The sequence below is a fragment of the Durio zibethinus genome, chromosome 21 (genome assembly GCF_047325235.1).
Source record: "Durio zibethinus cultivar Kanyao isolate XHJ-2024 chromosome 21, ASM4732523v1, whole genome shotgun sequence".
NCBI classification, from domain to species: domain Eukaryota; kingdom Viridiplantae; phylum Streptophyta; class Magnoliopsida; order Malvales; family Malvaceae; genus Durio; species Durio zibethinus.
The window spans coordinates 21,867,923-21,923,689 of NC_143182.1; the positions used below are offsets into that span (position 1 = coordinate 21,867,923).

At 27.4% G+C, this 55,767-nt stretch overlaps 3 protein-coding genes across 30 annotated transcripts; all 3 read left to right on the forward strand.

Moving 5' to 3' along the window:
- The first annotated feature begins 9,418 nt into the window (after positions 1–9,418).
- LOC111305785 (lysine-specific demethylase JMJ25-like) lies at positions 9,419–14,746 on the forward strand. Of its 28 annotated transcripts, XR_016331460.1 has the most exons (6): positions 9,468–9,745; positions 10,357–11,191; positions 12,217–12,538; positions 13,331–13,506; positions 13,788–13,874; positions 14,272–14,741. XR_016331460.1 is itself a non-coding variant. In XM_022903581.2 (3 exons), exons 2-3 carry the CDS (start codon positions 10,869–10,871, stop codon positions 12,236–12,238), a joined length of 345 nt encoding a protein of 114 aa, XP_022759316.2. In that variant the 5' UTR covers positions 9,468–9,745; positions 10,357–10,868; the 3' UTR covers positions 12,239–12,839. The 28 variants fall into 28 exon arrangements, 1 of the variants encoding a protein (XP_022759316.2); XR_016331465.1 differs by lacking the exon at positions 13,788–13,874 and having other exon boundaries at positions 13,403–13,506; positions 14,272–14,746; XR_016331461.1 differs by lacking the exon at positions 13,788–13,874 and having other exon boundaries at positions 14,272–14,739.
- An 856-nt stretch (positions 14,747–15,602) lies between these two features.
- LOC111306328 (HSP20-like chaperones superfamily protein) lies at positions 15,603–16,465 on the forward strand. Its single transcript, XM_022904226.2, has 2 exons — positions 15,603–15,830; positions 15,934–16,465. Exons 1-2 carry the CDS (start codon positions 15,692–15,694, stop codon positions 16,215–16,217), a joined length of 423 nt encoding a protein of 140 aa, XP_022759961.2. The 5' UTR covers positions 15,603–15,691; the 3' UTR covers positions 16,218–16,465.
- A 6,541-nt stretch (positions 16,466–23,006) lies between these two features.
- LOC111305786 (putative inactive receptor kinase At1g48480) lies at positions 23,007–26,708 on the forward strand. The gene is made up of 2 exons (XM_022903588.2): positions 23,007–24,658; positions 25,796–26,708. Exons 1-2 carry the CDS (start codon positions 23,419–23,421, stop codon positions 26,455–26,457), a joined length of 1,902 nt encoding a protein of 633 aa, XP_022759323.2. The 5' UTR covers positions 23,007–23,418; the 3' UTR covers positions 26,458–26,708.
- Positions 26,709–55,767: the final 29,059 nt, after the last annotated feature.

A 55,767-nucleotide genomic window follows, 5' to 3' on the forward strand; every position in this document is an offset into this window, starting at 1 on the left:
TGTGAAATTTATAATATTTCATTGAAAATTGTATACTAATATTTTATAAAAAAAAATAAATTTTGGTTTTTAAAGAAATATTTTAGGATAATATATTGTAAAATAAATGACAAATATACGAGAAAATATTTTATGATGATGTAAGTCTAATTGTATATTTCAAACAAATAATAAATAAATTTTAAAAAGGTCATTTTCATTTTCAAGATATAGACACTTCTTTATCCTAAATTGAACCCAAAAAAATATTTACTAACAAAATTAAAGGTAAAAAAATTAATCTTAGTTTTTATTAATTATCAAAATTACTAGTATTAAGTAAAAAAGTTTCATCATCTCCCTTTTTTGTAATTTTATCTTTGCATTAATGATGAGTTGATAGCTAGCATTTAATGGCTACAATAATGGTTTTGTTGACCGAAGGATTGTTTTGTTATACTATAGAAATATAGGGACTAATATGTTACTTTTTAAAGTTTAAAGACTAAAATGATAGTCACCTCAAAATTTAGGAACATTGAAAGTAATTTACCCAAATCGTTAAGGTTTGTTTGTTACTTTATTTTTTAAATATATGTTTATATAATCTTGTTAGTTATCATTATAAGCTTGTTATTTTTTATTAGTACATTACTTGCATAAATGTCTTATATTAATAAAATATAATGATATAACTCAAATAAAATATATATAGTTTTAAACTTTTAGTTAACCCCTTCAAAATCAATTGTTAAGATTCATCACTAACTATTCAGTATATAGCACAACTCAAAATTTTAAGTGAAGCACATAGCATCCCGAATAATATTTCAAATTTCTCATGACCTCTCTTATATCAATTACCATTGAAGGAAATACAATTTTGAAAAACTTAACATATCAAAATTATCAAGATCGCTCTTTAACAGAGCATGATTATCAAGACTACTTTCCTTATCACTCCACTATATTTTATTCTTAGTTGGGTTTTGTATATCTTTACCACATTATATATATTTATCTTTTATTTATCTCTTATCTTATATTTGTCTTCTTTGACCTACCATCTTAAACTTTGTACTATAAATACCATATAATACAATAGATGGCTTCAAGTCTTTTTGCTCTCAATTTTGTTCTTCTTTAAATTCTTTTATGGTATTAAAGCCAACAAGCTCAATTGAACATAATCTTCATTCTTCCCTCTCTTTTTTCTATTCTTTATCCATAACGACAAATCATAGTACTTCCATAATTGTCAATAACTCCTCTAATCCAATGTCCACTTATTCTAGTTTCAATTAAGTGAATGAATTTTTTAACTAACACTGGATCTAATATTCTATTTTTCAACCGCTCAACACTCTCCTTACCATCAATGTTGCTGCCCACCTCTTAGTCAAACTCACACATTCTAGTTTTCCCTCACGAAAGAATCAATTCAACTCTTTGTTGATTGGTTACAAACTTTTAGGTTATGTTGATAAGTGTAGAATTTTAGTTTTGTAAAAAAATAAATTTTTCATCAATGTTTTCGTTAATTCTAGAATAAAATGCCAACTAATAACATATGTTAGACATGTACTACAGACATGTCAGATGATGTGTAAATTATTTTTTTTCTTAATTTTTGTTACATTAAAAAGATCAAGGGTTTGAAGAAAAAGAAGAGAATAAGTTGATTTATAAGAAAAGAAAAAAAAATCATTCTTAACATATTCACATACATGAGGGATTTAAATTGTGATTGCAGACACATTTTTAGTTGTGTTACATTTATAGTGGTTATGGATGAAATTGATGATATCAAGCTCATTGTAATAATTACGATAGTGAATTTTTTTCAATTTTGCACAAATTATTGGAAAACATAGTAATTATAATTATAATCATAAAAACTTTTTTTAATGACTTGTAAAGTAACTTATAACACTTTATGATGTTTCATTATATGAAAGAAACATTATTCATAATTTTTTGATCTTATAGTAAAATATTGATATTGAAAAAAAAGCACTCATTCTTATATTTATGAATTTCTACTAATATTAATAATTAATGAAGTAAATATTTTTTGCTAACATCGTTATAACTGAATACATTACCGCATTTGTTCTAATACTTAATCTATTCCATGGTATAATTTTTTTTTCATTAGGACATTTCAACCATAAGTTGTTGCTTATATTTAAAAGTATTTAGTAATTAATGATGAAAAATTATCATGACACATTTTTGTCACTAATAACAATTATGATTATTTATTTTAACATAATTACTATAAACTTATTATTTAAAATTTATAAATAAACAAATCAAATTAAATGCATGCAAATAAATAAGTCTAATATTATTATCAGGAAAAATAATTTTCATGATAAAAGTTTTGAAATTTTCAAATTAAAACTTAAATTCTAAATCTCAAGGATGTTTAATTTTTAAAATTTATCATTACTACAAATAATAGGTGTGATGTAATTTTTGGTCACATTATTGGTCCATTAAAAAGTATCAATCTATATAAATATAAATTTGTATTGTTGTATATATTTTAATAATAAAAATATTTTGATTGTTACTATGCATTTAATGGTAAGTAACTCCTATATAATAAAGATTCTTTAACTCCTAATAATACTAGCCGGTAGGCAATATTTGTTATAAATTCAATTATGATCAATTACAAATTCTAAAACATATAAATGGGTTCTAAAAATCAAATAACAAAAAATCTATTCTATTCACTATTTTTATAAACCATACATAGTTATATATTTTTTAAATTTTTAGTGTAAACATTTAATTTTGTCTAGGATAAGTTAATTTCAATTGATTTTCAAGCTTGATTGCACGTTTTAATTTGAGCCAATTTTAACACTTTGATTAGATTTATTTTATATTGGGCTTTGTCTTAAGGTCAATTTTTCTTAGGATTTATTTTATGTAGGCTTGAAACCAATTTTGAATTATAATTAAGTGATTTGGGCTTAAGGATCCAAAGCCTAATAGATGTCTAAATTCAATTTTAAAGCCTAAGTCATTCTTATTAGGATTAATTAAGCTGTCTAAAAAGTTGAAAATAAGGCTCATCATGGTCATTAGCCTTTTCTTCCTTCCAAACTAGTTGACTCCAAATTGTTGCACCATTTTTAGCTTTTCAATTTTTACTTTGTGCATTACCCTTAACTTCGACACAAATCCACTGAGCTTTCTCACTATCTCAAAACCAGCATTACATAATTCTTGTTTCATGCTATCCGTGTTTCTTCTCATGTTTTACCCCATTTTATCTTAGCACAATTTGATTAAAACTCCCTATAGCATCACATTGCCATAATCCTACAAAAAACTAAATTCTATTATCTTATATGAATGGTGGTGCTACAAGAACAGAAGAAAAAATACACAAAAGGGAGGAGCCAATTTTCCTAAAGAAAGAACCACCAAAAAAAGAAAATAAAGAGCACCATTCAGCCAAGAAAAACCCATTTCCACCCCCTACCATTCAACCATTCAACCAAAGAAAAAAACATAAATACCATTCAACTAAAAGGGGAAAAGCATAAAAAATCCAACAGCCAAATCAACCCACTATCACTTTCACTTAAAAAATCCTAGTCCACCTCTGTCTAATTTCTATAACATTGCCTTCACAAACTATAACCACCACAACCACTATACATTCATCAAACAGCCTCTTCTTAGCCAAGACCCTTTTTACTAACCAAAAATCATTTGACCACCTCATTTTCATGCCTTAAAACATCCACTCTTATCATAGCCTTCATCACCACTAAAATAACCCACATCCTCATGAAACAACACTGAAGACTTAAACCAAATTTCACGAAGCATACCCAAGCTTTGTCATCACTCATTACCAAAGCCCCATTCACTAAATTGAGACCCATAGCCACACAACTTTTCTACCTAAATACCATTTTCACAACAACTAGAAAAAACCAAAAAAATAAAAAAAAATCCATAATCCTCACAATATGTGAGAAACCCAACAACAAAAAAAAAAAAAAATCAAAGATCACAATGCCATAGTTTTTACCAAATAAGGGAGAGCAAAAAGGGTTGTTCAATAGGGAAAGGAAAGAAAGAAGAAGAAAAGAAAAGAAAAGAATAAGAAAAAAAGAAAAAAAAAAGAGAAACGATACACTAGTGGCAGTGCTGATGATTGATGGTGATGATGAGACTTTTGGGCAATTTGAAAAAATGAGAAGGTAGAGGGGAAAATGAGGAACAACATATTAAAAATACAGAATAATTGGATGACAAAAAAATATGAAAAAAATGTGAAAGGTATGGGTTTTTAGTCCAAATCTAGGAAAATCTAGTGAGATTTGAAGGAAACTAAGCTCAAAACAGTTATTAAGGGGCTAAGAAGAGCTTGTGATGAAATTTTGGGAGGAAAAGGATGCCAGTCAGTGGTAGTCACTGACAACAGCCAGTGACAGTCGATTATGATTTTTTGGGTTAAAAAGGTGTTATTTGATATTTTTCTAAGAGTTGGGAGAATTTTTTTAAGGAAAAAAGAAAATGAATGATTAAGCTTTTATAAAGCTTTAAAAAAAGAAAAAAGAAGAAGAAGAAATGGGTTAGACTCGACCTAGTTGCTGTCAATCCAACCCATTCCAAAATTGACCTAAAAGCTTGTTTCATTTGGGCCATTTAACTTAATTGTTTGAGCTTAGGTTCAAAGCCTATTTTAGATAATGTGTGTTTTATATCTTAGGTTTATATTATTAATGTTTATATGCATTCATAGATTTTTAATATATAAATAGATATGGAAATCAATTTTTATTAAAAAAGAGATAATATTTTTAAATAAAAATAATTTTTAAGTCTCTGTCTAGATATTAGAAAGAACCTAAATAATTATTCTTTTTGTTTTAAATGATTATAAGGAAATTTTGAAAATGAAAAGTTAATTTTTCTAAATTTCACCTAGATATTGGAAAATTAAGAAAATTTTCTATCACTTAAGATTTTTATCAAAAAAATAGTGGTAAGAAATATAAAAATAAAAGATTTGAAAATAATAAAATAAATTAATTGTATTGTATGATTTTTATTTGTGTCATTTATATATGGCATTACATGCATCATAGTTGGTAATAAATGTGAAATGGAAAAAAATAAAATTTTGAAAAAAGGATTTATGGAGATAAAAGTTAATATTCATAAGTAAGAATAATTTTTGAGAACCTACCTAAATATTAGAGGGGTTCCAAATAATTATTCTTCATAAAGAAATATTGTGCCAAAATTTAAGGAATATCATGAGAATTCTAAATAGAAAAATATTTTTTGAAATTCTACCTAGATATTGAAGAATTAGAAAATATTTTGATACTAAAATTTTTTATCTTATTGCTAAATAAAAAGTTTTATTCCTAAATAAAATGAATAAAATTTAAATATGTGTTGATAAATTTAATTGGTTGTCTGTATTTTAATTTGTATTTGTATCATACACTTGCTTATATGATATATGCTTGCATTTCATTACTTTAAAAAAAATTAATAAAATGGTGATTTTTGGAAAACTATTTTAAATAATAAAAAACTAATATTTCTAAGTAAAAAATAATTTTTGAGATCCCGTCTTGACATTGGAGAGTTTCACAATAATTATTTGTTATAAAAGAATATTGTATAAAATTTTTGAATGAATTAGTATGAAAGTTCCAAATAAAGAAGTATTTTTTAAAGTTCTACTTAGATATTGAAGAATCAAAAAAATATTTCAACATGAAAGATTTTCATCTTATTCCTAAACAAAAGGTTTTTCTTTTTCAAAAAAAAAGAGATTTTTACAAAAAAAAAAATTGGAGGAATCATTTTTTAAATACTAGAATTAAGACCATTGTTATCAATAGTAAGAATAAAATGTGATTAGTAGATACCTTTTTTAAAATGGGGCATTGTGAGGTGCTAAATCTTTTTCATGCATAACTAACTTCTGGATTTAGCTTTGTTTTTCATAAACCAAAATACCTTTTTAATAAACTATAAACTCGTTTTATTTTTTTATTAAAAATAAATAAATTCTTAGATGACCAATCACACTTTCAAAAAAGATTAATAACGACTCCTCATTGTTTTGAAACTTTTAAATTTTTCATTTAATAGTCCCTAAAATTGATATAACACTTGGCTAGAGAAGTTTAATTTTTTAAGCTTTATTACTCTACCTTTAGTGTAGAATTATAGAGTATATTATGAAGATATAATTGGATTGTTGTATCTTGGAGGCAATATGCTTTAAAAACTTGTTGCACCAATTGATACAAACCCGCAAAGGCACGAATCTTCTTAAAGAAAGTGAGATATTCATGCATCCGTCCAATTCTTCATACTATAAATGAAATCAATCTATTTTCCTTTTATTCTAAGTAATTTATATAATTTATTTTTACCACATTTATACTATAAGGTGATTAATTTTTTATGATTTCCTTTATACATTGACAACATCCAAAATATAAGACAATGGGCCTCAAATTAAATGTCCATTTAATTCACTTGGCTTTAAGAAAATGCAAGACAATGGGCCTTCAAATTTTAATTAGATTTTTTCCCTAAAATTTCATGTCTAACCCAAGTCCCCGTCTTTCATTTTAATCAAATTTTTTGTTTTAGTTTTTTTTTTTTGTTACATTAGGAGGGTAAAGTCTTAGTATAAATAAGGGAAAATGAAAGAGACCTGGTTCAAAACCCGACCCTTGATATCTCTTCAAGCACCTTTAACCACTAGACTAAAGGTTTGGGGACAAATTTTTTGTTTTAGACTCTTTACTTTTTTTTCCCTTAACCTTTCCTCTATTTTTCTTTGCTTCTATTTTCCCTTTTTTTCCATCAGCCCCCAACCACCAAGCATCAACAACTGTCACTTTTCTTCTGTTCTTTGAGATTCTTGGTCTCAGATCTCCAACCACCGTGAGCTTTTTGAAGTTCACAGCTTTATCGCATTGCCCGACCGAAATTAGTTTAGGTTAGATTACTTGTTAGTGTTATTTACCTTTAGTTGTTTTTTTTTTTTTTTTTTTTTTTTTTGAGTTTGATTGAGACTAAATTTTGAGTGAACGTTATAGATTTAGGTTATTTGTCTATTTTTTTTTTACGATTTTTTTGCTATTGATTTAGGTTGAAATTATAATAGACAAAAAGTTTACTTTTTGTTTTTATAGCATTTCAGAAACGGAGTAACGGTTCCACTACTAGGTGGTAGAGGCCGTAAAATAACAGTTGCTGTAATGGTGGCGGAAGCTGCAAAATAACAACCACCGTAACACAATTGCACTGCTATTTAAATCTATGGTCTATTTTGCAAATAACATCGACTAAACTAATGTATATCCAACATTACTAATAATTTAACATAGATAGTATTCTAATAAAAAAATATATGTTCAGTTATAAAATATTATGCTATGTTGTAACATAATATACAAATAGTTATGATAAAACACACATATCAATCACTTATTTTATACAAATTACTCTAAATCACATTATTGATGTTCTATATTTGAAATGAAAGATTATACATTTATTTTAAATAACATGTATATAACCTACAAATTATTAATGTAAGATTCATATATGAATTATATATTTTATGTAAATTATTCTTAAATCACATTATAAAAAATTAAGTATTTGAAATTAAAAATAACACAATAATTCTAATTAATATATAATGATAAAAAATTGTATAATTTATTTCATATTATACTCATAAAAATTAAAAAATATAATTTATTTTAAATCATATTATAACTTATAATAGATTATTATAAGTAACATAATATATGATTTGTTTATTAATCTTTTTTTTTTTTTGCTAGTAATTTAATACATATAATAATAATTTGCATATTTTAATTTTTTATTCAAAACAAAATTGATTTATATATTATTTTATATCAAAATAATATTCATAAAATTTTAAGTAGGGATGTCATACATTAATACAATAATATATATTTAATGAAAATAACAATATTTGTTTACAACTTAAAAATTGTATTTGCTTACACAAAATTAAAATTATGTAGTTTTAACCATTTAGCATGTAATCCTATAATAAAAAGTAAAAGCCCTATCTACTCCCCTTTTCCTTTATTTTTTTCTCACCCTGACGGCTTTTTTTTTTTTTTTTTTTCCTTCTTTTTCTTCCTTTCTTTCTTCCCTCTCCCCCACCCCTATCCTCACCCTCACCCTTGCGCCCACAGTTCCTCTTTTCTCTATCACTCGTGTTGTTCTTTTTTCTAACCCTTTTTTCTAAATTTTTTTTGTTCACACTCACTTTCTGTGTTAATGTATTTTTCATAGTTTCAAATCCATGATATATTTTTTATGGAACAAGTTTTAATTTTTAATTTTTTTATTACGATTCAAGAGATTTAAATTATAATCATGATCGTATCATTTTTGTTATAATTACATATATAATTAAAATTATTACAATAATTACAATCGTGAAATTTTTTATTTTGCATAACTTGAAATAAAATATTATAATTATAATAATAAAAATTCTTATTTTATGATTTTTAAAATAATTTTATAACATCTTACATCTTTTATTTATTTAAGAAAAAATTATTCATAATTTTTGAAAATTATAATAAAGCATTCATATTTGATTTAATAATAAATCCTTACTTTTGTCTTTTAATTATAATGAGTATCTTCAATTGTTATTTAATTACACCAAAATAATAATAATTTAATAAGAATTAATCTAATAACAAAAAAATTAACAAAAATACATATACCAAAACAATAAAAAACTATTATTAAATTTCAAATAAAAAAATTATAAATTAATAAATAATAAAATCAATGTATAATTGTTTCATTTTAATTATTTTTTCATCTAAAATCTTTCTATTATATCATATTAATTCTTTTTTTTTTCAATTTTAGACTTCTCTCAATCAATCTTGTAAGATCTTCTATAATAAAAATTCTCAAAAAATATAAAATGTATTTGATACATAAGATTATGATATAATAAGATATAATAATATTATTAATAAAATTAGATTAATTAATGTTATCTTATTTTATGTTTGACATATACAAAGATTATAATGAAATAATTTATTTATTGATTAAAATTATCTTTTCTCAAATTTTATAATTTAAATTATTGATATAACTTTTAAAAATATAATAAGATATATAAATTTACTTTTATGAATTAAAAATAATATTTTTTATTTTAAAAAAATTAAATTAAAAATGATTAATCCCCTTTATAACTTTATTTTTTATATAAATTAAATATAATATAAAATAATTATTATCCTATCTTATTTAATATTTTATACAATAAATATGATCATAATTTCTCAAATTTCGCTTTCAGTAAAATTAAACTCTAAATTAAAAAAATTGTAAGATACACAAAACAGAGTTATTTACAACAATTTAAGAAAAAAATTTCCAACCCCCCCCCCCCCCCGACACTTCCTATCTTGCCTACTCCCTATTTCCCATAAGACCCAAAATCCTAATAACCCTAAATCGTTAAATCTCGACATACACACAAGCCTCCGACTCTTGCCTCCTTCATCGATTCCTTCATTCAAGGATTCTCGTCTCTCTCACTCAATTCCCAAACTCCTAATCTCAATCTTGAGTCTGCCATAGTCCCAATTTCCCCAAGACCCAAACCCAAACAGAGGATTTTTTTTCAACGCCATTCGACACAAATTACCAGCAATTTTAAATAAAAAATGTAATATTAACTTGCTTTTACCTTAAAATTACTTGTTTGGCTGTTTGCATTTGATTGTTATTTGTTTTGGTTATCTGTTTATGTGGTTTAGCCGATTGATTTTTTTAATATCAGAATTTTGGACAGATAATGGGGAATAACAGCCAAAACGGACCGTTGCTTTTGCTATTCTCCGTTTATGCTGCTTTTCGGTGGCCGCCACAGTTTTTTGAACGTATTTGAAATTCACCCTGCTTTTCCCTTACTATTCAACCACTATTTAAAACCCTTTGAATATGTGTGTGTGGATTTTTTTTCATATTTTCCTTTTTAGTATTTTTTTTGTAATTTCAATTTTTTTCATTGGTGTAATATTAGTTTTTTTTTATGCATTACTTGATTTAGATTTTTTTCTGTTTTGTTACTTTTTAATTCCAGAAATTTTAAAAAAATTGGCCATCTATATATATCTTTTGTGGATCTTGTATTTTTAAAAAAATTATTCTGATTTTTCCCTTTTTTAGATATTTTTGAGATTTTTGTTGTGTTTGGTCTGCTCGATTATTGATTTCTTTATTTTTGCCTTCTTGAGTTTTTTTTTAATTAATTAAAAAATTATCACATATTTATAGGGTTCAGGTATTGAGAAATTTAATCGGATTCAGGAACTGGTATCGCAAAAGTAGTGGATATAGGTAAGTAGTTTTAGTTATGTTTTCTATATTTAGATCTTTGGCTATTCTCTCTGCATTTTCCACCAACTTAACAATAACATTTTCTTCAAACATACACCTCAACTCCAAAAGTTGTCACCACAATCACCCAAATGCTACCATTTGCAATTGCTTTGCTTTCCACCCAGATGCTGCCCTTTTAAATTTTTTACAAGTTTTTTGATAGGCAAATCCATTGGTTTATCCTTTCTGGCTTTTTTGCTAACATAGACATGTCAAATTCAACATGTAAGTAGTCAAAATCTCTATTAACATATGGTATCATGGGGCAGTCAATTATACCTGTTTATCTTAGCAGAAAAGGCTTGTAAACAACTTGAAGGGGTGGCATCTGGATGTAAAGCAAATGAAAATGACAGCATTCTCTGTTCCCTAAGGATTTGGGTGATTGTAGTGAGGTAATTTTGGAGATGAGATGTATGTTTGAAGAAAGTGCTATTGTTAAGTTGGTCGAAAATATAGAGATAATAGCTAGAGATCTCAATTTGGAAAACATGCCTGAAATTACTTACCAACAGTGCCCCTGTTACAACTCAATAGCTGAAGTTGATTCAAATAAGTGTAAATTACGGAAAGCTGCTTCTAGAGAAGATTCCAGTGACAATTATTTGTATTGTCCATCAGCAAGAGATATTCAGAATGCAGACTTGAATCATTTCCAAAGGCATTGGGCCAAAGGTGAGCCTGTTATCATCAGTCAAGTGCTTGAGAATGCATCTGGAGTTGGTGTGAGGTCAGTTTCGCCACTGGCTGCTATTGTCTAGTGTCTGAAACATGTGATATTGAAATGACTTGTTATTGTCTAGTCATGGATTTTACATTTTAGCAAGAATGTTGGCAAAGAAAAGAATCTATGGTAGGTATTTTGTTAGGGAGATCGTATTAGTGCCATACTAGTATTGTTTTGATCCAGCAGCTGTGGCTATCATTCTTGAGTTTGTGAATTAAACTAGTGACTATGGAAATCCAGATTATGTGATTTGAATTTAAAGAGTTCCAAATATTATCCATTAGTTAGATATAACTTAGTGCTTCCCTATTTGACATACATCATGTTTTATGCTGGAATTTTAATAGTTTATGATTTATTGTCCTTCATACCATGCTTATTTCAAGGCCTTCATAGGGAAATTTACTTGCTGGGATCTTTCTTCTTTGCAAAGTGCAGTGTTTTGGAATTTATTTATTCCTATTGACCATCTTGGAAAAGTGCAACTTGACATTGAAGAATAGTCTTGGAACTTGGAGATGTTTCTCTTTTATCATTGTTGACATCAAATGCTCTCATAAATTAACCAATTTTGCCATGGTCTCGACGTACATGAATTGCTTGCTTAAGAAGCATATAAAATAAGGTAGGGCATGCATCTTTGGACTCCCCCCCTCACACCCATTCAATATTGCAGAAAATGATTTTGCCAATTTCTGTCTTGGATGGTGCCTTGTTTATCTTCTGAAGACTTCCATCCTTCTCTTTCTTGCCTTTTTTAGAGCTATGTATTCTGTGGTACTTAGTTGATATGGGGAAAGTTAAGTGTGGCTATAAGTTGAATCTAGTTAAGTCATCAACAAATTAAATTACTTGACAATAAAGGGAACTTTTGTGTGTCTGTGTCTACGCACATATAGTAATATCTGTTGTAATATGCTATTTCTTCCAACCGAACTGTGCCTTTTCATCTTTCCAATTGATTTTAATGTTTATGACACAGTGAGCTTGGTTTCTAAGTCAGCTGTTCTGATGGAATTCACTTACAGTCAATATTCACCAGTTCTTTAAGGGTATATAGAAGGCCGCTTTGACAGAGAAGAATGGCTTCTGATATTTAAGTTGAAAGGCTGGCCCCCATCCAACAAATCTGAGGAGCGTCTTCCTTGTCATCTTGCCGAATTTCTTTATTGTTTGCCATTTGAGGAATATACGCATTCTCAAAGTGGCCTTATAAATCTTGCTTCTAAATTGCCTTTGGATTCCCTTAAGCCAGACGTGGAGCCAAAGACATATATTGCTTATGGAGTTGCTCTGGAGCTTGGACGTGGAGACTCTGTAACAAAGCTTCATTGTGATATGTCTGATGCGGTATATGCTTAGTTCTCCCTTTCCCCCCTTCCTTGTTTTTAAGTTTAATTTTTATTTTTCAATGCTGCTTATCTGCTAAACTTGTTCATTTACAGTTCATAAAGTCAGGAACCTACAGTGTAGACTTTTCATGTCCTCCAGTGTGAATTGTGAATTATTTGCATGATAAAAACTGCATTTTGATTAATTCAATTCTCATGAATATGGAACCTAGAGCTATATTTGTTCCTTAGAAAGTGTTAATGGATCACCTGTATTTTGAAATGTGGTGTTCTGGAAAAGGTGCTAACACCTTCAATTATGTTGTGTATGTTGTGCTGGCATAGATTTTATAACCTGTTTGCAGTTTAATTAGGTTCTGCCTTAATTTTACATCTCAGAGTAATCTCACGTCATGTACATGTTTAAGGAATTTTTGCTGCACTGATGGTTTTAACTTGTCAATAATGATATAAAAGTATTAAATCATGAATCCAGCTGCCTAGCACATTTGGAAGTGTGGGTTCAAGAGGCCTGAGGCTATACTGTCACTTTATTGAGACACTACACAGATGCTTTAGGAATCTCATTTTCTTTTGTGGTTTTTTTATTCTGAATTTTCTGTGCGTATTTAAAATGTAACCAAAATGGTTATATCCAGTACAAATGATGTTTTTTCCATATTGGATAAGGGACAAGTATTGAAGCCCATTTAGCTGGTAGAGCTGTAGCTATGACTACTATAGATGGTATTTGTGATGTGGTATTTGTGATGTGTCTGATTTCTGATGCTCTTGTATTTCTGTCTTCTAGTCTGCATATAGGTTGCTCTTGACTTTGTTTCACCTGATAATACTGTTGAATCTGTTCGATTACTTCTACAAGGCCATGGAGCTAAAGAGGACAAACTGGAGGTACATGGATAATAACTACCGGACTGGATGCTGTAATTTCTAGGTTTTTCTTTTGGCCTTTGGAGAGAGGGACGGGTGAGTTTTCTGATTTGATGTCCGACCCAAAAAAAGGATGTTGGAGATAATACCTGTTTGAGTGCATGCTTCGCTTAACTTCGATTGTTATGGAATATTTTTTCCAAGATGTGCTCAAACATTAGTAGTCCTCTCCGTTCATCAATAATATCAGCTAAACCGATTTTGGCACATCTGCATAAGGTTGCATAAAGTTCTTGTGACGGTGTTTTATGTTTTAATATAAAAGTTGGGAGTTCTGGCACTTAGAATGCTGTTCTCTCATTTCTTTTCTGAATCAGGTCCGGAAAATTATATACTGCATGCGATGTCTCAGACTGTTAAGTATTTGGATCCTCATGCAAAGTCACTTTAAATATATATAGCTGGTATTTGTTTCTTGATGCTTGTATGTTATTTTCTTTTTTTTTTAGTTCTTTGCATAATATGTAGAGGTTGTGCATGTCTATGCAAAACAAGTAATTATGTCTCATGGTGTTGGCTTCACACTTTCTTTATACCTCCTGCAAAATTCCAATGTACATGTGAAACACTTGGCATGGCTAATGTTTAAGAGCCAGAACGCTATGAAGCTCATTCGTGAGCAAGAACTCGTTGTCACTTTTGCGTTGACTGCATCACCCGCCTACGCGGGGTACCGGTTTAATTGTTCCGGCATGGAAATTATCTTTTAAGAGGCCGTTGACTCTGATCTGCAGACCAATATTTACATTAATTCCTTTGACTTGTATGCTTATAGTTTTAGTATTGAATTGCTTGATTTAGGATTACACCACAACTCTGTGAGGTCGCTGACTTATCAACATCTTTTTGGAGCCATTCTTGAATGCAACTGGGTTAGCCTGTGGCATCCTTCAGGTTTCAGGCCTGGACCACTTTCTCTTGTTTACACTTATGTCATATGCCTGCATAAAACTCCTTGCTTCATTTGCCTCCAAAGAAGTGGCAATTTTATTTTTCAGAAAGTGCAATGTATTTATAGTATTTTAGCCAGATATTATATATAATTATCTATGAAAACCAAACCATATATATATATATATATATATGTTGAATTACATAAAATTCAAGTGTCTTGCATTTTCAACCTCTATCAGTTCAACTCAACCAAACATTGTCCTCTTTTATTTACTTCAAAAATATATAACTTATAAAATGATTTTTTTTTTTGGTAAAAAAAATTTAGGGCAGATAGATTATTCAGTTTCTCAGGTTAAGATAAGATGTTTCACATCTGATAGTTTAAGACAGATAGTTGCTGGTCTTGCATTCGAGATGATTTTAACAAATGATTACCGATAAAATTCAAACTTAAGATTTTTTTATCGAGGAGAACGATATTAACCGATTAAATTAAACACTTATTTGTATAAAATGTTTTATTACTATCAATATATAAAATTTTTGAATAATTAGAGATAAGAACCTCTAATCATATAAACATATAAATATTAAATTTAAGAATTGAAACATTTAAAAAATACAAAAGTATTAAGTACCTAATAAAATTGATTACAAAAATATAAAGTATATAATTAAAAAATTTTATATTTAATATATTATCAATGTATAAATTTTATATATTATTAGTGAATTAAATGATAATAATTTATTAATAAAATAAATTAGATGATAATATTTTATTAATGAGTAAATTATATTAATTTGTATATATTTATTTTAGGAGTTAATATTCGTTAATTAATGAGTAGTTATGTATTATATAAAATTTATATATTAATAATATATTAAATATAAATTTTAATAAAAATTGGGATGTTACATTTATGATAATAATTACAATTAATAAGTAAAAATTATAAAATTAAAACTTTATTTCAAATTCTCATTAATGTTGTTAACATATGAATTGGATTAAAACAATTAAAGCGCACAGAATTATTAATTGGTTACGATACTAATTTTTTTTATAAACATTAAAATTAAAATAATTTAAAAATATATTTAAAAAATATATAAACAATTTTTATTCGAAGTTGTGCTACTATTCTAGTTGTATAGTGGTAATAAAATAAATAAATTCAATAATAAAAGATAAAATCAAGAACATTCTGGACGTTCTCAACTCTTGTTCCCATCCCTTCAACGCCCCTTATATTTAACAACTTAACGCTTCTTCCTTCCCATCTATTCAATAAAATTTGAGAGTTGAGACAAACAAGGCATGGCTGATGGTATATTCGGTTACCCTTTGAGGCGCCTTTTACGGAGCCCTCCGGTCTACCGTGAATGGTCTGGATCAACGGCCCTCATGGATTGGCTCGAATCCCCAACCGCCCAGATCTTCAAGATCAACGTCCCTGGTAATTTCTTAATTCCTCTCATCTCTTTAATTTCATGGGTTTTTTTTTTTTTTTTTTGGTTTTTCTTTGATTGTTGGAATACGCAACTGCACATAAATAATAGGATACAACAAAGAGGGCATAAAAGTGCAGATAGAAGATGGAAATATTATGCATATAAAAGGAGAGGCCGTGAAGGAGGACACAGCAAAGGACACTGTTTGGCATGTAGCCGAAAGGGGGACAGGGAAAGGGGGATTTTCTCGGGAAATTGAATTGCCGGAAAATGTGAAGGTTGAGCAGATTAAGGCCCAAGTCGAAAATGGTGTGCTCACAATTGTGGTTCCAAAAGATGCTACCCCTAAGCCTTCTAAACTGCGAAATATTAACATCACTAGCAAACTTTAAAACCTTCATTAATTAAATATATAAATAAATGTGCTTGCTTTTCAATGTTGTAAAATTAATGTGTTGTACTATAATTATTATAAAAATCTAAAAAAAAGGGTTATAATAAAACTTATAAATATGCTATAAATATGTTTAAGACTAAACTAGTGTGCAATGTTGTGTGATAAGTTGAGGATTACTCTATTTAACTATTTTTATTGCGATTAAAAATGGATTTTGGCATTATAGCTTGGCTTGATATTCAATTCCTTCTTGTACTTTAATTTTATTTAGTTATGCAATTATACATTCAATTTTTCATTAGTTTTATAATAAATAGTAACAAAATTAGAATGTTTTACAAAATATTTTTGATAATTTAGGTAATAAATTTTCATCAATTTTATTATTTTTATCCAAAAAATAATAAAATAATGAGAAAAATCATTTTTTTTCTAGATTATAAAAGTCAACATTGATTTTAATAATGAGATATTTCTAAACCCAAATGAATCCAACTAAGCCCAAATTACTGGGCCAGAAAACGAAGCCCATGAATGTTATTTAAGATCCGGACTTCATGTATTTTTTTTCAGCCAGCAAGACTTTACATGAAGTCGCCTAGTTCTTTGCAAAATATATCATTTTACAATAATTGTATCATAATTAATTAATTAATTAATTAAAATTTAGAGGTATTTAAGTCCGTCAAAGTATTATGTGGAATTTACTCTTATAAAGTGGACGTTTATATAAATTTTTTATTGTGATTGGGTAATTGTAATATTATAAAAAAAAATTATAGATGAAACGCTTTCGATTTTTTACATTGATTTGGCCCCAAAAAACTACGTTGTTACATTTAACTCATTTTAATATGAGTTTAGGGTTATTTTCTTTTTTATTCTCTTTTAGCTTCTTGTTTTATTTTTCAATTCTTTAATAGATTAATTTATTAAATAAAATATAAATTATGGTTTGCACGAATATTGAGTTCAATTATTTCAAATTCGAGCGTTGTTAATAATTTTATATTCAAACTATTTGAAGTTTGAATTTTTAAGTTTCGGTTAATAAATTAAGTTATTATTAGATTTTTATATAAGTATAGTATATTTTTAGTTTAAATTAAGTTGAGTTTAAATAATTTAGAATTCAAATTATTTAAATTTTAAGTTTTCTTGAGTTTGAGCTTTAAATATTTTTTATTAAATTAAGTTCTGATTTTGAGTTTTTCAATTTCAAATTTTTTTTAATTAATTTACATTTTTTGTATATATAAATTGTAAATTTGTAATGGTATGGATAAATAAAAATTTTAACCAACAACATTCCTAGCTTCTATTTGGATTATGTTTGTAATGGTATGATATATGATCAAGTTATATCCATTTAAAAATAAATTATTTTCATTTTTTATAATTATTTGTACAATTAATTTTTTTCACAAATAAATACTTATACTCAATAATTTACTCGTACTTTTATGCATGTAAAATTTAAAATCAATGTGATGGCGCTATCATTTTCATTGTGAATAATATAATTTCTAAGACATATTAACGGATAAAATTTTTTTATTATAAAATGAATAACTGAATATTTTTAATTAATTTGGAATTTGACATTCTGACTTATGCAATTAAAATATTAAATTTAACTATTAAATTAAAAATTATAAAATTATATTAATTCTGTGTTGATGTAAAGTGGAATTTTTTTTTTCTTATTTTACCATTTAAGAGGGGACCCCACCAAACGCCACACGGTAGCACTGACGGTTGCCCAATGATATTTTAAGGTCAGTGTGGGACCTACAAGACGTAAAGCCGTTGGACGGTGATTGATGACCCAATCAAAATAGACCGTTTATTGGTCTAACTAGCTGTTGCCACGTCATATCGCCCATTTCTTGTCACGAAATCATTTCAAAATGTTTATAATCTGATGCTTCTGACCACATCAGATAGTACCCAGCCGTTGTTGGTTATTTTCATCGGTCACTGACCAGTCATTGGAGCGTCCTCACTTTACTCGATATATATCAACTAAACATTATGGAAATTTTGTTATTTATGCAGTTTATTCCATTAAATAACTAAATTAAAGAATTGTTCATAATAATTTATTAAATTTAATAAATAAATATAAATAAGCAAAAATTAAATTTATTCACTAACGATTTATCAAATATTGGATTTGAATTTTTTTGAGAATTATTTATTTATAATATATATAAATTATTTACAAATTTATTAAATTTATTGATGAAAAAATATTTAAATTTTTTTTTTATTTTTTAACTTTTGAAAGTGCTTATGAACACTATACTTCATGCTTTAAATCTCTATTTATTTATATTCTTATATGTGATAATCTTCCATCCATATTATTACTTTTTTTTAATCTAAAAAAAAACTTTTAATTAAATAGATGCTAAAAGGGAGTTAGTGTATTAAAATGTGTTCGCGATCATGTTTTTGTTTTTTATTACGTTATTTTATTATAATTATAGATATAACAGATAAGCTAATAGTAATTGCACTCATAATAATTATGATTTTTTTTTAAATTTTTACAAGAAAGTAAAAAAAAATTTTATATAATAATATTTATTTATTATATTTAAAATAATTTATGATATTTTAATTTACATTTATAAATTAAAATAAAATTTTCACATATTTTAGTTATAATTTAAAATTAATATGTTATAAAATTTATAAATATATTTAAAAAAAACAAATAACAGTTTTAACGTCTTGTTATAACCATAATTTTTTATTATATTATTATTTATGTGAGTAATGATTTACATTTTTATTACAATAAATAACAATAACGAAAAATAACGTTACCATTAAATAAAAACCATTATATTGTATTACGAACGTTATTTAAATTCATCAAGGGAGGTAAACTATTTTCCACTAATACTCTCCGTTCCCTCAATATTATCAGCCAATTAGGAGTTGGCAATTTTCTTGGTATGAACAAATTGCCACCTTTTGCAAAGCAAAAATCATCCGATTTCAAAGATTTCTGCAATAGCAAGTCAAAACCATAGTGTCGTGCGAATCCCAGCTTTCATAAATATCAAATGTATTTAACCTTCCAACCCAGACGCATTTTTTCAAAATCGGATAATATCTTGTAACACATTCAATCTAATAATCATTGTATTAAGAACCCTAAAAAAAAATAAAATTATGCTCTTTTTTTTCTTGAATGTCCAAAATTTTTATTTTTTATTTTAAATATTAAAATTTATAAAACTTAAATTTTATAAAAAAGTTTAATGTTAGTATTGAATACTGAAGTTACAACTTTATTTTTAAACATTTTAAAATTAAAAAAAGGATAAATAATTTAAAACATAATGAATACTATTAATTATGAAAATTCCTTTATTATTCTCTTGATAAAGAAACTTGAAAATGATTTTTTCTTAAAGAGAAATCTTTTACTCTCCATTTGAGTTGATCAATTCAATTTTGATCATTATTATTAAAAATTTCAATTTTTTAACTCAAAATAATAATTTAAAAAATAATGATCAAAATTAAATTCATTAAAAAAAAGTAGACAATAAAAAAAAATGGGTGGGAGTACATTACGAATATATTCGTTTATGGGTGCAACATTGGTCAAAGATTTTTTTTAATTATTAAAATGTAAAAATATTCGAACCAGTTCAAACCATATGGCTATCATGAGGTACGCTTGTTGGGCCTCCCATTGCATTTAATTTAGCAACTTTATAAAATTAAAATGTTTAGGTATGGTAAGTTTTTTTTTTTTTTTTTTTTTTTTTTTTTTTATTGCTAAGGTTATTTCTTTATTTTTTATTTTGAAAATAATAGTAAAATATGTAAGCTTAATAGAAAATTTTAAAATTTATATCTAGCATTAGAGATATCATAGATGAGACAAACCAAATTCAATCTGAACTTTCATATAATTTAATTTGAATTGAATTAAATTTTATAGATTTGATTTGATTTATTAATTTTTAATTTTTTGTATATTATTTTAATATATTTAAATTAATTTTAATATAAATTATTATTCTTAAGGATAAAATTTAATATATAAACTAATAAAAATATATAATTCGATTGTATTCTTTTTTTTATTTTTTACTTTTTAATTTTAAATTTAATTCGAACCAAAATATATGTTTAATATACAAATTTAATTCAAATCAAATAAAAAACAATTCAAATCAAACAAGACATTACAATTTCAAATCAAAATTTAAAATTTTCAATTTTTTTTGCACCCAGGTTGAAGTTTTTACCTACCAACTTAAATGCCATGAAAATGAAACTACTTTGATTGGGAACATCAAAATTCAGAACCGTCGGAGAGTTATGTTGGTTTGGTTTCTGACCCAAAGAGCTATTACCCTATCTCCCCATAGTCCTCTTCTACCCAAAAAAAAAAAAATCAAATTATAACCCTCCATGATTTTGGTTTAATTTTACATTAATTTGTTAATTTATTTATTAGTTTCTTCTACTAGAAGTAATAGTAATGTCATAAATTAAATTTTTTTGAAATAATTACAAAGTTAATTTTAAATATGAATAAAAATAACACTTATTTTATAACATAATATGAATATTAATTTTTTTTAAGAGAGGAAAAGAATATGACAATTATATTAGTATTTGTTTTGATTATTTTATAATTGCCTTTTCCTATGTGAGTTTTTTCTACTATTACATATTTGATATGTGAAATGGGATTTTGTTGGTGCTTGTAGGATACCTTTTTTTTTTTTTATTTGGCTTTTAACCTTGTATGAATTTAAATTTCTTGTTTATTAAGGAAAAAAGAAGTAATTTTCAGTCATTACCTCAAAAGATTATGATAGAAATGCTTTCCCATTGATTTGTATTGGAGATTTCATATACATACTTAATAAGGATGATTTCCATTTTTTTCTTTCACCTCTTTACCAAGTTAAAATGAAAATTACTTATAGGAGTTAATGCAATTGGTGGTAAGTAAAGAAATTTATTTCTTGTCAACCAAAAATAGGAACGTCAATAGATAAGATATGGGGAGAGTAGAATATTTTTTATTTTTAAATTTTTATATTATATTTATCTTGATATTAATATCCAATGAATATTTTATATTTATTTTTATCATTATTCTGCGAGGATTTAATAGGTATTGGTAATCTCTATTGTCATAGCTTTAAAAAAATTAAAATTTTTTAATTTTTTTAATTTTTATTTTGTATATTTAAATAGTTTTTTATAAATATATATTAATATTTTTTTAATAAAAATATATTAATTTTAATTAATCTAAAATAATAATTTATATTATTTAATAAAAATTTATTTATTAAATATATATAAATACATATGTAGAGTAAAAATACGAAAAAAATATTATATTACTCATATCCATCCTTATATTTAATAAAAATTTAAAATCATATATATTTTAATCGTATTTTTATTCTCACAATATAATATCTATTTTCATTCGTATTAGTATAAAAAATCGAATTTCTTGTAAATATGAATAAAATTGATATTTTTAATTAAAAATTAATCTTTGCGAATATATTTGATAATAAAATCTTAAATGCGTCGTGCTGATAAAAAAAATGTTTTTTCGACTGTTTGAAGATAGGATTTGGTCCAGAAAAAAAATTAAGAATACCCTTAATCAAATTAAAGAAAATTGGTTGAAAAAGGCGAGACTGATGGCTGTGTCTTAATTTTTTATCCTTTTTGAGTTAGATGTAAGAGATTTTTGAGCTGTGTCTTAATTTAAATATTTAGAAAGTATCCAACAAAAGTAGATCTCCAATAAAACACCTTCATTATACCTGTCCAAAGATACAGATCCAGCTAGCATTTCCTTTCTTTTCTTTTTTTTATTTTTTATTTTTAGAATACTGGTAATAATTAATGAGTAATAAAACAGTTGAAAGCTCACTCTACCTAAGCCTTAGACAATGTTCCTTCCTAATCCCAATAGACAAAACCCCAAAATCTACTGAATTTTGTTTTTTTTAATCAATTTTCCCATTTCAACCTTCCTTAATCTCCTCATCTTTCTATATTTTTTTCCTTTTTTCTTTTTATGATTCTATATTTTTAATCTTTACCACTAACAATTTACTAACATGATTTTAAAATTTAAACTTTTTTCATAAAAAAAAAAATCTATTTATGATAAATTTAAAAATGTTATGATTATGATGCTTAAATCAAGATTAAGTGGTAATTTTCTTGAAAATAAGTAAGATTGAAACTTACCTATGTAAAGACAAAACTCCAAGATCCACTGATCTTTTTAATCAATTTCTCAGTGATATCTTCCTTAATCTCATTGTCTTTTAATTTTTTTAATTTTAAATTTAATAATTTATATATTTATGTTATATATATTTTTATTAAATATGTATAAAATATAAAAATTATCGTCTTATATTTTATATTAATATGTTTAACCGGCAAGATATATTTTTTCAAAATCTTTCAAATTTATATTTTTTTTCAAAATTAATCTATGTTGTTTTCGTACAAATAATCGTATAATATATAAATAATCAGATCGATTTCTCTTTCAATCTAAAAAGTTTTTAAAAATTACGCTCCTAAATATTTAATCTTTTAAATCTTGAATAATATATTAACATTAAAAATCCTTCCAATTTTAAAATTTACCGGTCCTTCTGTAAAAACAAACAAAGAAATTAATCCATACGGATTGCCGATTCAAACCTAACCAGGGAGTGCAATTCCTTAATTTAGACGTCAAATCACTGAATTATTTCCCCACAAAAAGTCCAAATAATTAAAATAAAAAAAGGAAAAACAGGCTGCAAGTGGCCAACTCAAATCCGGTGGTTCATTTCCTTCTTTTCTTCTACAGGTTTTTAGAAGTTAATGCTCATCAACAACCTTAAGGTTAAGCCTTTTTTTTTCTTTGCTCAAATCCAACCAAATACCTGAAATTCATCAATTTCCATCAGTTTCCATTGTCAGAAAACAAAAGGTTTTCAACTTTCAAGTTTCAACAATTCACATTCACAAAACTCCAAAGCATGTTCTACTACAAAAGTTCTCAAACAACTACCTCATGAAACCCATCTTCATTTCAATCTGAAAACCACTTTCCAGCACTGTGAATCAAACGCAGTTTCATTGTTGGTTTTGCCCCTTTTGTTTTTAGAGCAACAAAAACGATGAAACTAATCGGTTTCTCGTTGTTTTTATGGACAACATTGTTGGTGGGTGTACACTCAGATCTAGCTTCCGACAGGGCATCCCTGGTGGCTCTTCGAGCAGCTGTTGGTGGACGCTCACTTTTATGGAATCTGTCGAGCAGCCCGTGTAATTGGACTGGTGTAACTTGTGTCCAAAACAGAATCATCGAGTTAAGACTCCCTGGAATGGGACTGTCAGGTCAGCTTCCCATTACCATTGGCAACTTAACTGAGCTCCGAACTCTTTCACTTCGTTTCAACGCTCTGTCTGGGCCAATCCCATCTGACTTTGCCAAGCTTACCAACCTTCGATATCTCTACTTACAGGGGAATAGGTTTTCTGGTCAGATTCCTGGGTTTTTGTTCTCTTTACAAAAGCTGATCAGGCTTAATCTTGCAAACAATAATTTCAACGGTACCATCCCTGAGAGTGTTAACAATTTGACTAGGTTGGGTACTTTGTATTTGGAGAACAATCAATTATCTGGGTCAATACCAGATATTAATTTGCCTTCACTTGAGCAAATCAATGTTTCTTTTAATCATTTAAATGGGTCAATCCCAACAGGGTTATCAGGGAAGCCATTGAGTGCTTTTTTAGGAAATTCTTTATGTGGGAAGCCTTTGGTTTCTTGTAATGGGACTGAGAGTAGTGGCAATAAATTGTCAGGTGGAGCAATTGCTGGCATTGTTATTGGGTGTGTGCTTGGTGTTTTATTGATTTTGGTTCTCTTGATATGTTTATGTAGAAGGAAGGGTGGTAAGAAAACGGAGACAAGGGATATTGCCCCTGCTAAACAGGCTGAGGTTGAAATTCCGAGAGATAAGGCAGCAGGGGAAAGTGATACTAGAAGTAGTGGTTTGTCTGGGGTAGTCAAGAGGGATGCTAAGAGTAGTGGGAGTAAGAATTTGGTGTTTTTCGGAAAGGCGTCCAGGGTATTCGATCTGGAGGATTTATTGAGGGCATCTGCTGAGGTATTGGGGAAGGGAACATTTGGGACGGCCTATAAGGCCACTTTGGAGATGGGGATGGTTGTTGCAGTGAAGAGGTTGAAGGATGTGACGGTGTCAGAGAAGGAATTCAAGGAGAAGATGGAGGTAGTCGGAGCCATGGATCACCAGAACTTGGTCCCATTAAGGGCCTACTACTTTAGTGGGGATGAGAAACTTCTTGTTTATGATTACATGCCCATGGGAAGCTTGTCTGCACTTTTGCATGGTGAGTATTTCTTTCTTACTAGGCTTTCTTTTGCGTGCATTATGTTCTTGCTTTTGTGGTGGTGTATTATTGCTGTTCTTCCTTTGTTGATCATTTTGATTGCTGGAATCTTAGTATGCCTGTATTTAGCCATCACGTTCATTAGTAAATTTCAACTGGTGCGGACCAACATTCTCCTTTTTTTCCCGACTTCAACATTTTGGATTTCCATGAGCTACATCTTTTAGATCAATTTTGACTATCATTAAAACATAATCATGACATAGAATTGATATGATAAACTTCTCTGGGATTCATCAAATGCTTTTATGTCAGGCACTAAGTTCTTTACGATTTGGATAGTCATAGGTTTCGTAAAGAAAGGAGTTTGAATAGGTATCTTTTATAGAATTTTGTCTTTGAAAATAAAGTTTATAGTTGCTCAATTTCCTTGTTATACGTTATATAACTGACTTGGCATTAAGCATTTATGAAGCTGATATGAGTTATTGTATGTACTGTTCTATTTATCATCATTTGCTATGCATTTAGCAGCTAGGAAAGAAACCCTAAAATCTCTACCTCTGAAGTTTTTAGTTTGTAATTTATTTGAAACTCTTATCTTGCATATCAAAACTATATGGAGATACAGATAATAAATCTGATGTCTGATCATGTAAAACTGAGAGTCATCTGCTCATACTTTTCTTTAGTCTGATTTCACTCTCTTGGGTTAACCAGTACCATGTTTACAAGTCCCATCTAATTATGTTTGAATTCCTGAAGCTTGCAAATGTTAGATGATGCTGTCTGTGATATCCTGCCTGTGGGGTTCTTGATTGAGAATTTGTAATTCATTTGCATCTAGGAAATTAATGATCCTATTAAAATAAGTAGTTAGTTGTGATAGAAGTGTAATTGAATCTGTTCCTCTGTTATGTCAGTAAAAAATGTATGAAAGCACTGTCCACTACTATATCTCTGTTTGTTTGTTGCAAAGCTTTGCGTTAGTCAATTCCAGGGGGGAGAATTGGCTCTGGTACTATGTGGAGTAGAACGTGCATTTGTGTTTTGCTCATCATTGTTGGGAAACGAGATGGAAAGAAATAGAGAACAATTATTATTATTATTATTATTGTTATTATTATTACTACTCAGGTAACAGAGGAGCTGGTAGGACTCCATTGAATTGGGACACAAGATCTGGCGTTGCTCTTGGAGCTGCCAGAGGCATTGCATACCTCCATTCTAAGGGCCCAGGAATCTCCCATGGAAACATCAAATCGTCAAATATCCTACTTACTACATCCTATGAAGCTCGGGTATCTGATTTTGGTCTTGCTCAACTTGCGGGCCCCACATCAACTCCCAACCGTGTTGATGGCTACCGGGCTCCAGAGCTAACAGATTCTCGGAAGGTTTCACAAAAAGCGGACGTCTACAGCTTTGGTATATTGCTTCTGGAACTGCTTACTGGGAAGGCACCCACACATGCCTTACTGAATGAGGAAGGAGTCGACCTTCCAAGATGGGTCCAATCTATAGTTCGAGAGGAGTGGACTGCCGAGGTGTTTGACCTCGAACTTCTGAGATACCAGAACGTTGAGGAGGATATGGTCCAGCTCTTACAGCTTGCCATTAATTGCACTGCTCAATATCCCGACAAACGTCCAGCAATGGCTGACGTGACAAGCCAAATCGAAGAGCTCTGTCGCTCTAGCTCAGAAAAAGAGACTCAAATCCATGATGCAGATGTTGGGTCTTCCCAGCAGACATACTCAGTTGATTCAGGTGCTCCACCATCTTCAGTAAAGGACTAAAAAGTTGAGCAATCCTTTCATTTCATTTTTCCCTTATCATTTCTTCAATATTTTCCCCCACATTGCCCATATTCATAGCAACATTTTTCTTATTTCCCTGTAATTTTACTTTTTTATTATTGTATTTGATAGGGGGACTTCATATATGCTATTAAGCTTTACTTTGTTGTGTGAAGTGTGAATAACTCTCTATTCCTTTATGTTTGGATGAATGATCCTGTAATTATTTTTTATCCACTCCTGCTTTTGTAGCCTTTGCTGTAACTTCAAAATCTGGTATGGTTTGGACCATTACAACTGCGAATCCTTTGTTTCTTGTCATTTTCAACCTCGATAATGAACAACGATGTACCATATAATGATCTAGGGTAGACAGAAGATTAAGTTTTTCGTCCAAGATGGGGATTAATTTCAACTAAAGGTGTAATCGATTAAATTTAAATTAATATAACATTAAACTCGATCAAATTTTATTTTTTAATTTGAACTCGATTCGAAGTATAAATCAAATTATTTGAGTTTATTTAATTAAACTTGATTAAAGTATAAAAAATAAGTTTAATTCACATATTCTACAAAATTTTGATTATTTGTGTATAAACTCAAGTTTGAGATATTTTATTAATTAAAATATATTAAAATATAAAAATTAGATTAAACTTGCAAGTTACTTGAGTCAAATATTAAAATATATTAAAATATAAAAATTAAATTAAACTCGCGAATTATTCGAGTCAAATATAAAAATATTTAAATTCGGTTCGATCGATATATTGAGTTATTTGAGCTCGTGTTCGACTCGATAATAACTAAATTAAATTTAAATTTTATTTGAATCGAACTTATAATTTATGAATATTAATGTATCATTTATATTTTTAATTTCAAGTAAAATCTGAAGATGCCTTGGGCATACTACAAAAAAAAAAAATTTCAAGTTGTTGAACATGAAAATGACTAATCGATTTTGATAGAGAAAGATGGTTCGCATTTGCTTGAATGCATAACTTTCTTCATATCTCATCTTTCAAAGGAATTTTCCTTCGAGTCCATGCTTTGTAGCTCACCCCAAGAAAACGAGGATAAAGGAAAAAAAAAAGTTCCAGAAACCAATCTCAATGGCATTCCTTTTCCTTTTGGTTTCTTTGCATGCATCTTACCTTATTATTGGTTGGGACTTAGGTCGGCTCCTAAGACAGACGTAAAGAGGAGAAAAAGGTGAAAGCATAGATACTTCCTTAATTATAGATAAATCTAACAATTTTAAATATAACATAATTTTTTTAATTATGATTCGCAATTTTTATATAAAATATAATATAAATATATAAATTTTAATATTTTATATTATATAAATACATAAATTGATGAATTTAATTATTATATTATTAGATTTTTTATTATTTATTATCTGAATTTATTAATAAATATTTAATAAGGAATGTGATAACTCTCTAATCTCGAAAACCAAGAAAGACAAACTAAAGCAAAACTGAATTTTTTTTTTTTTTCAGTGTTGGCATTTGCTTTTTGTTTTATTTTTCTTTTTGAGCCAATTCTTTGACTGATTATGCTGTCCCTTTCAGTCTTTCTCAGTTAGATGAACTCAATAACTGTTAAATGTAAACTTAAATTTTAGTTAATCTGCTTTTGCTTGTGATGCAACTTTGATTTGTTGAAACTGAGTTGTAATTAATTTGCTTTGCAAAGAATCTTCTTCTTCTAGCTCTATCTCTACTTCTTTACCTGAAAACAACATTGTACAATCCTGCCTTTTGCTTTTGCCACAAACTGGATTTGCTTAAACTGAATTGTTGAGTTGGTTTTAGTGGTAGGACCAATGTTGGTCCACTTTAGGTTCATTTTTAATCTCTTTCTTGGGTTATAAACAGAGATTAATCCTCCTTTTATGAACAAGCACAACAGAAAATGCCAACTTTAAAGATTGTATATTAACTATGTTCCATTATTATAATTAAAACATGTTATTGTATGGTAGGATGTCATTATTTTGAACAACAGGAAAATGCTTTAACATTTGGAAGAGATATGCAATCATTTCATAGTTTAATTAGAAATCGTAATGTTAATGTAATTTCGAATATGATGATCGAGGAATTTGTTCGAAGTTGAGATAGAAAGGGTATCCAATTTGTAATTAAAAAAAATCAGGGGTACAAGACATGCTCCAACCCTCAAATTCATCAAATATTAAAAATTGGTAACCTAAAAATTTGTTGGAAGCTGAGATAAACAAGGTATCCGACTTGTCATAAAAACAAAAAATTAGGGGTGTGAGTCGTGTTCCTACCTTCAAGTTCATCAAATATATATATATATATATAAAGATAGCAAGAGAGAATAGAGAGAAAGTAGAGAAATAAAAAAACTCCATTAACAATTTGATAAAGTTATCAATAGATTTTAAATAAAAAATTTTAATTGAGTGATATATGGATAAAATGATAAATATTTTATTTTTAGTGATCAAAGATGATTACTAAATAATTATTGTTTCTCTAAATCATTAAAGAAAATGTTTAGAAATGAAATTTTCACTTTTTAAACATTTCCAAAAGTTTTCTTTCAATTTAATTGATTTTTATTTAAAAATAAAAGAAAAAAAAATTTTAAAAAAGCAAAATTTGAACTGTGAAAACAAAAACTGCAATAAGAAAAGCTTTAAAGGAGCTCTTAAATACTTAATAGTAACTTAACATATATATATATATTCCTTGTGAGTTGTTATGCAGCAGTTAATTTGTCAACAATCCAGGCACTTTTTTATTTTATTAATAATTTAATGTATTATTTTTTTTAGTATAATATAAGATTATAAAACAGTGAGATATAATCAGCCAGCTGGGCATTGAAGACGTTCGATTTCCAAGTGCTAAGCATGTCTTTTGCGAGTGCTTTCATTAATAAATCAATAAAAAAAATTTTAACTCGATTTGATTTTTTCTAATACTATTATTTAATTAAAAAGTTATATATATTCATCTAATACATTCATTTCATATATAAGTTTTTAAATTTTATTACTCCCTCTGTCCCCTTTTTTTATTCATTTTTTGAAATATTCTAAAATTATATCTTTTTTTAATATTTAAAACTCTTATTTTTATATTTTAAATTTATATTTTATGATTTTTTTTTTACTTTTTGACATTAAAAGTTATGAAATTTTAATTTTATAAAAAAATTAATATTTAATATTAATTACATTAAAGTCAAAATTTTTATTTTAAATTTTATGAAAATCAATAAATAATAAATATTTTAGGACGGAGAAAATATAATTTATAAAAATTTTAAAACTTCTTCTTTTAAATCCCTAAAACATGAATGTATGAAATTAATGTATTAAATGATTGCAAGTAGCACTGTCCAAGACTACAAGGTTTACAAAGCAGGATGGGTAGCTCGGTTGGAAATGGAAAAAAAAAAAAAAACTCATGGGTTCCATTAATTTCTTGCTTGAAAATCGAGGATCAATAAAATAAAGTCAAGTTTTTGTTTAAAAAAGTCAGGCATGACGGCAATGAGAGAATGATATTTGGCTTTCGAAGTCAAATAATATTATATTTTTATCTTTATTTGTTTATAAGACATTGTATCATTCATTCATATATATATATATATATATGTATGTATAAATATTTAGTGCTACATCGGTTTATATAATACAGAAATTTGGTTTTGGAATCAATTTACGTATGTGAAAACCTAATCAATTTTATTAAAGTAATATTATTTTATTTTTGTTAAATATTATTTTTTATAGTTTTATATTTAATTATTCAAGTTAAAATTTTTTACTTATTATTAATTAGTTTTAGATTAAAAGTTTAATATTTTATCAGACCCACATTTTGTTCCATTGTTTTTACGTTTTTTAGAAGTTTATCATGTGATAAATTTCCTTCTATTTTTATTTACATATAATGAAATATGTTAAAATGATATTATTTCACATTTATTAAATATTTGATTTTTTATTATCTTATATTTAAGTTGAATTTTTCTATCTATTGTCAATTAGCTTTAGGTTGAATGTTTATCATGAATCAGATCTTAGGTTCTATTTCTTTGTGCTCACTTACCTTTCAAGTTTTTTTTGCATGATAAACTTTCTTCTGTTTCTAGCTACATGTGATGTGGCTTTTTAAAGTGATCTTATATGTTAAGTATTGTGTTTCATGTGATTTTATATTCAAGTTGAGTCTCTTCATCTATTGTTAATTGATTTTAGATTAAATGTTTAACATGTATCAAAGCCAATATTTTATTCCGTTATTCTTGAATCCTTTTTAAGTTTGTCATATCATAGGCTTTTTTTTAAGTTTGTCACGTGATAGGTTTTCTTTTATCTTCATGAACACCACTAAATGTGATAAAGGTCTGTTAAAGTGATATTATTTCATATTTGTTAAATATATGATTTTTTGTGATCTTATATTCAAGTTAGATATCTCTACTTATTTCTAATTAATTTTAAATTAAATATTTAACAAGTTTTATATCTTTTTATAAACATTATATACAATTAATATTTTAGCAAATCGACTGTTGAATTTAACAACATAATTGTATTTATCGTGCAAGTAAAATTTCAAATCAATATGATATTTTTGTTATATCAAACAAGAATATCATCTTTTTCGATATATATTTAATTGTCAAAATTTCCTATATCAAACAAATAGGTGAACATTTTTAATTAACTCAAAATTTGACATGATGATCTACATGAATAAAGCATGAAATACACCAGTTGGATTAAACAAATATAAATCATTTAAAAAACTTATGAAAGAGTGTATTTCTTATATGATTTATATTTGTTTAATCCAATTGATGTATTCTATACCTTATTCATGTAATCTTACTATTCGAGTAATATAATAAAATTTTATGTAACATTTTTTATATATAAAAAATTAAATATTAAAATAAAGAATAAATAAAATATTAAATATTAAAATAAAAGATAAATACAAAACATTATACTTTAAAAAGGACACGTGTTAATCAAAGAATAGTTTATGGGTAGAAGTAGATTTATGTTAGAGGTGATAATGATTTAAATTAGATTAGATTTAGTTCAATTTTTTTAGATAATATATAGTATTATGAATTTTTAAAATTTGATTTGAATTTGAATTGATTTTTCTTTGAAATCAATTTGATCTAAATTAAATTCTACCTGTTTTATTTATCAGTTTTGAAATTTATTTTTTATATATTATTTTAATATAATTTTTCATATATCTAGATAGATTTAAATATAAAATAATTATTTTTATTTTATTAAAATTTAACTATATATAAATTAATAAAAATATATAATTTTGTTCAGTTTGATTTAATTTTTTTATATTTTTATATTTTGATTTGAAACTTAATATAAATTTAATATCTAAATTTAATTCTAATCAAATAAAAAAACTTATTTGAACTAAACTGAATATTATAATTTTAAATAAATTTTTTATTTTTTACCTCGAATGTATGTTAGATATAATGAAATATTAATTTAATAAAATAATAAAAGATAATAATTATTTGTTTGGAAAAATCTCTCAAAAAGAGAATTTTTTAAAAATATAACGTGAGATATAATTGTCAAGTTATTATTATTATTATTATTATTTAATAGTTAAAAGTTATTTAATTTATTGGATGAATGGTTTAATTGTTTATATAACCTTTTGGAGCATTTGTAAAGCGACGTTGCCCCACTTCCAATGCATAATTGGGGATTGCTTGATTTCTATTTATGAAAGGCTGCATCCAATTGGACCCATATATGGAAAGAAATATTACAATGCATGTGAAAAGACTGCTACTTTTGTTGTCTGAATCACCCACTTGATTTTTTTTGGTGACCGATCGACTACTGATACTGGTTTGCTTCAGCATCTTCCACGGCGCGTGCGACTCACTGCTTTTCTGCTAATGTCCAATTGTTATATTCCTATTTGATAATGGTTAATTGCTTAGGTGGATATTCTAGGCCTAGTTAAGGATCTTTGAGCCAATTAACGGCTGACATGTGGCAGATTCAATCTAAGTCAGGCAAGATAAATTTGTTTGGAGGATTTATGAGAGAATTAATCTTGGTTCTCAAATTAGTTCAATGTTATATTATGCTCCAATCTTAATTATGCTTATTTCTAATTTTTCAAAAGCTCTTTCAATTTTTATTTAGATCATATTTGATATATAAAATTATTGATAAAATATGATAATAATAATTTAATATTATATTTAAAAAAAGATATAAAAATTGTAATAAAAATTTATATCATTTTAGTATAAGATTATTTAATCTTTGATAAGTGAAAAAGATTATTTTTAGTCAATATTATTAAATTTACATATTTAATTATATTAATAATTTAAATTATATAAATTTTGATAAAAAATAATTTTAATAAATAAATAAATTATCTTATTATAATCTTTGTATATATAAATACAAAATAAGATGATATTATTTAATTTAATCTAATTTATAATATTTATCTTATCTCATTTTATTATAATTTTATATATAAAAAATGATCTTAAGTTGTGAAATCATTGTTCAAGCTTTTAGATATCAAGTTTAGTGATTAAACATTTAAATTGCTCAAGCAATTGATAATTTATTTTTTTGATTAGATTAAGTTTGCACAAATTTATTATTGTCGAAAGCTTCAAATCAATAAATTTTTTTTGTTTAATAAAATATAATTGTATCAATATTAATATTCATATTAAAACATATAAAAATTAAAATCAATAATTATTTTTTTAATATTAAAAATTATAAATATCAAATTTATAAAAATAAAAAAATAATATTATATATTATCAAAATCAAAGGTTTTTTCTTTTTTTTTCTAATTTTTGTGAAAAACAATGAAAAAATGTCAGAGACTGCGTTTCATCGCATAAATGCGCGAGTGGGCTGCATTGCTAGGTTGGGAACGCAACTAGGAGCGCAGCTTCTAGTAGCTGTCAACTATTATGGCGTCATATTCAGGTGTCCATTTAATTTTTGAGAATAAAACAGAGAAAAATAAAAGATCCCATATCTACTCCAAACTCAAACTCCATATTCAGAGCCACAACTGGTAGAGTAAAGCCTTCCTCTTTTGGCAATTTTTTTTTTCATATGTTTTATTATTATATATATTTTTACAATCTACTTTTTAAATCTATATTATATAATAATACTATTATTTTTATTCTTGTGTTCTTATGTTTTTTTATTTATTTAATTTATTTTTTAAAATATTTTTATATAGAGGAGTCTGCAATGGAGAGAGATTTTCTGGGTTTGAAATGGAAAGAATCACCCCAAACCCTTAAACAGATTACCAACAATAACACATTCAGTGATTCGGGTAACCTTTTCTTGCATTATATCTTTTGCATTATGAAAAATTTTGTGATATTTCTTGCTCTTTATTAATTTCATATTTCTTTTTATTTATTTACCTATATATTTGCATTGCTAGCTCATGTTTTTTTTATTCTTCTTCCATATAAATTAATTTCTACTTTGTGAGATATATATATTTTTAATCTATGAATTAATTTTTATTTTATATTTTTTATCATGAGCAATTGAAGCAATGCATTAAATAATTCCTAAGTTGTTTTTCTTCTTTTAAGTAATAATGAGGTATTGTTTGACAGTTAGTGGGATGCAATGGAGGTGGTGGGATAAGAATGATTGTTGTTGCTCTCAATTTCAGCCACACAAAGTGACTCAAGTAGAAATGGGAGACACCCTCACTTCTAAACTTTCTTCCTTGCCTAAGGTATCTAATTATCACAACATTTAGCACAAACCAATATAAAAACAGCATAATTTATTATATTAAAATAATTTCATGATTGTGGTGAGTTCACATTAAATTTAAAATAGGTTAAAAGTTTGCTTTTAAAGATTGTAAACACAAATTTAAAAAAATTAATTATTAAACTTACTCTATTTGTTCCCACATTTTAGTAAAATTTCATCTAATAGATTTAAAAGTTTATTGGTATAATTTATTTTTTTCAAAAAAAATATAATTTTGTGTATGCATTAGTTAATAGACTCTCCTTTTTGTTATTGAGAAAATATAGATTGATAATTTTTATATTTGATATTTTTGGTATAAACCATATTAATCATAAAGTTTTTACAAAAAAAAATTAAGAAAAAAAAATTAAATAAAGAAGGAAAAATCAAATTAAAATATAAAATGGTTAAAATGTTTCATATTCTCCCTATTTTTCTAATTAAGAAAACAAAGGAAAATAATAAAAGAAAAATGTCTAAATTGTTTTTAAAAAACTTAAACCATTAAAAGTTCAAAACATATGTCATTTTTTTAAATTTTAAAATATCCAAACTTGTTTTTAAAATTTTGAATTAAAAAGAAAATTTAGGTTATATTTTCTTGAAAAAGAAATGTAGAGAAAAGAGAATATAAAGAAGTGAAAATGAAACATGAGAAAACAATTAAAAATAATGATTTTGGTCAAGTTTTTCTAAAAAAAAAAATTTCCTTTGCTTTTTCCTTTTCCATAAATATCCTTAAAATCAGTTCAACCCATTAGGGGTAACTTGATAAATGCATACTGAGGTAACCCTTCATTATATAATAATAACTTAAAGAATACAGGTTACATGTTCATAGTTTGTTTGTTTGTTAGTTTGTCAAATATTTATATTTGATAGCAATTGGATTTGACAGGAATTGAAATTCCCTTTCCAATTTGAAACAACTGGGACCAGTAGTAATGATCAATTTCCTGAAGGGATTCCATTTGTTGAATGGTTTTCAACATCTCCAACTCATCATCCAAGGTATCCAAATAATTCAAATAATATATTGCTGCTATTTATTTCTGGTTGCTTTTTGTATATATCAACTATAAAAAAAATGTTGAATAATAATATCATAAAGAATAGAAATAATATTTTAAAAAAATTAAAACCAACATAATTATTTTAAATTATAATCTTTACTATATTGATCAAAATATTATTTCATTTTTTTATTTTTATTTTTTTTCTTTACCATCTTCGTTTAATTAGTTGAATAAATTGTTAATGACAACTTCTATATATGTTATTTTAAAAATAAATTATCTTATATTTAATAAATATATAATTTTTTATAATTTTATATTCAGGTTGAGCCGCTCAACATGTAACTAATTTAAAAAGAGTAACGAAAAGAAATCTCGTCAACATTATAAAAAATTAAATATTTATTAGATGTAAGATAATATCACATTAATAAACCCTTATCAACAAATATAAAAAAATTTTATCACCGATAGATTTAAAAAAACAATAGAAAGAAATCATGACTTTATTATCATATTAAGTATTAAATTAAAAATTAATTGGTAATAAATAGAGAGACCTAACATGAATATAAAACTATTAAAAATTAAATATTTATTAGATATGAAATAATATTACACTAATAATTATAAATTATAGATATTCGAAAATAAAATAAATAAAAAGAAATGATCATAAAAGGTATCTGTGTAGATGAAATTTTGTGATTAAAGTGTGTGTAACTTGCATGTAACATGAACACATTCGCAGGAACGAATCCATGCAATCCGAGTCCGCTAATCGCTTAACCATCATTTACGATGATAAAGTCTATGTTATCGAGGATATTTCACCTGATAAGGTCTGTCTCTCTCATCTTTTTAAGACACAGATTCAGTTTTACGAGTGTAGTTGAATTGAATAAAAATTCAAATTTGATCTCAATTTAAAATTTGATTCGAACTTAATTAAATTTTAATTTTTAAGTTTGAGTTCGATTCGAAATAAAAATTAAATTATTCGAACTCACTTAATTAAAATTATTTAATAAAAATAAATTTGATTCATGTAAAATTTCAAACTCGATAATACGTTTGAACTCAAATTTAAACTCAAATTAATATATATATAAGAATAAAATAATAACTTTTAATTAAAATAATAAAAATATATTAAAATTTAAAAATTCGATTAGACTTACGAATTATTTGAATTAAACATTAAGATGTTCGAACTCGATTCACTCAATAAGTTGACCTACTCGAGTTCAAATTCAATTAGACAATAATCGAGCCAAATTTTAATTTTATTTGAACCAAATTCAAATAATTTATAAATATTAATATATCATTTATACGTTTATTCTATTTGGTATAAAAAAAGCTAAAAAAAAATATTTAGTTTGATGATTAAACTACAAAATATCATATGTCTTTATGAATCTCAATCGTTAGATTAAAATTTTTTCATCATTTTCTCTTTGAATCCTCCATACCAAATATAATTTATATTTATTTTCGGTGGATTTTCCTTTGTTTAGAACTTTTTCGTGATATTGATATTACAAATTGTTTCAGGCTGAGGCCATTATACGTTTGGCGAAAGATGAGTACTTTTGCTTGACAACAGAAGATATGAAACGAGTGCTGCAGCAAACAACAATGGAGCTTCCCTAGAGCAAACCACTGGAGCCTCCTTCGATCATATTCAATTCCTTGGTAGAATCTTCGTCGCCTACTTTTCCTGCAACGAGTAAGAAATTACCCTTGCGACTCGTTCTTATCATTAGGTGTAAAAAAAAAAAAAAGACTCGTCTTCTTGGATTAATTCAATTGGAAAGGAAAAAAACTTCATCCCTTTTTCAATCAGAATTTAATCATTGTGAAAATAATACGAGAATAAAATTCTGAATGCATTTAAGAAAATAAAACTTGAGGATATCCACCGCATTATAAAAAAAAAATGTGATGAATTTTCTTATTTTATGCCGCAGCTCTGCCTAAGGCTCGCAAAGCAACCTTGGAACATTTTATGAAGAAGCGCAAGAACCGGTTTGTTTCCCACTTTTTGCCCCTAACTGAAAATTATAATTATTTTATCCACTATCAGTTTAAAAAAATTAATAAGATAACACGTCTGTAAAATATAATTTAAAAAATAAAAAATTAGTTGAAAATAAAATATATATCAATAGCTTAATTTCGTTTATGTAATTAAAATTTACACTAATAATTATCGAATATTAATTCATATATAAAATACTTTATTTAACCAATGGAGGAAAATCTTAAGGCAGAAAAAAAAAGTTAATTTAAGGCATTTCAATTCGAATATTCTCAAAAATATTAATTTGAAAAACATTTTTGTTTTTTTTTTTATTTTTTTAGTAAAAAAAAAAATTCGAGTAGATAAGTTTATTTTTTTTTATTTTTATTTTTTTTTAGTAGAGAAAAGAGAATATAAAGAAGTGAAAATGAAACATGAGAAAACAATTAAAAATAATGATTTTGGTCAAGTTTTTCTAAAAAAAAAAATTTCCTTTGCTTTTTCCTTTTCCATAAATATCCTTAAAATCAGTTCAACCCATTAGGGGTAACTTGATAAATGCATACTGAGGTAACCCTTCATTATATAATAATAACTTAAAGAATACAGGTTACATGTTCATAGTTTGTTTGTTTGTTAGTTTGTCAAATATTTATATTTGATAGCAATTGGATTTGACAGGAATTGAAATTCCCTTTCCAATTTGAAACAACTGGGACCAGTAGTAATGATCAATTTCCTGAAGGGATTCCATTTGTTGAATGGTTTTCAACATCTCCAACTCATCATCCAAGGTATCCAAATAATTCAAATCATATATTGCTGCTATTTATTTCTGGTTGCTTTTTGTATATATCAACTATAAAAAAAATCTTGAATAATAATATCATAAAGAATAGAAATAATATTTTTAAAAAATTAAAACTAACATAATTATTTTAAATTATAATCTTTACTGTATTGATCAAAATATTATTTCATTATTTTTATTTTTATTTTTTTTCTTTACCATCTTCGTTAATTAGTTGAATAGATTGTTAATGGCAACTTTTATATATGTTATTTTTAAAATAAATTATTTTATATTTAATAAATATATAATTTTTTATAATTTTATATTCAAGTTGAATCGTTCAATATATAATTGATTTAAAAAAAGTAACGAAAAGAAATCCTGTCAACATTATAAGAAATTGAATATTTATTAGATGTAGGATAATATTACACTAATAAACCCTTATCAACAGATATAAAAAAAATTTATGATGTGATAGATTTAAAAAAGACAATAGAAAGAAATCATGACTTTATTATCATATTAAGTATTAAACTTAAAATTAATTGATAATAAGTGAAGAAATTTAAAATGAATATAAAGCTATTAAAAATTAAATATTTATTAGATATAAGATAACATTATACTAATAATTATAAATTATAGATATTCAAAAATAAAATAAATAGAAAGAAATGATCATAAAAGGTATCTGTGTAGATGAAATTTTGTGATTAAAGTGTGTGTAACTTGCATGTAACATGAACACATTCGCAGGAACAAATCCATGCAATCCGAGTCCGCTAATTGCTTAACCATCATTTACGATGATAAAGTCTATGTTTTCGAGGATATTTCACCTGATAAGGTCAGTCTCTCTCATCTTTTTAAGACACAGATTCAGTTTTATGAGTGCAATTGAATTGAATAAAATTTAAATTTGATCTCGATTTGAAATTTGATTCAAACTTAATCAAATTTTAATTTTTAAGTTTGAATTCAATTCAAAATAAAAATTAAATTATTTGAACTCACTTAATTAAGATTATTCAATAAAAATAAATTTGATTCATACAAAATTTCAAACTCGATAATACGTTTGAACTCGAGTTTAAACTCAAATTAATATATATATAAGAATAAAATAATAAAAATATATTAAAATTTAAAAATTCGATTAGACTTACAAATTATTTGAATTAAACATTAAGATGTTCGAATCCGATTCACTCAATAAGTCGACCTATTCGAGTTCAAATTCAATTAAACAATAATCGAGCCAAATTTTAATTTTATTTGAACTAAATTTAAATAATTTATAAATATTAATGTATCATTTATTCGTTTATTCTATTTGGTATAAAAAAAGCTAAAAAAAAATATTTAGTTTGATGATTAAACTACAAAATATCATATGTTTTTATGAATCTCAATCATTAGATTAAAATTTTTTCATCATTTTCTCTTTGAATCCTCCATACCAAATATAATTTATATTTATTTTCGGTGGATTTTCCTTTGTTTAGAACTTTTTCGTAATATTGATATTACAAATTGTTTCAGGCTGAGGCCATTATACGTTTGGCGAAAGATGAGTACTTTTGCTTGACAACAGAAGATATGAAACGAGTGCTGCAGCAAACAACAATGGATCTTCCCTTGAGCAAACCACCGGAGCCTCCTTCGATCATATTCAATTCCTTGGTAGAATCTTCGTTGCCTACTTTTCCTGCAACGAGTAAGAAATTACCCTTGCGACTCGTTCTTATCATTAGGTGTAAAAAAAAAAAAAAAGACTCGTCTTCTTGGATTAATTCAATTGGAAAGGAAAAAAACTTCATCCCTTTTTCAATCAGAATTTAATCATTGTGAAAATAATACGAGAATAAAATTCTGAATGCATTTGAGAAAATAAAACTTGAGGATATCCACCGCATTATAAAAAAAAAATGTGATGAGTTTTCTTATTTTATGCTGCAGCTCTGCCTAAGGCTCGCAAAGCAACCTTGGAACATTTTATGAAGAAGCGCAAGAACCGGTTTGTTTCCCACTTTTTGCCCCTAACTGAAAATTATAATTATTTTATCCACTATCAGTTTAAAAAGAAATTAATAAGATAACACATGTCTGTAAAATATAGTTTTAAAAAATAAAAAATTAGTTGAAAATAAAATATATATCAACATCTTAATTTCGTTTATGCAATTAAAAATTTACACTAATAATTATCGAATATTAATTCATACATAAAATACTTTATTTAACCAATGGAGGAAAATCTTTAGGCAGAAAAAAAAAAGTTAATTTAAGGCATTTCAATTCGAATATTCTCAAAAATATTAATTTGAAAAACATTTTTGTTTCTTTTTTTTATTTTTTTCGTAAGAAAAAAATTCGAGATAAATAAATTGTTCAGTCTCCCATATCAAAATAAGATATGTCATATCTGATAGTTTAAGATAAGTGATTGTAGATCGTATATTTCAGATAATTCTAATAAATGATCATCGACATGATTCAAACCCAAAATCTCTTCATTGAAAAAACGATTTTAATCGATTGCACTAACCATTTGTTGATAACATTTTTATTTCGTTTGCAAAATTTGTACAGTAATTCGATGTGTACTTTGCAGATTGACGTCTAAAATTTCATGAACACGGTGTTCCACGGCCCCAAGGCGGTGAAACGAAATTTCTCTCCAGATTGAGAAATTAAATCCATTAGATTTCTTTACATATAATATATATTTCTTGATATTTGAGACTGTTAAATTTTAAACTTTGATCATTATAAATAAGAGTTTAACACACTCCTAGCTTTTAAAATATTGTATCTTTTGTTAATTTTTTTGTACTCTTTTTATCGTATAAATTCAATTCGAATTTGATTTAATCTAATTTAATTAAAAAATATCAACAATCTGAATCCAAAACAATTCAAAATCGAATTACTTGATTACTATCAACATGTTAGTTTTAAGAGAAAGGACAGAATCACACTGAAATAGAACAAAAAAGATGCCCATTTAAAATAATTTGGGAATAATGAAATCTTATTGAAAGGCGATTCGAAATGCAGTTAACATTCACTGAGCCAAAGCTCGCATTTTATTTTATCATAAAGACAAGGGTATATTTTTCTTTTGTATGACTACAAAGCTTATTGTTTAGAAGTAAACATTAAAAAGCAGTTCACTCTTCCACTCCATTAAAAGAGACTAATGCACTTGAATATACAAGTAAAAACAAGACTTTGCAAATACACGAACATAAACAAATTATCTTGAGAGCCACATTTCCTTTGGCTTTAGATCTAGATCATCAGGAGAAGCTAGCTTAATCAATTTTATATATAGCCAATCATATAACATCATTAATTGTTCTAATGCTATACAACATGCCTGTTTGGAGTACAACCAAAAACAAGGCCTCAATTCTTTTCAACAGTAAAGAAAAAGGTCTAAATTATTTTTAGAAACTAAAACAATTAAAAGTTCAAAACATATGTCATTTTTTAAAATTTTAAAATATCCAAATTTGTTTTTAAATTTTTGATTTAAAAAAAATTTAGATTATATTTTCTTGAAAAAGAAATCAAGAGAAAAGGGAACATAAAGAAGTGAAAATGAAACATGAGAAAACAATTAAAAATAATGATTTTGGTCAATTTTTTCTTAAAAAATTTTTTTTTCTTTGCTTTTTTCTTTTCCAAAAATATCCTTAAAATCAATTCAACCCATTACGGGTAATTTGATAACTGCATACTGAGGTTTGTTTGTTTGTTTGTCAAATATTTATATTTGTTAGCAATTGGATTTGACAGGAATTGAAATTCCCTTTTCAATTTGAAACAACTGGAACCAGTAGTAATGATTAATTTCTTGAAGGGTTTCCATTTGTTGAATCGTTTTCAACATCTCCAACACATCATCCAAGGTATCCAAATAATTCAAATCATATATTGTTGCTATTTATTTCTGGTTGCCTTTTGTATAATATTAACTAGAAAAAAAATCTTGAATAATAATATCATAAAGAATAGAAATAATATTTTTAAAAAATATAATAATAAAACCAACATAATTATTTTAAATTATAATCTTTACTATATTAATCAAAATATTATTTCATTTTTTTATTTTTTTTCTCTTTACCATCTTCATTTAATTAGTTGAATGGATTATCACGTGAAAATCAATCACAACTTGTATTTATGTTATTTTTAACGTGGGTTGTCCTATATTTAATAAATATTTAATTTGTTATAATTTTATATTCAGGTGATCCTTCAACACGTAATAGATTTAGAAAAGGTAACAAAAAAAAATTAAGTCAAAATTATAGGAAATTGAATATTTATTAAATGTAAGATAATATCACATTAACAGGTCTTTATCACGTATAGGTAAAGATAAAAAAAGCTTATCACATAATAGATTTAGAAAAGATAATAGAAAAAAATTTTGACTCTGATATCATATTAATTATCAAACTTAAAATCAACTGATAGTAAGTGAATGAATCCAACTCGAATATAAAGCTACAAAAAATTGAATATTTATTAAATATGAGATAACATCATACTAATAATTATAAATTATAGATATTCAAAAATAAAACAAATAAGAAGAAATGATCATAAAAGATATGTGTAGATGAAATTTTGTGATTAAAGTGCATGTGTGTAACTTGCAAGTAACTTGAACACATTTGCAGGAACAAATCCATGCAATCAGAGTCACCTAATCGCTTAACCATAATTTACGATGATAAAGTCTATGTTTTCGAGGATATTTCAATTGATAAGGTCTGTCTCTCTCATCTCTTTAAGACACATATTCTATTTAATGGGTATAATTGAGTCACATTGGATTGATACAATAAGAAGTTTGAATTTGATCTCGACTCAAAATTTGTTATATGTGTAGACACCTATTTGTGTCCGGGGTCAATTAAGGCTATTTGTTATTATTTTGGTCATATTATATAGTTTGATATATTATTATATTTTGGTATAATTATATTATTATTATGTTATATATTGTTAGCTTATTATTATTATTATTATTATTATTATTATTATTATTATTATTATCGTAACGGTTTTGTGTCCGCTCGACGAATTTGAAAATGAAATAAAAAATAACAGAGTCACCACCAATCTTTTTTGGCTAGGTGCAATTGGTTACTTATTAAAACATATCCTTTAATGAAATCTTAAAATTTATTAAAATTTATTAAAAGGATAATTTTAGGGTCTACGCAACAGTTTAGGTTCGAAAGTTAATTACGTGTGAGAAATGATTAGCACCCCCATAACACCCATTTAAAACGGTACTAATTAACTATGTGTTATTCATTGATTTTAATATAAACAGTCTTATTTTCGGTGTTTGAAAAATAATTTTCTTGAGTTTTTCATTTATTGGGAATTGGTTTTTATATTCAAATATTATTCGAGAAAAATAAATTAGAACTTTTTTATCGAAATAATTCTTAAAATGTTCCAGTACGTTGGTAACATTAGAAGAACTCTTTCTCACCTAGAGATTTCTTAGGCATCGTTTCTCGAAATACCTTAGAATTTCATCTTTAGAGGTTCGAATTTACTTTTCATAAAACTTATGTCATGCATGCAATGCAAATGCTAATATATTGATGCACACATTTTATTTTACTCTTTAGAAATTTTTATTAATTTTTTCGTTTAAAAAGTGAAGAAAAGAGAAATTTTTATTATATTGAAGATTTTTTATAAATATTTCAATACACTGGTAATATTTAAAAAATATCTTCTCACCCAAGGAGTTTTTAAAATATCTTTACTCGAAATATTTTTAGAATCCCATCATTGGATAAATTTCTTTTTTTTTGCTTATTTTTTATTACTTATTCTTAATTTATTAATTAATTATTCTTATTTTATTAAAGAAAAAAAATTTATTGTATTGAAAACTTTTTATAAATACTTCAAACACTGGTAGTATTTAAAAAAAATTTTTTCACTTAAAGATTTGGTAGGTATCACTACTCGGAGTATATTTGAATCTTATCGTCAGATAAAAATGTCATTTTCTTACATTTTTTATTAATTTATACTATTTTTATTTAATTATATTTATCAAAAACTTTTATTATAAAATTTATTATTTATTTTTATTAATTATTATTATAAAATAATGAAAAATTATTTTGGTAAATTTAAACATTTTTTATATGCATAAATATTAATAACAAAAAAAAAAAAATCAAAAAAATTTTTTTTTTACCTAAATCGGACTGGTCATTGGTCCGATCAACGGGGTCTAGGCTGGTTCAACGGTTCGATCCGGTCTAATCCAATTGGTTCGGGTTCAACAGTTCGACGTAGGTTTGGTCCGATCTGGGCAGACTCAACTAGATTGGTCGAGAGGCAAAAGGGAGAACGGGTCGTCGGGTCGGTGCACGGATCCCAAGTTGAATTGCGGGTCGACGCGTGGATCCTCTGAGGTTGAAACGATGTTGTTTTGCTATCTTTTCTAAACGATGTCGTTTTGAATGCCTATTTAAAGGCCAAATTAGCTTTTTTTTCAGTCTTCTTTTTTTCTTTATTTTCCTCTTAGACAACTCTCCCTCTCTCTCTAAAACCCAGAATCTAGTGACTACTCCGTCACGTCGGTCACCGTCTATCGATCGTCAAAAAAATCTAAAATCTCTGAAATGAATGTTTTCAACCTCGTGAGTCGAAATTCGAGCTTAGTTTTACGAAAAAGGGCTCCTAACAGTGGGGATATGGCTGAAAGGTTTCGACCAAACTGGTTTTTCTTGTTTTTGTAATTTTTTTTTTTATTTTTTATAGACTGACGCTATGGTTCCCATTCCAGGGACTGTTGGTTTTCTTGTATTTTGGTTCTTCTTTTTTTTCCATAGGAAACATTTTTTTTTTAATCTGGCAATGAGTGTCTTTTGATCTATTTTTGGTTTTTTTGGCAGAGCCTTTGGTTTTTTTTCGTTGGTGTTTTTGCAGCTCTATTTATAAAGCAAAAGGAAGATTAAAATCTTAAAAAATCTGAGATTTTGATTGCGTACGATTAGGGTAGCCACCGGCTGTCAGAATGGTTGCCAGTGGCTACCAGAGCTGGGGCAGCTTGCAGGCAGCTGTCAGAGCAGCTGGCAGTGCAACTGCCAGCGGTCGACAGAAAAGTTACCAGAAAAAAGAAAAAAAAGAAAAAAAAAGAAAAAAAAAGAAAAAAAATAAATAAATACATAAAATAATGTTTACAATTATTATTATTATTATTATCTTTTTTTTTCAAAGCTACGATTAAGCATGGAAACGAAAATTTGGAGTTCAATCCACACGGTCAACGGTTTTAATTCATAATAAAAAAAGTTTCAGATTCAATCCAAACACATTGCTAAAACTTAGCCTAAAATCTTGCTCGAATAGAATCCAATCTTAGGATTCAAGCTTGGGATTGGTTTTATCCATTCCTAGAGATCTTTATAAGAACACCTATAAATTGAATATTTCTTAGAGGACATAAGACACAGTGGATTTTGGAAGAAATAATGGATTTGGTGTAAGAACTCAATGTTTAAGTTTTGGGGTGCTGGGATTTTGATTCTGGAATTTTGTGTTTATTTAGAAGTTTTTGGGTTTAGATTTAGGTTTTGTGGAAAGTGATTTAAGTTGTTGAATGATTTCTGAAAGGATTTAGAAGAATTTTAAGGTTTCTAAGATTTTTTTGAAAAAAAAAACTAGGTTTTGGGATGAACAAGAAATTTTTGGTTGAATTTTTTGGCGAAGGTTAAAGTTTTCAACAAAGGTTGAAGTTTTCGATAGGATTCTGACAAAAATTTCAAAAACTGGTGGGTTTTTTCGAGTTTTCAGTTGAAGGTTTGGGTCTTTCTAGAAAGAGGTTAGAGCATTCTTTGGTTTAGAGAAAGAGTGAGCAGAGGGCTTCTGAAAGAGAAACGGGTAAATTTGGTTTATATAGTATTCCAAAACAATAGTGTTTTAGAACACTCAAATCCACTCTTAGACCCACTGGCCTACGTGTTGATCCGTGTTGACTCGACTCGAATTGTAGGTTTTCTTTTGTTTTTTATTTTATTTTTATTTTCATCTTTTATTTTTACTGGTTTTATTATTTATTTATTTTTAAGTAGTTTATTATTTATTAAATATTTTGCAAAAGAAAATTTTCTTTTTGAAAAATAAAAAAATATGGTAAAATAAAAAAAAAATTTTTAAATAAATTCATGAATCTCACTAAACTATTGAAGGATTTTATGGATTTAAATATTATGGAATCCACCAAATTATTTGAAAATTTCATGAATAATTTTTTTTCAAAAAAAAAAAAATGAAAGAAGAATAAAAAAATAATTTTATCCTCCAAATGATTGGAAGATTGCTTCCCAAATTAAGTCTTACTAAACTATTAAGAAACTTAATAAATTATCTCAAAAAGAATAAATTTTTATAAATCTTTATACAATAAAATCTCACCAAACAATTGGGAGATCTGCTTCAAAGTAAGTCCTACCAAACTATTGTGAGACTTTACTAATTTTTTTTAAATAAAAAATATAATAAATATTAATAAATTTGACGACGAAGCCTCTTCAGAGTGAGACTATAATTTTCATAAATACTCTTAAGGTGAAAAAATTATCTTAAATTAGTACCAAACTATTAAAAAAATTTTAGGATTAATTTTCAATATTAAATATTTTGACAAAAGCATAAACATTTTTTAAGGCTTGGATAATTTGAGATCAAACTGGTACCATCTTTTGATGAGCATTGTGAATGTGCTATAACTTTCTTCATACGTAATCGTACTCTTAAACCTAAACTTTGATTTCGTATATCAAGATCTACTATTTAAAAATACCCAAGTCAATCTTGGAAACTCTATTTAAAGAGGACGATTTAATCAGGTGATCAATCATGCCTAAATAAAAAAAATTGATAGCGACTATTTTTAGTCAATGTCTAGTAGTAAGTCCATAGATTTATACGTTATGACAGTTTGACGACTCCATTGGAGACATCGAGAGTCAAGCCAGTAAACGATTTATTATCATCCAAGCCTTGCCTAATAAATTCAAAATTTTTTTTATTTCTTTTCATTACTTATGTTTGTTTTAGTTATTCATTGTATATATCTATCATTCATTTGCATGTGCATAACATAAAGCTTTTTACCCGAGCTTTACCCTTATGAGGGAGTGAAGTACCTATGCCCTTGTGAGATTTCATGTCTCTGTATGGGTATACGAAATTCTCTCACTCAAATTAAACCCTTTTCGCTTAAAGCCTATGATGGGTGAGGATCGAGGTGCCTTATTAGTCTATAATGGATAATGATGTAAGGAACAATTTGAGAACCTTTTAAAAGTAATCCAAACCACATATAGTTAACTTAAGAGCCTAACCATAAGTAGAGCCATGTCCTTCCACTCTTTATAGTTAACCCAAAGTTTAGGGTCATGCTGTTAGTTTACTTGCTTTATAGTGTTTATGATTATCCAATTTTCTTATCTTGTTTATTTCTTTTCTTCTTGTGTATATTCATAAACATACATGCAGTGCATCACATTTATTCATGACCATTTATTCATTATGTCAAATCATGTCAAGGTCACTTATTCTAGATTATGGTACCAAGGTGTGAGAATAGCTCAACACCAATATTACATCTGGGCTAGGGTTAAGGAGATGGATCAGGATAATGTAAACCATTTCAAAAAGTTGGAAAAGGCTCAAGAGATAATGAAAGGAAAGTTAAGTAAGATCCTTGAAGCTTTAGAAAAGATGAACAAAGGAAAATAGGTAGAAAAATATACCTCACATGAAAATACTGAATTACTATACCCTTCAGGTTTCAGTTCACATCAGACCCAAGCCACTCCAAGCTTTCAACCACAGCAGACCACATTTTCAAATTACAATCAAGGGAATGTTCAAAGTTATACCAATCTTATCTTCATTGAAAAGGCAAATGAGCTCATCCAGATTCATAAAATGGATGAGATAAAAGAAGAAGTGAAATTACAAATAGTTACATCCTTAAAAGACTCTAAGATCGATCAAGCTATGAACATGATTGAAAAAAGATTGTAGGCTATAGAAGGTATTGATTTTTATGGATCCCTGGATGTTGTCAACCTTTGTTTAATGATATGTGGCTATTCCTCTGAAATTTAAAGTGCTAGAGTTTAAGAGGTATGGCGATACTAAGTATCCCATTACACATGTCACAATATATTATCGTAAGATGATAGCACATGCCAGTAATGAAAAATTACTCATGCATATGTTTCAGGACAACTTAACCAGGTCTACTGTAAGGTGGTATATTCAGTTAGGTAGGACTCGCATAAGATCATATAAAGATTTGACTCGATCTTTCATCAATCAGTATTGCCATATCATAGATATCGCTCATGATTGTCTTTCATTGCAAGGAATGAAGAAAAAATCTTTTGAGTCCTTCAAGGAGTATTCTCAAAGATGACGAGATGTTGTCGTTCAAGTGCAGCCTCTCCTAACTGAAAAAGAAATGATGATTTTATTTGTAAGCATTTTGAAGTCACCCTATTATGAGAAGATGATAGGGAACGTAACAAAAAATTTGTTGATATGGTGATCTTAAGGAAAATTATTGAAAATACTATCAAAAGTGGCAAGCTTGAGGAGGGAAAGATTGACAATGCCAAGAAAGAAGAAGATAAAGCCCAAACAGTGAGTTTTAAAGGGCAGCTGTAGATACCAAATTTGTTTGAATTTTAAGTAAGGATTTTCGGGTCAAGGCCCAAGTTCAATAAGGTTGAGGCCTAATTTCAATTCGATTGGGCTTTAAGCCCAATTTCAATCAAGCCCGAAGCTCCTTTTGTTATTTAGAACCAGCTTACCCTTTTTTTATTTTTATATTTTATTTTTTTAATTAAACAAAATACACCAAAAAAAGAAAAGGAAAAATGAAATGAAAAAAAACAAACAAAAAATACAAAAATGAAAAAAACAAAAGCAAAAAAACAAATGGCCGGTGGTAGTGGGTGCCGTGCACGGTGCCACTGCCACCCCATGTTCATCCATGTTCACACCCACGCTCTATGCTCATTGCCATCATGCCCTACCATTGGACAAGACATAAGAAGCAAAAAGAGGTAATAGGCTGTGCTGGGGTGCTATCCTCTGCCAAGCCTTGTGCCATTCACTCAGGTATAGGGCATGGCCAGAGCTCTATAAATAGAGCTCATGATCGATCCACCAAAGAAAAAAAAAGAGAGAATACCCTGTAAAAAAAAAAGCTTTTTGCCAAAAAATAATAAAAAATATACAAAAAAATCAACTAAGTCCCCTGGAATGGGGAGTCCAGCGTCGAGATCACCTACAAAAAAAAAGCAAAGTTAGTAAAAAAAAGGGGTCAAAATACAAAAAAAAATTTGGTCAAGAGTTAAAAGGTAGATCTAGGGGTTTTGAGATCTTTTTTGGTAAAAGAGAGGTCAGATTTAGGTTCAGAGAGTCGAATGGAGTATTTTAGGCTTTTTTTGGCATTTTTCGATAGTTGTATACGGTGGTCGACGACTGGTGATCAACTCTCAACGACGGTCGATGGTGATCGATCGATCGGGTAGAGAGAGAAGGTCTGAGAATGTAGAGAGAGAGGGAGAAGAGAAAATGAGAGAAAAAAATTCTTTTTGGCTTTTATAGAAAGATAAAAGCCAAAACGACGTTGTTTCATTAAACTGTCAAAATGACGTCGTTTTAAGCCCATGATCCGCATGTCAACTCGTTAACTCGATCTGGTGTTCGCGCAACTGACCCGACTCACCCTTTAGCCTCCGATCGATCTAATTGAATCGATTCAGACCAGATCGAATCGACCTAAATCGAGCTGGATCGACCCCGAACTGTAACTAACCAGACTGAACCGAGTCATTGAATCGATCGATTGCGTTGATCGATCCGGTTGAGGTAAAAAAAATTTTTTTAAATATATTATTTTATAATATTTATGCATATTAAAATATTTATATTTGTTAGATTAAATGATGAAATATGTAGTTCAAATTTTTATAATTTTGTTAATTTTTAAATAGACTTTAAAAATAAAAGAATAAAAAAAAACTTAATAATAATACATAATTAAAAAAAATGTATGAAAAAGAAATTTTTATCCGATGATGAGATTCAAAGGTACTCCGAGTAGTGATACCTATAAAATCTCTAGGTGAAAAGATTTTTTTAAATACTATTAGTGTATTGGAGTATTTATAAAAAAAATTTTTCAATACAATAAAATTTTTTTTTTGTTATAAAATAGCAAAAATAATTAATTAATAAATTAAGAATAAGTAACAAAAAATGAGAAAAAAAGGAAAATTTATCCAATGATGAGATTCTAAAAGTATTTCGGGTAGAGATGCTTTAAGAACTCCCTAGGTGAGAAGATATTTTTTAAATATTACCAGTGTATTGGAATATTTATAAAAAATCTTCAATATAATAAAAATTCTTCTTTTTTTCATTTTTTAAAACAAAAATATTAATAAAAATTAATGAAATTTTTAAATAAAAAATAAAATGTGTGCATCAACATGCTATTATTTGCATTGTATACATAGCATAATTTTTATGAGAAGTAAATTCGGATCTCCAAGGATGAGATTCTAAGATATTCCAAGAAGCGATACCTAAAAAATCTCTAGGTGAGAAAAAATTCTTCTAATGTTATCATCGTAATGAAACATTTTAAGAACTATTTCAATAAAAAGGTCTTAATTTATTTTCCTTGAATAAAATTAGAGCATCAATAAATAAATAAAACTAATTTCCAATAAATAAAAAAATAAGAAAATTAATTTTTAAACACAAAAAATATGACTGTTTTTATCAAAATCAATGGATAACACATAGTTAATTGGTATCGTTTTTAAATGGGCACTGTAGGGGTGCTAATCTTTCCCCATACGTAACTGACTCTCGAACTCAGACTGTTTTACAGATCACAAAATTATCTTTTTAATAAATTTTAATTAATCTTATTAAAAGGATAAATTTTAATAGGTGACCAATCGCACTTAGCCAAAAAAGATTAGTGGCGACTCCATTTTTTATTTTTTTATTTTTGTTTTCAAATTTGTCAGGTGGACACAAAACCATTACGACAACTTGGCGACTTCACTAGGGAGGCCATTTGTTTTTTAGAGTTAGGCTAAAATTAACTACGTGTTATCCTTAAATTTTGATTTAAACAGTCTTAATCGATTTTTTAGATTTTTATTTTTCACTTTCAACAAAAAAGTCAAAAAACAAAAAATAAATTAAAAACAAAAAGAAAAAAAATTCACACACGTTTCTTTTACTATGCCTCTTATGCTTTATTTTTCTGTATATATTACTCTTAATAAATTAGGATATATTTGCACACATAATAACATGATGCATTTCATGCATGAGCTCTATACCCGAGTTTCGTCCCTTATAGGAGGAAGTAGAGTAACTATGCCCTCGTGAGGTGATAACCTTCACAATGGCAAGCGAAATACTTTCACACAAATTGAGTTATTTTCGTTTGTAGCTTATAATAGGTGAGGATCGGCGTGCCTTACTAGTCTAATATAGACGACAGTGATGAATAATTTGGAAACTTCTAATTATGTGTCAAGCCAAACTCAGCATGTAATAAGCCTAGAAAACTAGCCTTAGGTAGAGCTTTGTCCACTTTCTTGTAGGAAATAGCTATTTCTAATACAATACAAAACAAAACAAAAAATTTTAAAACATAAAAAAAAATATTTTTCTCAAATCACATCATCACACTAACTTAATTTTGTTTATTTATTTTTTTTGCATAATCATGTCATACAGTTCTGTATTGAGATATCTGCTCTAAGACAGCTTTCTCCTAAGAAGTTTTCATAGATCCCATAGAACTACAGATTTACTCATCCTCAATCAATGTCTCATGTAAGCCATTTAATGAAGTACATGTTTGGTCAAAAGAGGCCCAACAAAAGAGTGAAGATTACCTTCCTACCGATTATGTGTTAGAGTTACCCGAGAAGGTGCATTTGGATCTTACACAAAATGATTTAGAAGACTTAGTCGCTATCTAGGATCATTAAATGAAGAAAGAAAAGAAAATTTTTACAGGAAGTATGGGCAAATTACATATTTTATTTCAGTACTAATGGATGAACAGTTGATTAAAGCAGCTATATAGTTTTAGGATTCATCCTATAGATGTTTCACTTTTAATAAAAAAGATTTGATGTCAGCTATTGAAGAATATTCGATTTTGCTCGAGATAGAACTACAGTGTCCAGATAAAGTATTTACCTAAAAGCCAAAATCAGGTTATTGTAAAAAGTTAGCCAAGCTTATGAGGGTTAAAGTAGAAACCATTGATTCTTTTACGAGGCCTAAAGGTGAACATCTTGGCATTTGTTAGGATTTTCTCTGAAACTTCATTAAGGAGCATTTAAATGGTGACCAAGGTATGGCTATGTTTGCTCTAACATTGTAGACATAACAATCTTTTCGAAGACTTTGGGTTACATTGAGATAACTGTGATAGATTTTTTTGAGCAAATTGAAACCTAAGCAATTAATCCCGCACTAGCAGTCTTCGTAAAAACCATCCGATCATTAAATTTTTATCGATGAAATAGAAAGGAAAGGTTCATAGGATGTGCATCACTATTGTATGTGTGGATCAGAAGTCATTTCAAGTGTGGGAAAAATGTTTTTTCAAAGTAGTATCTTCGAAATAAGGCACCAATCGAAGAGTTTTACAGAAGTCAATGGCCAACATTGAAGACCAAGGGAGAGTGGGTTTTATTCTTACGAAGGCTTACCGGGGATGAAATTGAATGGATGGCACCTTGGATGCCTCGGGTTCCCTTGTTGTAGCATGGAGAAAATGAGCCATGGATGTCGCTATTAAGGTTATGGGGTATTGTAAGTTATGCTCTGTTAATAGTGCTCAAGCAATTTGGTGCGAAGCAGTTTGTTCCCATTGTTCATGGCTTGGTCTACATAGAATTCACTTACGGGAAACCAAATCCACCAAGAACCTTGAAGCAGATAATTCAAGCATGAAAGAAAACACGAAGGATGAGATTAGGGCCTCTCATCGATAAAGTCACCCCTAATTATCAAATTTGAAAAGTAAAGCAACTTAGAGACATAATACCCCCTCTCGATGATAGCTCACATCGATCGGTTAATCTTTCAGAGGAGGTACAATTATTGAAAGTTGAGCTTGTCAAGAAAAAATTAGAAGCTAAAAAAAAAAAATAAGAAGAAAAAATTTGAGACTTCATGAGAATGTGGGACAATTGAAGTATGAAGCATAGATATAAGAGAGCAGATTAGAAAAAACCATAAAAGAATGAGATGTGGCCAATAATGATTTAAAAGATATGCACAAAGAAAATAAGAGGTTACGAGTCCAATTCAAGACTAAAAAAGTCATCAAGTCTTACCTCAGTCGGTAACGTAAAATGGATGAGCTCCGAGAGAAAATGAACCAATAAAAGGGCAAAGCTCAAGAAAAGTAAGAGGAAGCCACTGAAATTTCTCAAGAATGCTAGAATTGGAAAGGATTGTATACTATAGCTTCAACAAGATTGGGAGAATGTCGAAAAGAAAGGGAAAAGTTAAAAGCTATAGTCACAAATAAGAGAAAAAAAACCTAGAAGTACTGAATGAGAAAAAATCACTTCACTCGATGATCCAAGGGTTAGAGCTACAACTACAAGACCACAAGAACTATATTTCAACAATAATAGATAAGTGGCAGAGAAGAGAAAAATATTAGATCTTTACATGTGATTCAAAAAAAGATGCTCGCATGATGTGGAAAGTAAAAAGTTTAGGGAGGTAACAGTACATATAGCATGTAACCAGTCAAGTTTGTAAGGCAGTAAAAAAGACATGGGAGATGGTTGAAAAGGTAGAAGTGTTAAGAAGAGAGCTCAATCCCATAGGAGAATATAGATAATGCCTAGTAAACTTTTTAGACGAGGCAAATGACTATTATAAGCAAGTCAAATACTTCTATGGATATAATTTTAGGATGATAAATCTCATGTAATCAAAGTTGTATGGAATTAATAGAAATTTCTAGTGTTGAAATTTATCTAAGAGTAAATATCTCCCACTTGTATTCATGCATCATCTGCACTATTCTTATTTTTTTCAAAAAAAATAAAAAAATAAAAATTTTGACATATGGCATTCTGATTTTTCTAAAAAATTTTTTTATGGTATTAAAGGTTCAAGAATAGCTCACCCTTCAAAAATTTTGACTCAACCCACTCACTATTCGTATAACACCAGAACTTAAATAAGAATTATGAAATAAAAACAAGCCAGTCGATTTGAGAAAATTGAGAAAGCTCAAGAAGAACGAAGAGGAGATCTTAGTACAATAATGGATATGCTAAAAAAAAACTTGACAAAAAAAAAATAATGGAAGGAAATCCTAGGCTTCAAGAGCAATTACCAGAAATGGCAGATCCTATATACCCTTCAGGATTTGAGCCACGACTAACCTAACCTTCTCAAAGAACTAGAGTGCAAATTCTTACTCCCAGTGGATATTTCAACCTTTATCTAGGAATGACATCAACACCTATTCTAGGACAATTTTAAAATTTTTTTAATCCTGTTATGATGAAAAAACCACCCGAGTCGATCCTGGTTCCTGATTTGGATGAGCCTAAGGAAAGAGAAAAGTTAAGGATAAAGATACTCGAGAAAGTAAAAGATACTAGTGCCTAGGAAAAGATGAAGTTATTGGAAGAAAGGCTTAGGGTCATAGAAAGAATGAATTTTTATGGCTCAACAGATGCAACCGACCTTTGCTTGGTCCCATATATGGTTATTTCACCTAAATCTAAGGTTCTTGAATTTAAAAAATATGATGGCATAAAATGTATGATGACCCATATCACCATGTATTGTCAAAAAATGGTAGCATATGCTCGTGATAAGAAGTTATTAATACACATATTTTAAGATAGCCTTATTAGATCCGCGGCCAGATGATATGTTCAACTAGACAGGACTCGTATTCATTCCTAACAAGAGCTCACATGGGTATTTTCTACACATTATTAGCATGTCATGGATTTAGTTTTAGATCGTTTATCTTTATAGAGTATGGAAAAGAAAACAACTGAAAGCTTTAAAAAGTATGCACAAAGATGGAGAGATGTGGCTGCATAAGTCCAACCTTCTTTCACTGAAAAAGAGATGACTGTCTCATTTATGAATACTCTAAAAGCATCGTATTATGAAAGGTTGATAAACAGTGCAACCAAAAACTTTACAGATATGGTGATATTGGGTGAGATAATTGAAAATGTCATAAAAAATAGCAAGCTTGGTGCAGAAGAGACAAATGGAGCAAGAAAAGGTGAAGTTTCCAAAAAGAAAGAAAATGAAGCTCAAGAGGTGAACTATGTGGGGTAATAGTTCAGAGGTTTCACGCCCTACCCTACACCAGTCTTCCAAACCCATTACCCTTTCATAAACAATGTTACATCCATCCCTCATCCATATTAACCATATTAGTAACTACAACCACCAGCTTATCCATCCCATTTTTAGCCATCTTTTCGATCACCCATTTACAACCGTT

Bases quoted from the DNA above. Each gene is read 5' to 3' on its own strand.
- LOC111305785 (XM_022903581.2), top strand. From the start codon at position 10,869: ATGAGATGTATGTTTGAAGAAAGTGCTATTGTTAAGTTGGTCGAAAAT. The intron at 11,192-12,216 runs GTCAGTTTCGCC...ATTCACTTACAG, and splicing joins GCATCTGGAGTTGGTGTGAG to TCAATATTCACCAGTTCTTT.
- LOC111306328 (XM_022904226.2), top strand. From the start codon at position 15,692: ATGGCTGATGGTATATTCGGTTACCCTTTGAGGCGCCTTTTACGGAGC. The intron at 15,831-15,933 runs GTAATTTCTTAA...CATAAATAATAG, and splicing joins CTTCAAGATCAACGTCCCTG to GATACAACAAAGAGGGCATA.
- LOC111305786 (XM_022903588.2), top strand. From the start codon at position 23,419: ATGAAACTAATCGGTTTCTCGTTGTTTTTATGGACAACATTGTTGGTG. The intron at 24,659-25,795 runs GTGAGTATTTCT...ATTACTACTCAG, and splicing joins CTTGTCTGCACTTTTGCATG to GTAACAGAGGAGCTGGTAGG.